At 35.6% G+C, this 72,089-nt stretch overlaps 2 protein-coding genes across 4 annotated transcripts; both read left to right on the top strand.

The window, feature by feature from the left end:
* Positions 1 to 36,183: 36,183 nt before the first annotated feature.
* On the top strand, positions 36,184 to 43,425 carry LOC116258106 (NEDD8-specific protease 1). 3 transcript variants are annotated; one of them, XM_031635230.2, is made up of 4 exons: positions 36,186 to 36,548; positions 36,740 to 36,864; positions 36,953 to 36,994; positions 42,548 to 43,425. In XM_031635230.2, the coding sequence occupies exon 4, from the start codon at positions 42,584 to 42,586 to the stop codon at positions 43,262 to 43,264; it is 681 nt and encodes a 226-aa protein (XP_031491090.1). In that variant the 5' UTR covers positions 36,186 to 36,548; positions 36,740 to 36,864; positions 36,953 to 36,994; positions 42,548 to 42,583; the 3' UTR covers positions 43,265 to 43,425. The 3 variants fall into 3 exon arrangements, with proteins under 3 accessions (XP_031491089.1, XP_031491090.1, XP_031491088.1); XM_031635229.2 differs by having other exon boundaries at positions 36,184 to 36,864; positions 36,953 to 36,998; XM_031635228.2 differs by having other exon boundaries at positions 36,186 to 36,864.
* A 4,773-nt stretch (positions 43,426 to 48,198) lies between these two features.
* Positions 48,199 to 54,289, top strand: LOC116258107 (universal stress protein A-like protein). Its single transcript, XM_031635231.2, has 4 exons — positions 48,199 to 48,440; positions 49,617 to 49,708; positions 50,772 to 50,890; positions 53,972 to 54,289. Exons 1-4 carry the CDS (start codon positions 48,269 to 48,271, stop codon positions 54,048 to 54,050), a joined length of 462 nt encoding a protein of 153 aa, XP_031491091.1. The 5' UTR covers positions 48,199 to 48,268; the 3' UTR covers positions 54,051 to 54,289.
* The last annotated feature ends 17,800 nt before the right edge of the window (positions 54,290 to 72,089 follow it).

Below are 72,089 nucleotides of genomic sequence, written 5' to 3'. Positions count from 1 at the left end.
TTGAAAGGGAAAAACGACAACATGCATAATAGCAGCAGTATACAAGATTCATTTGGAGACTAATACCCAAATGATAATTGTCCCGTTCACAAGGAGGTAGCAAACTAGAGAAACAGTAACAATGTTGGTGACTGGAGATGATGTATGAGAAGAAAGATTGAAAGCAATCCAAGCATGCAACAGTATTGGTGCAACAGTGGATAAAGTGAAGATCTTGGGAATTCCTATATTGGACTCAATAATTGATAACAACGACTGTAGTGGGAGATCAATTTGCAAGTTTGTGCTTGTTGCATCATGGCAAAGTAACATCTTCAGAAAGGGAGGAAGAAGCAGAAAATCAAGAGCAAATAAGATGAAGCCTGACAGAGAAGAGAAGCTTTATTGAGAAAGTGAAGATCAAATACAACTAAATTTTTTTCAACGATGAACCTGTGAACCCAATTTATAGGGTGGTAATGTCGGTAGAAGAAGCTTCTACAATGACATTAATAAAGATTCAATGATGCTTCTACATGACAATGGAGATGTCCTATAATGTTGCTGCATGAAGATTCTTTGGAAAGACAGTTTATCTGGACACTTCTGCAAATCTCCACATTGACCAGCTAAACTACTTCTTTATTATGCTTCCATGGGCATTTCTATTTGGAGGAAAGTTCAATTAAGCTAACATAATAGTACTCTAACTTGTTCCGAGATAGAATCTTTGTAAACATGTTGGAATAAATTTTCTCTTGTTCCAATCTTGTGGATTTGAAACTCACCTTGGATGACAATCTCTCATAGTGGTATCTTACATTCATGTACTTCATTCTTTCATAAAACATCTTGTCATTGAAGAGCTATATAACACTCTAGTTGTCACAAAAAATTGAAATATGTTTTTGCTCCATGCTTAATCCTACACAAAGTCCTTTCAACCAAATGGCTTTTTTTTAGTTCTTCAATTATTGCCATATACTTTGTTTCCATAGTCAACAACACTATTGTGAGTTGCAAAGAAGCTTTCCTAGTGGTTGTGTTACCCTCGAAGTTGAACAAATAGTCTGGAGACCTCCTTTTATCTTGGTCACTTGTAAAATGTCAGTTGTAGTAACTAGCTAATATGTCATTCTTTCCTTCAAATTCCAAGCAACAATTTGAGGCTCCTCTTGGGTACCATAAAATCCATTTTCCTTCTCTTCAATATTCTACTCCTAAATTATGCATATACTTGCTCACAACATTAAGACCATGTGAAATATCTTGTCAAATGCATACAGTAGCATACATGATACTTCCAATAGGACTAACATATGAAACATGTGACATGTATTTCTCTTGATGGTTTGTGGAGAGGCTTCAGTAGACAACTTTCTAAACTATGCATCTAAAGGCAAAGAGACTGGAGAAGTTTTCAACATTCTAAAGCGATGCAGGACCTAGTTCTATATGGATTTTTCATTTCTAGTATATTCTATGCTACTCCTAAGTTTTTCACTTTGAATTATTTGCTAAGTAGCTTCTTTAGTTTGTCAATGTTAGACTTTTCCTTGGTAGTTATGAGCGTGTAATCTACATACATTAACAAATAGATTAACGAGTTAGTATGTAATATCTTAAAGTCAACATAAGAATCATATTTCCTTCTCACAAGATCATGGCTAAGCATGAAAGAGTTAAGTCTCCAACACCACTGTCTTGGAGACTACTTCAAACCATATAAAGATTCCTTCAGTAAGCAAACATGATTTTCTTTTTCATTAACAATAAAACCTTCAAGCTGTGGCATGTATATCTGCTCATCTAAGTATCTATAAACAAAAGTTGTCTTAACACCTAATTGCTCTAATTCTAAATCATGGTTACCTACTACAACCAAAAGTAAATGAATGGAGATATGCTTAACAGCAGAAGAGATAACATCATTGTAGTTAATACTTTCTATTTGTTATAGCCTTTAGCAACTAGACGTGATTTATATTTAAATTGTTTTGTCAGTCTCTTTACGGCAGGAGAAAAAATGTCATTGTAGTCAATACTTTCTGTTGGTTATAGACTTTAGCAACTAGATGTGATTTATATTTAACGTGCTTTGTTAGTCTCTTTCTTCTTGAAAATCCATTTGCAGCTGATTGTTCTATTTTCTTTGGGTTGAGGTTCTGAGAGCCATGTTTTGTTATCATAAAGTGACCTAACTCTTCATGCATAGCCTGCACCCATTTGTCTCACATTGCCATACTTTATAGGTTTATTCCCCTCACTTATCTCCTCCATAGCCAATAGGGTATTAGTAAGACCACACTAAGAATACCTTAATGGTGGTTGAATTGTTCTTCTTTGTCCATCTTGGTGTTTATGTGCAAAATTTCCCGAAATGAAACCATGTGTGCAACCTAGATGGAAAACATGTACTTGTCTCCATTCTAATTGAAATGAAACGGGACCCACCTTATCTTTACGAGGATTGACTATTCCTAGTGCTTTTACTAGGAGTAATCCATCCAAGGTTCAAAATAACTATGCCTAATGTTTAATATTTTAAATGTTATACCTCAATCATAATGAACTACGTATAACTTCACAGGGTGTCGTTCATAACATCTTTCAAATGCCCATATCATCATGGTGTCATGACATGCAATCTATATCTGCATGATGCATACAATTTAGGAAACTAATTTGAAACATGGAATTAGATTTGGAAATCGATTTGAAAACATGTGCCCAAAATGATCTGTAATATAGTGGAAAAATAGAGTTTAAAAATGATCTTAGCCAATAAGTTGGAAGATAGCATTTAAAATCAAGTTAGAAGCTTGCATTTTGACAAGCAGAGTTCAAAAGCTTGCTTAAAATAAGTTAGAAAACATGATGCTGGTTTGTAATTATTCCCTAGAAGATGCCAGACATTCGACCTTTTCTGAATATGAAGATTCATCTAACCCAGATAATGTCGAAGTCATATTGGTTTCTAAGATGGATGCGCACACGTGTGATGGAATTCTTGTTGACCAACAAGCGAAGATGAAAAATCAAGAGTATTCATGCATGACAAACCATTCCGCACAATTAGCACATGGAGATAACTATATGTAACCCAAAACTAAACTAGAACATCACATAACTAAAAAATCAAAGAATACTGACAAAGGGACAATGTATGCACTTTGGGATTGCTTAGCGACATGGTAATGTCGCCAAGGGTCATCCTACTGTTCACAATTTATTTCCTTCAATGGACCCTAGACTCTATATGAATGTATAATCCTAAGCGAACTATTATGACGAAATGTAAAGTCATGCAAAAGAATGTAACATAGCATGCTAACGTCATAATTCGCAGGCAAGATGATTTAAAGAGCCTTATGACTCATGGGTAGAACTTGGACGGGTTCTATGGAAACTTAAAATATGCATAAATATACTACCTACCATGAACAAGACTCAATTTCCTTCACTTGTTATGGATTCTATTCAAACTGAAACATAATATTATATGTAAAGGGATGACACAATATGGACTACAAAACAACATGGAGCATTATGAATCCTATTTACCTACCTTGAAAATGCTGACTCTAGTGCTACTGTACAAAGAATTATCCTAAAGCACGAACGAGAAAGAAAAACATGCATTAACTTACCTACTTATTATGAAAACATAACTTAGTATGCATCGCTCAAGAAACACAACCAGTGATTGAGGTAAAATGGACCTAACAAACCATTAAACTTAATGGTAGCAATATAGATACCTAAACAAAGGTGGACTACATGTATTAGGAACTATATCGGACAGAAAACAAGAATTGTGTGTTGAATCAAGAAGAACAAACTTGAAGTACTGCAAAAGCGTACTAAAACAGAAAACATGGCTTGGCAATCAACTACGGAAGAATGAAAGACATCAAATGACATGGGTTTTCGCTGAAATTTGGTATGGTGGCTCCCTACATAAGGTAAAAACTAGTTTGGGTCTTGGTTTTACAAAATTAGCTTTGATTTAAGTTAATCATGGCCCGAAAGCCATATCAAAACTTCTTGTTTTCACTTGAATTTGGAAGATAGACTCTCTAAATAACATAGGATCAGGCGCACTTGCAAGATTCTAAAAATATGGTTGAGGTGAAAAGTTATGACATGTTGAATATAGAGCAGAAATATGATTACTCCAAAAATTGCAGAAAAACTGTGTTCAATTGCCCTAATTCAAGATGCAATGTCATTATGCATATGGACATATTTTGGCTTGAAATATTGGGTATAGAATCTCAACATAACAAATGACAAGTTTCACTTTAAAACATGAGAAAGCTATGTTTACACTAAAAGTTAACGCATGAGAAACTTGACAAGAAATATGTTTTGATAGAAAATTATTGAAATTTATGATAGAAACCTGTTCCAACTTTTTTTATTCAACGACCCATCAAATCAACTTGGATTGTTTCTGAACATTAGTGTGGACAAACTAGACACACAGAGAAAGCCTACGGCTACTACAGAACAAGAATTGAAATCACAGAACTTGACTTATTTAGTTTTAAAGTTAGTGGATTTTCAAATCTGATTTTCTGCAATCTGAAAATTAAAGAAAATAGACTCTAGAAAATGGCATAACGATAGACCACAACAACTTAGATTCTGATAAAATTTGGTGGGAAGTTAGTGGACACATGGGATAAAATAGTGGCTTTTTTGGTTCATCAATACAACTTATGGACTAAGAAATATGTATCCAAAGTTCAACGAAAATTTGGATTCTTCTTCAAAAAAAAAAAGGCTTTGCTTGAACTAAAGAAATCATGTCTCCAAAACGTGGATCATATTGAGAATTAACAAACATCGACAAATACTTGCAAATAATGATTTTTAATGAAAATAGTAGAAATAACTCATGGATGCATGCTAAGGAATCAAAAAATAAAACAATTATATTGTCACTAATTACAAACATGATGCACGAAGATGTTTGGCATGAATCAAGCTAATAATCCATTGTCATAAATTATAGATTCATGAAAATCAATGCAAATATATTGTTTATAAAGGAAACAAAGTAACAAAGTATGTCCATAAAGAAGGATTCTTCTCTTGATGGCCGAATAAAAAATATGCATTACATAAAAAGAGATTCTAACCTGTGGGGTTGTGAATCGAGTACTTCAAGAGGAAGCATACATCCATATCAGTGGTCTCAACTTCTCAATTCAATTATAACCCATGACTAATCATAAAAGTCTTATAGGGTTTTTGGAGAATACTTCATCTATAAAGATGAGTTATTCATCCTTAGTCAATAAAATATTATAACAAGAATACCATAATAAACAAAGCAAATACTATTGAGGACTTTTCATATGCAAAAGCTAAAACGTAAAGAGAGGGACAGCTGGAGAGAGAGAGAGAGAGAGAGAAGGGTGGATGCCTACCTCATTTTCTTTCTTCCTCTTCTGCATCTTCTTTTCCTTGGTTGGATGTCCAAGAAGACTCTTCTAGAGAGGGCTTTCCTCCTTGGTGAGATGAAGACAAAAAACCAAGTTTAAGAAAATTTTTAATTTTTACTTTTTAGAAAAAGACAAAAACTAATCCAATGGTTTGACATTAACCTAGGCCATGTGGCATGATCTGATGATTTTGGATCTTGATACGTTGATCCAAACATAGATTTGGTATGAGATCTACATCATGATCTGAAATGAAATTTTGGATCTAGAATGGATTATGGGTTGGGATTTTGATATTGAATAGCGGATTTAGATTGTGAAACTAGATTTGAGATTTGATTTGACATAGGAGGGGCAGCTCCTCTTGGGCTCAATTGACTAGGGGGTTTAGCCTGGTCTAGTTGATTGAGCCATGGTGTGCTGGGTCAAGTTAGATGATTGGGTTTAGCTTGACCGAGACTGGTTAAACTGAAATTGGTTTCAGTAGAATTAAGTCCAGTTCACTGAGCTCAGTCAAACTGCGGCTGGTTTTAATGGAAATGGAATCAGTTGACTGAGCCTCGTAAAACTAAGATTGGTTTCAGATATTGGCCTCAGTAGGATCTAGCTTAATGAGTTGGAAATTGGACTAGTTTCAAGTTAGGGTGAGACTTGGGCTTGTTTTGCGTTGACTTCTTTTACGCAAGTTAAAATGACTTTGGTTTGAATTTGACTGGATCAAGTTGCAAACTAAATTCAACAAGCTAAGCCAAGCTTGACTTCGATTGAAATGGGTTCACCTCAGTGCAACACTCTACATTAGGAAGCATTGAAAATTTGAGCTGGGTGGTCCCTATAGGTCTAAGCTTGGCTTGTTTCAAAAGAGTTGACATCTATGTTTATTATAGAGTCAGTTTGGGCAGCTTTTAAGAATATAGGGATTTAAAGTTCAATGAGGCTAACTTGGGCAGGTTTCTAAGAATTGGAGTTCGTGGTCCCCTTTGAAACTATATTTGGAAAGTTTCACACATTCAAAATTTTCAAAGCCTATTGAAACTATTTTAGGCAGGTTCTTGGAAACTGAGTTTGATGGGTCCTACCAAATTTAAATTAGGCATGTCTTAGCAGATAGGACCTGGTGGATTCATTGGAGTAATATTTGGCAATTTTAGTGAAGTTAGGATCTACATGCCTTGTCGAACCTGTTTTTGGTAATTTTAAGAATCTAGGGTTTGAGTGTCCTACCTAAGTTATTGAGACACGATTTTGAAAGTCGGGGTTTTTGGATTTCCTATGAGCTATGCTTGGCAGGTCTCATTGCACTGGATCCAGGGGTCATATTGTGTTGTTTTAGGCTGTTTTTGCACTCTATTGTGTCCAGTGAGCCATATTAGATAAGACCTGCCTAAAGTAGCACCTAGAGGAATTTGACGTTCAAATTGATAGCAATGATCACCATATCATAAATCATATTTCAGTTTAAATTAGACAAAAACAAACTTCTGAATTGCTTAAAAAGTCAGTTTTCCTAAAGGTTTGCCATTTTTAGGTGAAGTGGGGCCCACCAAGCTCAAAATGAGCCAAACAAAGTTTCAGTAAGCTAGAAAGGAGGATCCTGAGATCTATTATAAAGTCAGAAAATGGTTTATTACGTTAAATCTTGCTTGGTAGCCTCATTCCTATGGTTTTTGAAGGTTTAGAGGCAAACTGATAAAAGTGACCTAGGGATAGCTTAGTGTTAGGGTTTTCCTATGTCATGGTAGAGGTTAACTTATTTAGAAAACCTAAGGTATCCGACTCTATCCTGGGGCTACGAGCCAAACCCATTGAAACACAATTGAAAATAGTAATAAATTTAGAGGACAAGGTAAAATGGTCATTTTATAGTCTTGACATTTTTGGGTGTTTACACTTACGCAATGGAATATGGTTCTTCTTTTGGAATAGTTTCCCCTTGCTAATATCCCTAGATTGATTTTCAATAGACAAACTTCACTCACCATCTAGTTGAGAAGAATGACTTAGCATGTGGCTTATAAGTGTGATCAATCTGCCACTCTACCTGCTCATTGATATCCTTCATTTTTCTATTCGAGATGCAACTATTTTTCTTGGATAGTACATATTCCATGATAATTCTGGGACTTTTAGAATCAAGGTACCAGAAGTTGTATCCTTTTGGTCCTGAAGCATATATGATAAATATGCATTTTTTGGTCAGAGGCCCAAGTTTTCTTTCATTGGAATATACATATATTGAACATCAAAAAACTCTTAAGTGATAATAGTTAACAGGATTAACAGACCATAATTCTTGTAGAGTTATACAATTTAAGGGTGTAGAAGTAGACTGATATACTAAATATGTTGTTGTAGATATAGCTTCTGCCCAAAACTCTCTACCAAGATTAGCATTCAAAAACATACATCAAGCTCTCTTTAAAAGAGTTTGATTCTTATGCATTGCTACTACATTTGTTGTAGATTTTCCTTCACAATTCAATATTGATTAGCTTTTGCTTCCTTACATAAGGCTCTAAATTTGGTTGAGCTACACTGAAGACCATTGTCGGTTCTCAGTGCACCCTTTTGCTTGTCTGATTTTGAATAAGTGTTATCCACTACTTAAAATGAATAAAGCTTTTGACTTCGACTTTAGAAAGTAGATACAGACTTTCTTTGAGAATTCTACAAAGGTTGTGCATACCATGCACCACCTTTAAATGGTAATTAGAGGGACCCCATAAGCTAGAGAGAATATAATCCAACATACCTTTCATGCAGTGGATGACAATGTCAGCTCTTTTTTTTTTTGCTTATTGATAATGCAGGACCATAGAACTCTAGCTTCACGGTACTTCCATCATCAAGTAGTCATTGTTTGGAGAGTATGGTTGGCTCCCTTTCACTCAGGTGCCCTAGCCTCGTATGCCACAACTTGGTATTATTTTGAGTTGTAAATGTCATGGCTGCTCCAACGACTATAGGTTAAAGTAGCACATATAGATTTCCATATCAGGCCACTTTCATAAGGACAAAGACACCTTTGCTACCTTTCAGAACAACACCTTGACTTGTGCACCTACACCCTTTTAAACCTAGAGCACCAAGAGAAATGAGATCTTTAGCAAGTTCTATACATGTCAAATATCTATGAGCATTCTAATTATACCATCATGCATTCTAATTTTGACAGGTCATTTCCCCAATATTTTGCATCATGAATCATTTTCCATGAGAATAACTCCACCTTCAATAGATTTGTATGTAAAGAACTATTCTCTTTGAGGCATCATGTGGTAGGAACTACCTAAATCAAGTATCCAATCATCGATCGTTTGCTTGGACATGGTAGCTAGTAGGACAAATGTATCTTCCATGCAATGCTAGTTTTTGTATGTTCCTCTTGTAATACCCCAAAAGTTTAGTCATGTATTGAAAATGTAAGGGGTCTTCAAGGGCTTATAAAAGGGGTTGTTAAAGTTGTTGGTTGTCCTAGTTATTGGCCTTTTTGGGCTAAAACCGAAACTACTAGGGGTTGGGTTGGGATCTGCAAGACCAAGAGCCCGAACCCGAGAGTGAGTTGAGTCATTACAGTGGTATCAAAGCACTGTTCAATACTGAGACCTATGGTCCCACACACATAGAAGTGTGTGTTTTAAGGGAATAGATTGTAATACCCCAAAAGTTTAGTCCTATATTGAAGATTATAAAGGATCTTCAATGGCTTATAAAGGGGGTTGTTAAAGTAGTTGGATGTCCTGGTTCCTAGCCTTTTTCAGGCTAGAACCAAAATTGTTAGTAGCCGGGTTGGGATTTATCAGATCAATGGCCTGAGCTTGGGAGTGGGTTGGGTTGTTACACCTTTTCATTTTGGTGCTTCTTTTTGCTTGTTAGTGTGTAGCACTCCTCTATTGTATGACCTTTCTTCTTGTAATACTTGCATTATTTGAACGTCCTTCCCAATTCAGATATTGATTTAGATTTGATATTTTTTGTTCCTTAGGCCTTATCCTTACAATCAGAGCTTCAAGCAGTTCTAAGATGAAATTTAATAAGTTCTTTATCCACAAGCTCTTTAGAGACAAGGTTGCTTTCACATCTTTCTTGGAGATTGTGTCTCTTCCAATAGACATCACAGTAAGCAGAACAAATTCATGCCTGATCTTCTTCAAACTTAATGTCATAATTTTCTAAGTTCAAGATGATGGAATTGACTCACCTAAATTAGCCTTTAGAGACACACGTTCATTCATTTGTAGGGAATAAGTGATTATTGTAGGGAAAGGCAAAACATCAAAACAAAAAAGGGGACTCCTTTCTATGTCAACATATTTTTGTGATATACCTACAATCAAAGAAAAAAATAGATGAGCACAAAAGAAAGGAATGAATTTACCTGCTAGGATGTCAATGGTGAAACAAAAGAATAGAGTTGTAAGGAATTTCAAGAATCAACTGCTTGCAATGATTTATATTCTTTACAAATCGTGACAAATTACAAGCATATGCTCTCAATAATGACAACCTAATGAGACAATAGTAGGTTGTCTCAATCAAGAAAATCAAATTAAGAGATCAACTAGTGACAACATCTTTGCTACTAATCTGTTGTGCCATGAAAAAAGATCAATAATGTTATGCCAATGGAGGATTGTCTTACATGACTTGCAAGATTATATAGGGAGACAATTGCACATAAGACATGATCTTTGCCATTAAAATGAGTCTCCAATTTTGCAAAACAACAAAAGCTGCACCTATATCCCCATAGTCAACAACATATTTACTTGAGATCCATCTTCTTATGTCTTTCAATTTGTTCAAAAGTGGTTGTTATTTGCAAGCGTTCATTTAAGAGTAGACATCGGATGGGGTACCAGTTGGGCTTTGGGTACCTGGCCCGACTTGGGCTGGGCTTGTGTAGCACAGCAAGCCCGTTTGACCCATTTGACCCAAGACCAGTAGGGCAAAGTCTGGCCCAGCAAAACAACAGGCCAGGCCTGGGCAAGTCAACAGGCCTGACTAGTCCCAACTAGGGTACACACCATAGATGTGGGGCTAAGGGCTTTACTATTTTAGTTTTTACTTTGTGTCCATTCAGTTGTGCCACTGTGTCACTTGTGGCTCTGAGTCTATGCTCTCTAGTGACTATGTCTCCTTCAACGATGATAGTGCTTCCCTCCCGAGCAATGGTGCTCCTTTCATTGAACTTCTAAGGAGTCTCTATCTCTCTTCTCTCTGTCCCTCTCTCTCTGTCTGGAAAGTAATGGTAAAACGTAAAGAGTAAAGGCCCCTCCATTTGATAGTCCAGCAAGCAGTGGCTGCTAGACTGTTATGTGAGGCAGTTCGCCAATGACCCACCTGCTCATTGTTGTTCCCCTTCCCTCTTCTTATTACATTTTTTTTTGCCCTGCACCACTCACTAGGTTGCATTGTTGTCTACCTACCCTTCAACAATGGACTGCATCTCTCAAGATGCCTTACTATTGGCACTCCTTCCATTGAATTGGTGTGGACCTCTCTCTCTCCCTCTCTCCCCTTCTCTCTCTCTCTCTCTCTCCCTCCCTCCCTCTCTCTCTCTCTCTCTCTCTCTCCCTCTCCCTCCCTCCCTCCCTCTCTCTCTCTCTCTCTCTCTCTCTCTCAATCCTGGTTTGGGAGCTAATGGTAGAGACCTGCCTATTCTTTGTTGCTCCCTCTTTCTCGACTTGACCCATTCTATGTTTGATTCTCTCTCACATTGTCACAAAATAGAAAAGACGTTAAGATTCTAGAATGGAGCCTATGTTTATCTAACTGCACCTATAAAAAATCTTTGATTGACTACTTTCTGATTCATCCAACTTTATGGAAAAAATTGTGGAGGAAAGGATGGGTATTAAGACCACATACAAATTTATTTCCACCTTCAAATCATTTATGTAACTAGCCAAATGATAGCACACCATTAAACAAATAAGAAGTGGTGATTCTACATGCAAATATTGTAATAAAGTGCTTTATACATGAGAATGAGTCAATTTATAAGCAAACTCTATGTAAGTTCAGGATGAAATACTGAATCATGAATTAAATAGGATCTCCCAGTATACTAGATTATAAACAAGAAACTGCATAACTTAATTCAATATTCTATCACAGAGAAACAAGCACTTGTCCTCGTATGGTCACAAAGAATCAAGTAAGTCACATAGGTTGCTCGCTAAACACTTAAAAAGGGGAAATGGTCTTCTTATGATCAAGATAACATAAGCATCACCAGTTAAAAATTGAACACCTCTGGGATACCACTATCTAGAATAGTTACACTTTAACCCGATTAAACTATTTGAAAGTCCACCAGTCAAGTTATCAAAGTTAACATCTCTATAAAGAACGACAAACTACCAAGCAATTGCGTCATGAATATGGCTATGGTTTCTATGTACTATCCAGAAAGTGTTTTGAGTTCGATATACTTTCTTTATAGATCAAACTTATATTAACTTGTAGCATTTCCAAGTTCGTCAAATTGCCAATACAATGAGGAATTGTTCCATATGGCACACAATTCCTCAAAATCTTAATGAACATAAGCTATATCATGTTCTACACTACAGATGAACATAACATCATAAAAAAAGTGGACATTCAACTTGCAATGGTCTCAAAATCTTCATTCTTTTAACATTAGGGAATGTTGAATTTCCTTTGGTTATGTCAGTAATTGTCTTGTAATTCACATATCATAAAACTCATAGGTTTAGATTTTGTAATAGAATTAGATTGTAGAGAAAATAATAGATTAATATTGTGAAACATTTTGTGCTAGATTCTCCAAATTGCCTATGCCAAATGGAATAGGTCCCACAAGATCGGTGCCTTGATTGGTTTCAAACAATAAAAAACCAATACAACATGTAGAAGAATTTTATTCCAATTATTCACATGAAATTGATAGAACTTACAATTTTTCTAGCTGCGCTTGTCGATGAAATTAGGTTGTTTTCCAAAAAAAATGCACTGCACTAGTCTTGCTGCTACACAAGCAAACTTTTGGTCATTATTTTTTATTTGTTGTGTCTCTTATGGTGATTGAGGTTTTCGAAATTAGGGTATGATATTATATAGTTTCAATAAATAAAGATACCACTAGTGTCAAGGGCCTAGATTTGTAGCTATGTTTTGCTCCATGTTAAGCTGAAGGCTGCTTTAAGCCCTAAGCCACATTATCTTTCCTCAGGGTAGGAGAAGCTTTTATTTATTTATTATGAACAATGAACTAGATTATGAGTGCTTGGCACTAGCAAATCATCATTCAATTGATGGGCATATGGCCGTGAAGCCCTATTGGAGTATGTGATTAAGAAACCACTTTCCTTCCATATGAACCATAGGTGGTGGAAAACTTCATTAGGAAGAAATCTCAAACCAAAGCCACACTACAACAATAACTTGATTTAGTAACCGGTTCCCAGCACCAAGTTAGGGAATCGTTCCTACATTTCCAGTTTTCTTATATGATTCGCTCCCCTTAGAACTTATAAAAGCAAACCAAATCGAATTTCTTCATCCAAACAACAACCATCAAACCCTCTATCTAATTCTCTCCCTTCTTTCTTTCTGCATAGATACGAGGCCACGACGACCATCGTTGACCGACATCTCTGGCTCCGACAACCATCAAGTGTCCCTCATCATTGGCTCTATGACCTCCACCTCTGGTTCCCTCTCTACACTTCCCTCTTGTTCTCCTGCTGTCTCTCCCTTTCTCAATTTCACTTTCTTTCCCTTTAACCCTTTCTGTTGATTTCTATCAATCTCTCTATGGATCTCTTGCTAACCACTAATTGATTGGTGAAGTCATTGCCTGTGCCTTGTCTGCATGAATCATCATATTGCCTGCCCTAAGTAGAGTATGTTCTCCATATGGCCACCTGCAGAAGGTGTAGGTTAAGGAATTTCAGTCTCTCTTGACACTGCTCAAGCAAAATGTCAACTAAATTAGATAAATATCTTCTCTCTCAACTCAGTTTACACTATTCAACCACATGACAGATAGTGCTCTTTTTGCTTGCTTAGTAATGTTTAAACTGATTATTTTTTATGTTGAGTTCCTTTCTACTTGGCTGGTCACAAGATTTATTTATGGTATTAGAATAAATTTGCAGCATTCATGATCTACAGGGAAACTTTTTCTTTTGAAGGAGGACAGGAGAGGCCTCTATGATGAAAATCTGATTCTATGGGCAAACAAAAAAGGGAAACACTTTTCTTTTGAATCTTAGTTTCTATGAATGGGAACTAGAGGTTATGCACCTGAGAGTCATTGCCAGACCTTATCCTTTTGTACTTTTTGTGATTTTCCAGATTTTGGTAAAGTAATCTTTTTGTTTCCTAAACCTCAATTTCTTTCTCATTTGACTCCTACAATGTGGAAATATTGTTTGTTTATGTTTTAAAATTTCTGTTTGTGTTTTTCTTAAAAAGAAATATAAGTTGAATATATATGCATATATGTGTGTGTGTGTGTGTGTGTGTGTGTGTCAAATACTATGTTCTAAGATTTCAACGAAAGGAATATCCTATGTGTCAGGTCAGTTTGCCTTTGGTGAGAAATTGTTCTTAAAAATATATGCACATTCAGGAACATATGCAAACATAGGGCATTAGTATGTTACTATGCTTCTTTACCAAGGGTCTGAAAGAAGGTGACTTATTTTACATCCAATCAGCCTTTTTGGTCCGTAGGGATCTTGTTCTACTGGCAGATCCATGCGTCATTTAGGAGAAGCAAAGAAGAGCATCATTTTTTTGTTGGATTCTCTTTTCTTCTCTCTTTCCTAAATTCCTTTGGAAGAAAATAGAGATACTGTAAGAAAAAGTAAAAGTTCTATTCATACATCTTTTCAGAGTTTTAGAGAGTGGAGGGATATGCTTTGGTATGTCTAATTTGATGTTTAGCCTTGTTCTTTAACTAAGAGAATTTAAAAAGTAGTTAATGAGAAAGCTGAAGAATAGTTATTGGCTTCTGATCTGCGCGGAACATAAATTGAGCAACTAGTTGTCTACGTAATTTGTTCCTTCCACTCTTAGGTTCTTTGTACTTCATCTTTTCCTTGTTCCTTTTCTTAGTGCAAGGAATTTTCCCATTTTAATAAAGCAATGGTAGCTCTACCAAATATGACCAAATTATGTGGTGGCATAGGCTTCTCTTTCTTTCTTTTCCATGTACGTTCAACATTCATGTGTGTGACAGGATTTTGCTCCCAAGGACCTTACAACAGATGTTGTTATTGAATGGTGGTCCAATGTGTATGCTTTGTGATTAAATTCGTGATAACGTGCATAAAAGAACTTCATTAAGTGAAAATAGGATCCCATGATCTTCATTTATGTAATTTAGTTCTCTTTTTAGCATGACATTTTGAATACTGATGCAACAGGAACTTGATTGTGTTCTACTCCTATTTGCCATAGGCTTTGTTCATAATTATCTGTTTATGATCAACACACAAGGTTGATTAGGTGAGAGCAACCTGATTTAGCTGAGAACCTAAAGAATATGAATAGAGAATGTGATTCTTCGTACATTCTAAACTGATCAGTATGAGGTCTCTTGTGATCATACAGGGCTAATGTTGCTGGTGCATTGCCTAAGGGTTTTGTGTATTCATTAGTGCATCAAGCATCTTGTAGATTTCCCCACCTCCTTGCAGTTGGTTTTCATCCTTAAACTTGCAAATGGAAAATCAAGCAAAATTAAGTGCAAGGTCAAGTGATAGTTAACATAGGCCAGAATAACATGTGTGTGTGTGTGTATGTATATAACTTATTAACTAAATATACTGCATGCTTTTGGAAGGTATTCTTAAAGTTAGATTGATTTGAATAGTCTACTGTATTTTGTAGTCAAGGTGCAAATATAGTTTGTAAAAAGTGCTAACTGCAGTCTAGACTGTGAGTAGGCATTTCAAATGATGATTTGATCTTGGAGAGGGCAAAGTATGAGCAGCTTGTCTCATTTTTCACTTTGCATATCCTTGAATGTGCTAGCATTTTAAAAGCTGCCACTTCTTTCTCTCTTAATGATGCACTTTCATTGTGGAGTAGGCATATCAAATGATGAATTGACTCATTCTCTTAAATAATTCCTATTTTCATTGTTGTTAGATATGGTACATGAAGCAGTTGAAGTTAATGCACTCTAGATATTGTTAGGGGTATGCTAATATTTATTACTTGTTGTCTCCAATGTCTTGTTTTGCACACTGCTTTTGTTGTTTGGTGATTTTGAATCTTACTTTGGTTCCTTTTTTGGACTTTATGTGCACAATCAAAATATTAAATACCTTTTCTATGCTATATTTTAGTACTCATAACATCTTGGTTTCAATAGTCTTGTTTTACGGTCTCAATTGACAAGTCACCTTAGGTGTATCTGAATGAGATCCAGCCATGCCCTTGATTTTAGCTGCAATAGGTAACATATTTGACCAGTATTCTCCAATTGCTTACTTCATTCACAAGTACTATTTATGTAAAATTGTTACTAGAATGTCAAATTATCTACAATTTGTGGTATTTGTAGAACTACAATAAAAAATTGAAATGACCACTATTTTTCTATGTTTGTGTATGCAAAAGAGAGAGAGAGAGAGAGAGAGAGAGAGAGAGAGAGCAAATTATATACTATCAATGGTTCTTTAACTGCCATTCATTTGATGGACGGTGAAGAATTGCTACGATTAGAACTTTGTTTCTAGAACCATCCATTAATAGAAGCAGCCTGATGGTTTCATTAGGTATATGATTGAGGTGCTTCAATTTGAGATTCAGTAAGATTCAGTAATGGATAAAAATTCAACTTGATTGTCTGTATTTCCATGATTGTCAACCCAATTATTATGGGGATACCATGGAGATAAGTAGAAAGATTGATTGTGTAGTAGAGAAAGTATGTTATCAAACTTTCATGGGGATTGAGAATTTCAAAACAGACAGCTAATTACACAAGGTTAGCAATCTTTAACCCCTAGCTGGACCTTTACACATTTGTATATTCCTCTACAATTTCAGTAAGATATCCGACCTCTGTTTTTCACAAGGGTGTCGATGGTACAGTTGTTTCTCCTCTTTCTAAACATTGCAAGAATCATGTGCAATGCCTTGTTTCTATGAAGCCTAAAGGAAGTCATGACTAATGTTTGCATCCCCAAAAATCTATTTTGAATTTTGGAATGCATCAGAAAAATGAGGTTTTATTTTGAAATGTGAAAGAAATGGACTCGCCCATCGGTACAAGGATTGACGGTTCCCGGTACCTTTACCGGGGTAACCAATCCAAAAGCTATGTTTATTTTTTATGTATTTCATTTTAGCTTAAACATCTTTTCGTTCTAAATGTTGTATGGTGTTTGAGAAGTAAATGTGAATGTATGAATGCATTGACCCTACATGATAGAAATAAATCATTCATTCATACCATAACATTCTTCTAAGTTTCTCATTTTATAATTATCATAAATATTTCTGGCGAAGAGAGAAAAAAATTTAAAATTGGAATGGGTTTGTAGACCATCAAGAATAATTCTAATATTGGGTCATTACTTGAGTTTTATTCTTGGTGAAGTCAGTAAATGAAAAGATCTTAGAAGAAAAATATTCAAAAGAATGGAAAAAAGAGAATACTTTAATCCAAGAGGAATAGGGAGAAAAAGAGAGAGAAGGAGATTTTGAAAATCACAAACCAAAGGATTTGAAAGAGAGAGAGTCATGTATACATATACATACTTACATACACACACACACATATATATATATACATATATCCATATGTACACGTTTAAGAAAGCTTGTAAAAAGGAAGTATTAAATCGAATGAAGAGGGAGAAGAAGATTTTAGAAAAGAGAGAGTGAGAGAGTGAGAGAGAGAGAGAGAGTGGAATACATGTATATATATTCATATGTACATATATGAGAATTTGTAAAAGAATATATTATACTATAAAGAAAGAAGGAGAAAGAGTGATCGACATGTACACATATGCGTATTAACATGCATATACGCATATATCTTCATGAGAGCTGAAATTACAAAATAACTTGAAAATATCCGACTTTAATTTTTTTACATAGACCAAAAATAAACTTGGGCTCATGCAAGACCCTAGGCTAAGTCTCCAATGCCTCATTAGGGAGGATTTTGCTTTCAAAAATTTTTGGAAAACATAGTTTCAAATATTTTTATACATGAGCATAAAACCGTGTTTATTTCATTTATTACGAGAGAATATACTTTTCCCACCATTGGGTATAGAAGAAAATCAAGTAATATAATAAAGCACTCATTGGGGTTTCTAATTGGGTGATTAAGAGACTAAATGTGAGAATGATATGTACATGTATTTTAACATGTACATATTCTGTGAAGGGCTTTCCCGGGTGAGACAAATTCCAGCCTCAAAAATCAATATAAGAATGAAGAAATCACAACCCAAACACTTATTCTTGTCGTGCATTTGCTTATTAATTAAGGTAAATTGATCTATCACGCATGAACATCATCTCAAATATGAATGATGAATAAGTAATATAACAAGTATATTTTTTAAAATAAATCAGGAAATGAAATTTATTTCACCTTGCTCATACTACCGGTGCACTCAAGAGTCTTCTCGACTCCGTATTAGGGCTTTCCTGCATGGCCATGTGGAGGTGGCAAGAGGAAATGAAAATAAGTGAAAACAAGAAGAGGAATACATACCTCGAATATAGATGATATTGGAAATGAGCTTCCTCCTTTGAATGATCTTAGGGGCATCTCGGACGAAGCTCTAAAATGATGAAGATATCCCCCCAAAAGATCTCCTTGTGCTCCCTTGAAGAATTTGAATTTGGAAAAGTTTGCTCCCAAGGTTGGAGAAGAAGAAGAAGAAGAAGAAGAAGAAGAGAGAAATGGAAAGAGAGAGCTAAGAAAAAATCTAGATTTTCAAGTGAGAAGCACTAGAGGTTCTCCAAGGATTAACTCATGCCCAAAAGAGAAGATTGTAGGACCATTTACAGAGAGTTTTGGAGCCAAAAATCAAAATTTAAATTTTTTTTAATTTAGTAACATTTTCATGCAAATTCCAAGTACTTTTCAATGATTTTCAATTTTTTTTATAGGCTTTGACCAAGCGGAATTGACCCTTAGCCCAGCAAATACCCCTTTGGATTGTGAGTAGGGCTAATGCCCACCCAACAAGACCAAATCGCCCCCCAAGTGCCTCCGCTTGTTGCACATGCAGTTGTGCTAGGCGCATGTCTACTGCACGCGGCAAAGAGTTTTGAGTGTTGTGTGATGCATGATGCCGCATGAGCACGCCACGCGATAACGTACGATGGTGCGCCAGTGCATCGTGTGATAACATGTGACACTGAGCCAAAATAAAAACAAAATATAAAATATAAATAAATAAAAAGGGGGTGAAATACCCCTCTTATTGTCATGTTTGGACCAATAAGGGGTGGATTTCACCTCACTGGCCTCCAAAGGGTCCGATTATTTTTAAAATCATGTATTTAGAAGAGATTAAATTATTTTTTGTTAGAAATGGGACGAACTCTGTTTTGAGTGATTCTAGGCTCATTTTAGATCTGGATTGGGTTAGATTAGTCACCTACACGTTTTAATGAATGGTTTAAGCTCAAAAACACATCTTGGCCCGCGAAGGAACCTAAAGTAAAGGGAAGGTCTGTACATGCACTCGTGGTGCTCATAGCATCAAATTTTGTAGTTTTGATTTCAGCTTTAGATTTTGAGTTTGAAATGCTTGAGTTGGTTCTAGATTTGGGTTTTGCACCTAATTTGGATACAAGAGATGGATTTTGAATTTGAATCTCACGTCTAAAGTTGGGTTTTGAATTTGAATTTTGTGTTTGGGTTCGAACACAGATTTAGAGATTCATTTTGGATCAAATAGTCACGATTATATTTTGGGTCTAGGATTGGGCTGAGGGTCTAAAAAATTAAATTTAAATAACTGAAAATTTTGTTTGTGTGAAAATAAAATATAGTCCTTTTGAAAAAATTTAGGGTTATAACAAATGTCCCTCTTCGTTACTAAACTGCCACTAGCCATGCTTTAAGCACCCCGGACTTTTCAAACAAAACATATTTGAAATGATGTTTCAGGATTAACCCCCTATCTGAATAGCTTATTTGAGCTTATGTTGCATGTTTAACCCCTTACCTGTGTGGGTTTGCTGAAATTGAATTCAAGTCTAACTCTCCTGAAGGGGTTGCCTTCGCTTGTATTGCAGGTTTAACCCTTTACCTGCGTGGGTTGCTCTTGGCTTGCATTGCAAGTTTAACCCTTAACTGTGGGGGTTGTTCTTTTGTCTATAATTTCAGGTTTTACCTTTTGCCTGAGTGGGCTGCTCGATAACAAATAGCAATGCCAGGAAAGAACCCTCGCCACCTCAAATACCTTTGTTGAAGCTGAGAATCAGTCCTATTGCTTTTACATTGGTTGTGACAAGAAGACTTCCTATCACCTCGAGTGCCTTATGGTAAATTTTGTTTTCACCGAAGGCTGGATTTTGAATTTGCTTAGTAAACTTCCCCAAACTAGCGCTTGGGTTGAGCTTGCTTTGAAAAGCTCTTGGCCAAATGACCAAGTTGTGCTTGCTCCATAAGATTCTCTTGTCTAGTGACATGGTTGAGCTACTTTAGAATGCCCCAAACCTAGCGGCTGAGCTGTGCTTGATCAAATCTTTAGCTTACCAGCTGAGCTGAGTTGATTTGATTAAGATATGATCCTTTTCTTGATGGACAAGAATGATTTTGTGAAAGAAAAATATATATATTTCGCAAAAGCAATTTAGAAAATGCCTCAAAATATTCATAGTTAAAAAAAAACGTCCCAATGTTAGCAATTGCCATGACTATTAAAAGATAGGAACTGAGTCAAAACAGAATGTGTCATGTACTGGGTGAAAGATAGAAGGTTAATGTCTTGGGTTGGGACTAAGGCAAAGAAAATAATGGAAAATGCCCTAATAAAAAGAAGATGCAGACAAAATTATATAAAGAAAATTGATATATTTTTCGTTAACAAAAAAATGAGGTGGAAATGTAATATCATGTGTATGAACTTAGGTATAAAAGAGTTCTCGATTTGTCTTTAATGACAAGCCATTGGGCCAAAGCTTGTAGGAAAGAAATTTTTTATAAGAATATGATCAGTAGATAGTATTTCTCATAGCAAGATATCAAGTTGATAGTACTTTAAATGTAATATAGAAAAACAAAGAAAATTATGAGCAATCTGTTACTTGCGAAGAATCTTAATTTTGAATTGATTAAATCTCAAGCAGAGTAGAATAAATACATGATGTTTGATTCATATAGACTTAATATGGGTGAATGAATAAGTTAAAATCACATGTTTGGAGATTGAAAATCGAATATATTGAAGCAAAGGTTGGCAATCAGCTTGGAATAATTAATGACCCAATAAAATCATGGAAGCAATAAAATAGGAGGAAAGGGGCACCATGGGTATTGAAACTAAAAGATTATTTGGTTAAATATGAAGGAGGATAAAAAGAATGCATGACCTGAGTTAAGCAAATTCGGTAATTGAACCAATAAATGGGTATCATGTTCAAGAATATGAGGTTGGACGAAAAAAATGAGAGATTGACATTGTATGATAAAATATAGATATTGAAGCAATTCTAAAAACCTGGACTTGCCAAATGATAGAACTTGAGGAATCAATGTCACTTAGGTAATAGGGTTAAAGCAAGGGTTTATGACGTGGTCATGTTGAAAATACATAGAGATGATCAAAGAAGTCACTGATTTAAATGAGGAAGATGGAATGTAAAATTATTAAATTGATCAAAGAGTGTACACATGCGTTCATCATACAATGATAAGCATTCAACACTTTCTAAAGGCTCGTACATTTATCATGCATATATTTGGAAAAAGAGCATAGAACCCTAACTGAGTTTAGTTTGATCAATTATTCCATATAAAGTATGCCAATATACCTTAGACAAGAGGCTTAGTTCGAGCATAGACTCCTCCACTAGGCAACTAAAAGCCAAGTTTCTCATTTCTCCTTGGTCACCCATCAATGTACCATAAATTACTACTCATAATACTAACAAATGAGCTTTTATGTCCAAGGTGTGGTTCATGTGCTAGTGCCTAAGACCAAGCTCAACAACATGATGACCGAGATAGGTAAGTATAGGAAATTTTTTGAAATATGAAAAGAATGCGAAATCAGTTGTCTCTAATGTAATGTTTCCTAGCGTGATGATCATAATAAGTAGAAGAGCAAGCATTGTTTTCAACCAAGTCTTAAATTGAGGAGGGTTGTATTGATCATAGATCTAGATGAATATGATTGATCATCCTCAATTAGTCTTATATGCAAGAAAGCAAACATAATCGCCAAGCAATGTAATGAAATGCTGATGGGGTCAAGGCCAAAGAAGGGAACATATTTTATCATTGGCAATATGAGAAATGTTCAAGTTTGTGAAAATGCATCAATGATACTAATAGCCAAATGATGACGGGTCCCATCATGGTCGTCATCTATTGACATTCCCAAAAATCTATTTTGGCTTTTGGTGTGCTTTAAAAAAAATTGAGGTTTTATTTTGAAATGAGAGAGAAAAGGATTCACCCATCGATACGAGAATTGACTGTTCTCGCTTCTCGGTGCCTTTAATGGTGGTAGCCAATCGAAGAGTTATGTTTATTTTTTATGCATTTCATTTTTTGTTAAATATCTTTTCATTCTAAATGTGGTGTGGTGTTTGAAAAAATATTGAAGATTTAATGTTTCAAATTTTTGAAAAAGTTTTAAGAATCATTTGAAAGTATAGAACACTTTGATTTGAGAAATCATTACAAATATCATTTGAAAACCGTTGATGATCGTTTTTGAAGACGATTTAGTGTTCTCTTAAGAAATTAAGTGGGTTTGAGACTTTGCTCTAATTTAGTTGCTACCTAGCTAGAGCTTCATCTCATCTTGATTAAGCTCTTTTAGAGAGGTGCATGTCATCATTCGTGATATCACAAGTGAATGTGAATGTATGAATGCATTGACTCTATATGATTAGAAATAAATCATTCATTCATACCATAACATTCATATAAATTTCTCATTGTATAATTGTCATAATATTTTTAGTGAAAAAAGAAAAAATTTTGAAATTGAAATGGGGTTGTTGACCATCAAGCATGATTCTAATATTAGGTCAATACTTGAGTTTTGGTCTTGGCTAAGTCGGCAAATAAAAAGATTTTAGGAGAAAAATATTCAAAAGAATGAAAAAGAAAAAATACTTTAATATAAGAGGAATGGGGAGAAAGAGAGAGAGAATGAGATTTTGAAAATCAGTAAACAAAGGATTGAAAAGAGAGAGAGATACGCATAGATATGCATACTTATATACACATATATAGGTATATATATATCCAAGCTTGTAAAAAGAAAGTATTAAATCGAATGGAGTGGGAGAAAAGGATTTTAGAAAGAGAGAGAGAGAGAGTGTGTGTGTGTGTGTGGAATACACGTATATATATTCAAATGTACTTATATAAGAATTTGTAAAAGAACATATTCAATCATAAAAAGAGAATGATAAAGAGAGATAGTCATGTACATGTATATGTTTATAACATGTATATACACATATGTCTTCATGAAAGTTGAAATCAATAAATAACTTGAAAACATTTGACTACGGTTTTTCTATCTAGATTGGAGAGAAACTTGGGCTCATGCAAGAGCCTAGGCTAAGTCTCCAAGGCCTCATTAGGGAGTGTCGCTTTCGAAAATTTTTGAAAAAAATAGTTTCAAATATTTTTATACATGAACATAAAACCATGTTTATTTTCTTTTTTACAAGAGAATATACTTCTTCCACAATTGGGTATGGGAGAAAATCAGCAACGTTATAAAACACTCATTAGGGTTCCTAATCGGATGATTAAGATAGAGACCAAACGTGAGAATGACATGAAGATGCATTTTAACATGTACATATTTGTAAAAGACTTTCTTTGGTTGGACAAATCCCAACCTCAAAAATCAACATAAAAATGAAGAAATCCCAACCCAAACACTTATTCTCACCGTGCATTTGCTCATCAATTAAGAAAAATTAATCTATCGTGCATGAACATCATCTCAAATATGAATGATAAATAAAGCAATATAACAAGTACATTTTTGAAAATAAATAAATAAATGAAATTTATTTCACCTTGCTCATACTCCCAGTGCACTCAAGAGTAGATCTTGACTTTGGAGAGGAAATCTTTAGGCTTTCTTGCACGGCTATGGGGAGGTGGCAAGAGAAAATGAAAATTAAATGAAAACATGAGGAGAACTATACACCTCGAATATAGGTTATATTAGAAATGAGGCTCCTCCTTTGAATGATCCTAGGGTCATCCCGAATGAAGCCCCAAAATGATAAAGATATTGCTCCAAGAGGTCTCCTCATGCTCTCTTGAAGAGGTTGAACTTAGAAAAGCTTGCTCCCAAGGTTGGAGAAGAAGAAGAAGAGAAAAAGAGAAATGAAAAGAGAGGGCTAAGGAAAAATCTAGATTTTCAAGTAGGAAAACACTAGAGGTTCCCAAAGGGTTAGCTCATGCCAAAAAGAGAAGATTGTGAGGGTATTTGTAGAGAGTTTTAAAGCCAAAACTCAAAATATGATTTTTTTTTTTAATTTAACAACACTTTCGTGTGAATTCCAAGTATTTTTCATGATTTTCAATTTTTTTTTAAAATGTGGGATTGGCCCTTAGCCCTGTAAATATCCCTTTGGGGTACGGGCATGGTTAATGACCACCCAACAAGAAGAAAACCACACCCCAAGGGGTGGTTTTTAGCAAGAAAGAGGGGCAGCACAATAAGCAGGCCCCACCTATGTCGTGTGCAACGTATGGTAGAGAGTGTTGAGCATCGTGCGATGCACAATGCCACATGTGTGCCCTGACACCCGATGCCATGCCAGTGCGCGGCGCTGAGCCAAAATAAAAATAAATAAATAAAAGGGGGGCGAAATGCCCCTCTTATTGTCAAGTTTGGACCAATAAGGGGTGGATTTCACCTCCTTGGCCTCCAAAGGGTCCGATTGTTTTAAAAATCATGTATTTAAAAGGAATTAAACTGTTTTTTGTTAGAAATGGGGTCGACTCTGTTTTGATTTATTCTGGGCTCATTTTAAATCTGATTGGGTTTGATTGGTCGCCAACACGTTTTAGTAAGTGGTTTAAGCACAAAAACACGTCTTTGTCCGAGAATGAAACCTAAAACAAAGGGAAGGTCTGTGCATGCGCGTATGGCATTCATAGCATCAAATTTTGTTGTTTTGATCTCAGCTTTGGATTTTGAGTTTGAAATGCTCGATTTGGATCTAGACTTGGGTTTTGGATATCATTTTGTCCTAAGAGATAGATTTTGGATTTGAGTCTCACGTCTAAAGTTGGGTTTTAAATTTGACGTTTGTGTTTGTGTTTGGGTTCGGACATGGGTTTAGAGATTCATTTTCGATCAAATAGTCACAAATTTTTTTTGGATCTAGGGTTGAGCTTAGGGTCTAGAGATTTAAATCCAAATAACTGAGAATTTCGTTTGGGTGAAAATAAAATACAGTTTTCTTGGAAACTTTTGGGGTGATAACAAATGATTGGTAGTTATATTAAACATGATTGATAGTTGTATTCAATTGCTACCAACTTGCCACTTGAATCTATAAGTGCAATTCCAGCTTGACCTGGCATTGATGCACAACCTTATCTTGCTTTATACATGTATCCCTTTCTGTGCATTGATTATGGTTTTGATCTATTGTGCAGTAAGAGAAGAATATTCTAGGTTTGGAATATGCCAGATCAAAAGCATGAGCCTCATTACAGGTGGGTTGTTTTGAATTAGAAAGCCTTTTACAAATGCATAAGTTCAGTTTTTCTTTAACAATAAAAATACAAGATGCAAGAATGAAAGCTTTCATAAAGAGCAACAACTTGAGGGTTTCAAGTTGCAAGAATTTGTATTTGATGTTCACATTTTACATGCAAATATCATTACTTAGTGGGAAGTTTATGATCTCTAGATATAGAAGAGGAAGGAATGCAAGTCATCCATTTTGAAGCGTAGTATGATTAAAATTCATGTTATAAAAATAAAATCCATTTAGTTGTTTCTCTTCTGATTTTCTCCATCCTTATTAAGGAATCATTTGGTGATTCATGGAGTCTAAACTTTTAGAGAACTGAGTGCAAACTATAGACTGATTTTGTTGTTCTGTTTCATATATAGATATATGCTCTTCAAACCGATAGTAGACATGTATGATATCTAACTGTAGGAGTGGAACCTACACACCTATCTAGGTGGAACACTACATATTTTAGAGTCTAGACTCTCATTGATCTACGCAGCTACATTGGAAACCCACATGATAAGTGGAATATTATTTGGGTATGAAATTAATGTTGACAATACTAGTGTAGGATAATACTAGTTTTCATGACAAAACCAGCCTAAGTATGATAGGACCACTACTACACCAATCTGCTTGCCTTCAACTTTAATGTGCAGTACGTTTTCAATATATTTATATTCAGTAGGCTCTCAAGACACTTTTTTTCCCATTTCTCACTGTCATGTTTAATTTGCTTACTAGATTCTTCCTATTTGGTTTTGTACATTCAATTTCAGTTAGGTGCTTATAGTACACAGACATGATGAACTTTGATTTGCCCCCATGATGCATTCTCACATTTTCTTTCGGCGCTGTTTTCTACAATCTCTTTTAGACCATGCTCTCTATATCCTTGTGCATTAGTTGTTTCCTACGGCTATCATATGGAGAGGTGAGATGGAACTTGATGAGCCTTGGTGCATTGACTATACACTCAAAGACAAGATTTTCCTAAAATTTAACCCAACACAATGCTCAATGGGTAAGAATCCACATCCCACGACGTCCAAATGTATGTTTTTGTTACTGCAGATTGCTGGGATCTACTTGTTGGGAAGAAGGAGAACCAAAGAAAAGTTTAGCTTTTGAAAGCTTTTTTGTTTTTTGCAAAAAAAAGAACACATGGTCACTTTCATAAATATCACGATTTCCCATTAGGTGCCGAGGCTTGTCTATGACTGGTCACATTAAGGCTGTCCTATTTGACATTTATGGAACCTTGTGTGACTTGAATCTTCACTACACGAAATATTGGTTTTAGGAACAAGTGGCTAGGACTGCTTTGTGGCCCTGTTCCTAAGTCACAAGTTAAGAGTGTAAAATTACAGTCTCTGACTAGAAATGAATTGATAATATTGTAACATATCTTCCTTTTTTTGGATGTTTTTCTTTTTTTTTGCAAGTTTTCTCATTCTCAATTTGCTCTAATTTAGCATTAATGTTTGATCATTTTATTCTTTGTGTTGAGCAAGCCTTGAGGTGACAATTTCTTTTTCATGGTTTTATTTGTAAATGGGCATGTTTTATGTGCATATGCACATCCCAGTTAGCATATTTATTCATTCACATTTGCTTGCACATCTACGATGTCCTCATTGGCCTTTGAAGTAGTAAGTTTATGCATGTACTTTACAATGGGAAAGAAACTTTTGTATTACTGCCCATGCTATAACAATTGGAAGACAAAGGAAGGTGGCCCCAAGTGCCCCTAAATGCATCTTCCTACTTATATATATATATATATATATATATATATATATATATATATATATATATATATATATATATATATATATATATATATATATAAGTTAAAGTTGAAGGCAAAACTATGTAGGAAATCTTTAGTCCATAGAGGGCCATAGTGTTAGCAGCTTTGAGAATAGAATTTAGCTATCAAGATGAATTTGGAAGGCTTCTTTGCAATCCAATCATGTTCAAACTCATAGTATACCATTTGTACTTGGCATGCAAAAAGTCATAAAATTTTGTTTTTCTCTAATGAAATTATTTTGCATATAAGGTGGACTATGAATCATGTTTGTATAAGATAATCAAGAAGAAATATGGGGGAATTTTACCCAAGAAACCTCTATTGATACCTAAGGTACTTTACGATCAATTTAGTTTGTAGATACTATTTTCTTCTGAATTTTTCTGTCCTTGTTCTCTCTATTTGTTTTCTATAGGTTAGTTTCATACTACTGCAACGAGTTTGATTGACTCATTCTTTGTAAACCAAGACCACAAATGCAATTTTTGATTCTGCTGATTGGGCATTCGGAAAGGTAGCATCTCTGTTGGTATTATATGTCATAAACATCTTAATGATAATTATTTTCATATAATGTTCTCAAATGACAGCAACAAGCACAAGGAGATGATAAAATGGGACCACTCAGAGCTCATTGGCCAAAATTGACTGCTTTAGGAATGCCTCTTTTAGAGATGCTTTAGGAACGGTCTCTTGACCGTTGCTAATTACTTTAACAGCCACCTGCACTTTTAGGAATCATTTTCGGTCATTCCTAAAAGTGTTATTTGTTATTGTGCCAGTTGCTGACTAAGTGCCTTAAGTAACATGGCCGGCCATCATCCTACTCAACACCAAGCATTCATTTGGTTGACCTTAAGTCACTATGTGTGATTGTGGATGTAGCCTATGCATCCAATTAGGGGGGGGGGGGGGGGGTTCCTAACTCACATGTACCTTGTTAATGATGACCTGCCATGGGGCTACATGCAGAATCCAAGAAAGTTGCCTAGTGCACAAAGTCATGGTTTAATCTATATCAAGAATCAGTGTATTTGTGGTGAGAAAATGGCATTTGTGGCAGAAGCATTGCGACTCAAATAATTGGGTACAAAAGTTTGTCATCATGAAAAGAGGCTTTGATAATGCTTGCAGGAGAGCTTGCATAACATAAGATCACCATTAAAATTCCACAAAATACCACCATTACTTTGGAGGAGAGCTCTGATGTTTGTCACATTGCCCTGAGGCAATCAAAAGTTTAGGGCTGGACTGGCTAATGGTGGTCTATGAGAATTTTGATAGAATTAAATGAGTAGAACTCAATGTGGAAGAAGACTTAAATCCATTTCATTCACTTACCAAAAGCTCTCATACAATGACAAGGGAATTGCCTTAAATAGAGTACTCCTAGCTAAAGTGGGAAATTAACCAAATAGGAAGCAAGTGAAAAGTTCAGTTTCTCTAAGTTAATCACCGAATTAGCAAGTATATCTAAAAAAATAAAATATTTCAAATTTGAAAAGGAGAAATCCGTGGTAAAAAATGTGGTTTGACCATCCATTTCTTTACCTTATGGGCATTATGATGGTATTTTGTCTTTATCCATTTTTGCCTTGGTTTTTATTTCCTTACCCATTTCACACTTCCTTTTGAGAAAGTTGCGAAGTACGACTAGCATAGGCAGGAGCAACACATGCTTAAGCATGATGAGGCATGGCTTTGTAAGCACCTTCCTTTTGGAATAGTCAAATATAATGGCTTGGTATAGGCCCTCATATTACCAAGTTCATCCTATGGTGAATTGGATTCGATTTAAACTATGTTGGCATATTCATAAATCCCATTTATAGGTTCTTCTTGTAACGAATTTGATGAATCAATTTCCTGTAATTTTGTCAAATTTGGATTCCTCCAAATTGATATGGGTCATGGATCCAAGTTTCTTTATAGGAGGTGCAAGTTTCTACTTAGTTCTGCATCAACTCCACCACTCTTAAAAAGGTATTATCCTCATTATGCATGAAGCTGACTGACCATCCTGTTGGGTCCCAAACCCATCATTCCTCAGACCAGCGATGGCAACGATGAGAGCAAGTTGTGATCCAGTTATGGCCATTAATTCTCAATAGATGCAAACATTTCAGCAATGGTGGCATCAGTGATGAAAATGTCAAGAAGCATAATGCTTTGTTAGGTTTACAATGAGAGTGACAATTATTTCCCTTCCATAATCTACCCTTTTCCACCTGAAGATACAATGTAGGCATCAAGGAGGTGGGCAATGTAATACAAGCGTGTAACTCAACTTTCGTGCAGGTTTGTTCATTGCCTTTACTTTTCAGTTGAGCAATAAGGTATTGGGTTGGGAGGGATGGTTCCATAAGCATACCTTGATTTGCATCATTAATGCTGATTATAAAGATAATATTGTTGGTGTCAGTTTCAAAGAAATGTTGGTGACCTGGCCCTAGGCCATTACATTTCCTTCGGTTGGTGGTTGGGCTGACATTACTTTGCTTGCAAGGGGAAGTGGTGAGGGGTCATTCAACTTGGGAAAACATGGTATTTTTGGGATCCGTGCATGAAGATTGTTGTTGCTATGTCAAAGACTACATCCCAACTTGCTCCCAATGCTAAGAAATGTTGGGTGTGGGTATGTGGTCTAATGATCTTGATTTCATTGTCCATGGCTCCTCAACCTTGCCATCAGTTTGTGAAGGCTCCTTTAGCTCTGATATCAATTGATGCAGAGTCATGAGGAACTTAGGATGCAGCCTACAGGATCTAAGGGAGCTGCCCAATGCACATGAGGAATGAGCATCTTTGTGGCACGTAGATGATATTGTGGCAGACCCATGGTGACTCAAAAGTATTGGAGATGAAAACTTGCAGTCACAAAAAAAGTTCTTGGTCATGCTTGTAGGATTGCCTACATGGCATCATAATTATTGTCAATATGTCATATGATACCATCACTTCTCTTAGCTTAGAGGAGAGTGTTGATGCATGTCAGATTGCTCGAGGAGACCAGAAGGTCAGGGCTGGATAGGCTACCGATGGACTATCAGAATTTTGACAGAGTTAAAGGAATAGAAATCAATGAGGAAGAAGACTCAAATCAATCTCATTGTCGTTCCAGAAGCTCTTGGACAATGACAATGGAATCAACTTAAATAGAATGTTCATAAGCTAGAGTGGAAAGTTAACCAAATGGAAAGCAAACAAAAAATTTGGTTTCTATAGAACAATCATTGAATTAGTAAGTCTATCATATGTATAAAAAATAAAATATTTCAAATTTGAAATGAAGAAGAAAATGGCTAATTTGAAAAGATGGTTTTTTTCTTCATCCACTTTAGCTTGGTTGAATACTCCTTCTTGCCCTACACTTTTCACATCTCCTTCTAGCTGTCTCTATTGAATAACTACTCCTCTACTCACTAGGTAGTCTTGCTCCAAGCACCTAAATACCGTCTCTAGAGTATGTGGTCTCCATCTGTCAACATTACCACACTCGCTTGAACTAATTCCCACATAATACACCTCAAGTTTTGGGGTAATATCAAAATAAGCCAATGTATTTGAACAAATTGCATGATACTTAAGTATTTGAATCTTGTGTTCTGTTTCTACGCAACTTATTTTCAAATAATTTATCCTTTCTAGATTCCAATAAGAAATTATTCTGATCTGATACCATTTGTCATGGCCTAGATCTTTAGCCAATTTTTGAAATATGCAATGCTGAAGGTTGCCTCAAGCCTTAAGTCATCCATTCTTTTCTTTAATGTAGCATAAGTTTACCTTCTTTTTGATTGACAAAATCCACTAGAGGAAGAGTGCTAGACACATAACAAACCATTATTCAAGATTTTGTCAACATTAATCATCGACAAACAACCTCCTTCAGGCTTTGTTAGATTACACCATTCTTCTAAGTGTCTCTATCTCATTTCATATGAAATTTAGGTTTTGGAACCTTCTTAGGAGGAAGTCATCGAAGCCAATTGTGGACGAAATAACTTAAGTAAGAAGGCCGACCATTACCTTTCTCAACACTAAGCATTTACTTGCTCAACCCCTTGCCAACAAGCATTGTTATGTTCATAGCCTATGGATGCACTTGAGAATTTGTCCTAACCCACACAAACACTCGAGCATAGTCTAGCACTCTATTGACTTCATCAATGAGGCACTTAAAACTAAAAGGACGTGAACTTATTAATTTGCACTTTATTGCAAATATATAACTTGGTATTGTCTACGTAAATGTTATGTTGATGTTATTTATCATTGATCATTTGAAACGCATTCATTAATAATGATTGATTCGATTAATTTAATTAAGAGTGTGTAACTTGGTATTATATACATATATTATTATGTTGAAGTTATTTAATTTTTATCATCTTAAACATATTCGTTAATGAATATTAATTCAATTGATTTGATTACAAAGATATAACTTGGTATTTCATCTATGTGTCACTGCACTGTGAATCCCAAGTGCAATATTTTCTACATGACTCAACATCCAATTGTGGTGCCACTTACTTCCAAGCAATGGATAGGCTGGCTGCCTTATTGTTCCATGGGTCTCGTTTTGGCTAGGCTAGGCACTGTTGGTTTGCAACAACTATAATTTATATTCTAATTAGAAGTACCATCAAAAATTTTTAAAAATAAAGAAAGAAGTCCTAGACCAATTGAAAGTGTTTGCTTTATATAATTGCAGCACATAGTTGTTATGACTAAAGTAATAGGTAGTCACAATGTAGACTAATTCATTACTCCTTTCTAATGTTTTGCATGCTTGAGATATGGTCAAAGTGGACATTTTTAAGAGTTCAAATTAATCTTTATTGACAAATGTGTTTAAGATGATCAATATTAAATAATATCAACATAACATTTACGTAGACAATATAAAGTTATATGTTTGATGATCCTTTATGGTCATAATCAAATCGATCAAACCAATCTTCATTAACAAACGTATTTAAAACGAGCAATGATAAATGACATCAACATAATATTTACATAGACAATTCCAGTTTATATACTCGTAATAAAATCAATATTTATTAACAAATGTCTTAAGACTATCAATGATAAATAACATCAACATAATACTTACATAAACAATAACAAATTATATGTTTGTAGTCAAATCAATCAATCTAATTTTCATTAACAAATATGCTTATTATGATTAGATTTTATTTATTACTTCTTTATTTTGCTAGACTAGTTAGTTTTAGAATGAAGTTATTTTCATACAAATTATGCAAACAAATTGTTGGTTTTTATATTTTGCTTAGTCCAGCATAGAGTTAGAATCTCACTCGTGTTCTACATCCTAGGACCAAAAAAATAAAGTGTTTGAACTAAGAGAATTTTAACATTCTTGAACCAAAACCAAAACATAAAAATTGGTATGCTTGCATTTGATAATTTTTTGAGAAATTTTTTGAGCTTTCAGCTGGAATTTTTGTCTACTCTCTTCTTCCATAAATTATGTGCAGACCAAACTTTACTCTACTTGGAGTCAATTTCATTGAGGAATTAAGCATTTTATGGAAACAAGTTTTTCAAGATATCAAACTTCAAAAATATCTAGAGACAAAAATTTATTGAACTTAAAATGTCTATATCTTATGATTTGACATGAATATTTTACACTAATCCTTAAATAGCCTTGGATATTTAGCTTACAAACCAAAATTTTTTCCAAAAACTTTTATCGTATTTAGTTAGATGTATGTGTGGCAAGAATGTCTTGTAGATGTACATTGGTTGTATGAATGGTTTATTTACTTTAAACATGTGGTGCCATAAAACATACACATAAAAACAATCAAATCTTACTGTGAGCGGAAGTGCACATACATTGGTGATAGCTTAGCCTACATAGTTGACACATGGCTTGACCTGTCTTAAGTAAGCAATATATAGTTTTCTTGCATAATTAATGCATAGCATGACCTGTGCTAGGCAAATATGGTGCTCTACTCTAAAATATGGAGGTAATGTAGGATTGTCTACTGAGAGACAATGCAACATATAAAAACTTGGTTAGAAAATATTGTCATTTACATTAGGATGTATACAAAATCACACCACAAACCACAAATAATGGGCATATGCATAGCAAATGGTTCCCCTAAAACAAAAATGTAGGGGCCAAATAGAATGACATCACAAATCTCAAACTCACCCCTACTCCTAAATGCTTCCATGATAAGTGAGAATGGTCATCCACTTGGTGGGAGCCTTAAATGAATGTAAATCAATGGTATCATTAATTTGAGTATGGACAAATCTCTATGGTTTCTACAACATGGTGAGAAAAAGAGGTAACCTCTATGTCACTTGGGTAAAAGGTACACAGTAGCATACATTTAAGGAATGTAAGTACAAAATAACAATAGAAAATGCAATACACAAGAGCAGTCATCATAAATATAAATGCATGAGTACATTCACATAGCTAAAAGCACATGGCACACACACATTTCCTCAGCACTATCAGGGCATATCAAAGTGGGGTGCATAGAACTAGAGGCCTGCCATACAGCTTGCCATTGTTGCCATTGAGTCACTAGGATGTGAGAGGTATAGGATAATACAACATTTTATAAGTCAATTCAAACCTTAAGAAACTTTCTCTAAGCACACTTAAAAGCATATTAACCTATTTAAAATTTAAGTAAGTCAAGCACCCAGACATCTAGATCTTAGGACAGCACTTAAGATATTTAAATGTGCATAGCAAAGAGGCCTAGTCCTTTGCAAGTTTACCAATAAAGGCATTGGGAATTGCTGATCTCATATTGATAAGTGACTCCATTTCTCCTACTTTTAAGTCAAATCCCCTTTTCCAAAAAAATTAACCCATTTTAGATGCAAACATGAAGTCAATTATCTACTGACAATTTGGTCTCTTTATGAGCATGTTGGTATCCAAGCAAATTATTTTTTTTATAAAATAGCTTGCAAATGAACCTAAATGCAAATTCAATTTGTTAATTGTCAATGTGTTGGCAATTAGTAGAATATCCATTTTACTTTTGTAGAACTAATGCAGACATTGGGTACTAAATGTGACTGAAATATAGAGGCAAATCCACTACACATGGAAGGAGTTTCATTTGTTTGTGACAAAGCACATTGATGGGCTGTTTCATCACAGCTTTTGTTTCCAAAGACTTTGTATCTATACAGTTCTTTGTTATGATGTTATATTTTAACCTAAAGAAGGCATTCTTCGTATGTTATTGAGATTTTAACATTGGCATAAGCCCTTCGTGTTGGAAGATAGATGGCAAAAGGGTGGGTTCTCTAATGAGCTTTAAATTTAGCTCAATGACTTGGATATAAACCCTAGATTGAAAAGGTAGGAATTTAGCAAAAGATATAAGATATCCCTACTAGTAGAATGATGGATGGTCGGAACCTAGAGGCACTCTAAATCTCAAAAATTCTTGAGTTCTGTAAACATGAGTTGACTGGGAAGAAATAATTGGAAATATGCCACTTAAAAATATGACTTTCACCAAACAAGACATAGTTCGAAATACAAAAGCATGGTTATGATCAAATACAAAGGTATACACATCATATTTATCATTTGGAAGCCTTCTTGTCACCATTCTCACTTGACAATCACATATTTTGTCAAGCATACACATTGTATAATTTATATATACTCAACATCATGTTGAATTGCATATTTCTAACTTAATGCAAAGTTCAACAACATTTCTAATCCATTTGTATAGTTCTCATGATGAAAAGTCCTTTCACTTTTTTTATTACTGTAAACCACACTACTTTTAGGTGTGTCATTCATATCATTCTCAAAACATTTTCATATGCAGATCTACTTTCAGTGTGGATGTTCTATTCATTATTGGAAGCTTCAACTAATAATGATTTAGCTTTCTTCTTGTTGCTAGATTCTTTATTACTTGCAAATGATATAGTTACCACAATAATAAGTAGCTATGATATGAAGAGATGTAAATATGTGCGTATAAAATGGAGCGATTTGAACTTGCCTAATAACATTTACAACAATTTATGAGACATATATATCAACTGGATAATAACAAATTAACACTGCAAAACCAAACAAAGGGCTCATACAATAAATTAAACAATAAGATAAAGCAAGGAAGTTAATAAATGGTGATTTCTCACAGCAATAAAACCTGATGCAACAATTAATTTATGCAGAGACTACAATTTATTAATGGTAATGTAAGGAAAGAAAAGCAACATATTCTCACATGATGCAATTAAAGTTTGATAACTACAATGCAGCAAAAAGAGCATACATTATACTTGCCAGCTGCGAACGCTCCATTTGTTGATGCCTTCTTTTATTTTGTCTATAACCAATTAGTAGAATTGGCAGGTGTGGCATCTTCTATTACATCTTTAATTGCAAACCATTTGAATCTGCAATAACAATATAGCATTAATTTTGCATGTTTCATGGCCTCTTATCCTACTGGCTAACAATTTGATGAACCAAACTATCTTTTTCAAACTGTTTTGTACTTGACCAAAGAATGTAGGCTCAAATAGAATCAATTTACGCATCAAAGTGGGAGACAGGTTGATCGTTCACTCCAGGTGACAAGAATATGTTTTTCTTCAAACTATATCATGGTAGACTTTTTAATATAGTCAATCGATTTCTTATACCAATATAAGATGGGTCTACTTTTGTTGAGAGAGAAAATATTCTGGTGAGTAGTATCTTATAGTAGGTGTCAAAGGTAAAAACACGATAAAATGTATTGATGATTATTCAGGTAAAAACAAAAAAAAAATTATGGAATGTATTAGGAGTGTTTGTAAATTTACAAGAACATCGTCCTGATTACGTAGGTCCGACCCACCTTTTTTTTATCCAGGGGCAAATGGCTTGGATGTCGCTCGAGAACATCCAGGGGTTGTGAAGTCAAACAACCCGACGGTTTGGGACATGTGTGCACCGGCGGATGATTTATGTCGCGCAATCTTTGGGTTTGTTTTGCAACAACACGGGTAGATCATGGTGAATTCTCCTCAACCATGGAGCCCCTTGCTTTCTTTCTTCCTTGCATTGTGACAGCATCATGTTTAAACAGCGAACAAGTTACTGAAGCAGTGCGGCGATAACGTGCAGGCGTTTGATATAGAGTTGCATGAATGTGTCAAGCCCTTTTTTATCGCATACAAGGGATATTGCAGCGACACATTTGTGGCCTGTGTGAGTGGCCACGAAGAGAAAATGCCCAATTTAGGAGGAGAATGGGGGAGCAACGTCTTTAACTTCATCGGATATTCTAAGCATGTGCAAAAGCGTGCGTCTGAGGAGCGTTTTCTTCATCCCTTTTCAGGTTGGCCGCAGTCACAAAGTAGCCAACCGGCGTGGGACTTAGACGGCGTCGTTGTCTGCTTGGTTTCCTGTCAGACAACGGAAGCTTGCCCCTAGAATCCATGTCGTAGTGGGCCAGCAGATTTTTCTTTGCTATTTCTCTTTTTCTACTGACTCATGACTTGGGGTTTTGTGGTCGATCCCACTGGACAGAATCGTTTCAAAAGCGAAAAATTGGAAAAGGGGGAGTTGGTGTCCTGAAAAAGCACATCTTGAGCAGCGTATTGTTTCCTGACCCATCTGTTCTGATCGTTTCTATCTCTGTGTACAGCAGACAGGTGGGTGAATCTGAATGAATCGATCTGAAACCCTCCCACTGACCAGAAAGCTGAGCTTCAGATTTTCATTGTTTGTTGTGTGGTCCAGGTCTGATTCATTGAAGCTGTGGTTGTTCTCCAGGTCAAAAGTGTAGGTATTTTGCGGCAGGCTCCCTGCGTGGCCTTCGTTTACTCTTGCTGCTGATATCTGTCGTTAGTCTTATCTTTAGTTTTTCCTCGTCTTTAGTTTTCTTTCTTCTTACTCTCATCTTGGTTTGCATGAATGTATCACCGGCCTAGGACAAATATTGCCGGAAAGTCGTGCATTATGCATCCTTCATCTGCAGTTTTTTGTTTAACTCAGTATTGTTGTCGAGTTATTTGCTTAAGTCAATACTAACATGTTTTATGCTCTTGATTAGGGTACTTACAATTAGTTTTGGACTTGGGAGACTTAGTGTGCTAGGTTAGGAGAGGTCGCTGATCTTAGTACCCAGCTCACTGGAAACTACCATTGATTCCAGTGAGCTCAAGCTTCCCCCACATTGCGTGGTTAAGGAAATTTCCTTTTTGTGTAGCTTAGTTTAGGTGGCTTTCACTTAATGTTTAGGCGAGACCTTGGTAGTACCTTGCTGGTACTTCTAGCTAGGGAACTAGAGATCCTTTTTCCCCATTCTATTCTACTTTGTCTCTTTCCAATCTTCCTAATCTTGTTTTAATTGAAGTAAGCTAGATTATGCATTCATTTTGAAAATCATAGCTCCAACCCAGCCACCTTCGTAATGGTGAGAGAGAATCAAACCTCTTAGTAAGGGCCATATAAGGTCAACGTATAGTATTTTCTTTTCCTAGTCACAAAAAAGAAATGTCTCTTTTATCTCCTAGGTTTCTTCCTTTATATCCAAATCCATAGATGTGCGTGCGATTGAGAGATTATTAAATAGTTATATTTTTTCCTTTTTGTTTTGTTATCTTTTAAATATGCTAGAAGAAAGCGTTGTATATCAGTTTGCTGTCTCATGCCAATCCTATGAAAAATACATATTAGACTTTTCAAGAAAGCACATAAACTTAGCATGAGTTTTATTGACAATATGAGCAGTAGGAGGCTCCTAACAGCAATTGCATGTTCAAGTCGTGTGGGAAGTCTTGCATTTGATGAGTGCATGACAGTGGTGTGTCGACATAACTTATATCAGTGATAGTAGGAGTCTAGCAATTTATCAGGTCATATTTGTTCACTTCCCTTATATTCATGTGTGTCTATCGTACATGGTCATGCCTCATTTGCACGTAAATTCTCATTTTGCATAATATTTGTGCTACTAAGGACAATGTCCTTCAACTTCAAGTATGGAGAACGGTGTGATTACATGTACAAACCTTGTTTTCAAATGCATTTGCATGCTAAATTCAGAGTTTAGACCTTAAGAAAGTATGTTTTGTCAAATTTTAATGAATCTTGGTGAACAATTATGATATAATGGAGTAGATTAACAATTGTGTTTATTTTGATGAAAATGCATGCATTAGAATGTAAGGATATCATTACATCCAGAAATTTATACATCTACATTAGGATATTTTAAATTTTGACAAAAAAAAAAGAAATGAATGAATAAAAAGAAATAAAGAATATGATAAGAAAAAATAAAGTGCACATCTGTGGCTCCTTCTAATGTAGTAGCTGAACTCAGACTCCATCAGCATGGAAACTGTAAAGTGTTTAGGGTCATGTGAATGAAACTATTAGGATGCAGTAGACTTGTAGGGCTATTGAACACTTGCAACCTATTTGGATCAAATAAGTGTGCCTTGGAATGGTTTACACCTAGTACCCTAAAAGAAACTGACATGGTCACAACCCCTCACTCATTACATGGACACAAACCGCTTGGTTGATGATGGATAGTTACAACTCTTCATGCTACATTCTTGCTATCATATCAAATCTTTTGTGCATAAGCACAAGGTTTCATTAAAAGGTCTCTTCCAAAACCCTAAAATTTAGTTATTTGCATTTCTCAAATATCTCTGAAGTTCAATATTTTACAAAATCTAACCTCAAAATGATCATAGTTTTCTTACTTCTCTCACCTACTTTTTTTTTGGTTTCCTTTGCAAAACCATTCTCTCCATATTAAGATTAGTGGATCTTAGGGAGGGATAGGGACTTGAAAACCCAGTCCTGTTAAGGGATTAGTTTCTTAATCTCTTAGTGGATCTTAGGGAGCGATAGAGACTTGAAAGTCCAGTCTTGTTTTTTTAATCTCACTTAATTTTTCTCTCTTTCCCTCCTCCCCCACCCAACCTCCCCCCACCCTCCTTCTCCCTCCCCCTTTTGCGCAAACATCCTTGCACCCTAGGACCCATAGTCCTACTAGGGAGGGGTGGGACTAGTAAAGTCAGTCCCAGTGAGACTGGTTTTACCATACACACATGCACACAGATATATACTGCACATGTATAAAATTGCACACATCTATTCTTGCATAATGCATATATAAAAGTTTAAAACAGTTTGACATATAGTGACAACAAATATAAACTAAGAAAAGTGGTAGAGAGACAAGAAGGAAACACAAAAATGATGATATAGCAACAAATTTGGTGGAAAAACAAGAGGAGAGGAAGATAGAAGTGTGAAGGAGAAAGTGAAGAAGAAGAAAGTAAATATAAAATTTGAAAAGGGAAAAAATGGGAGGTGAAAGGGATAAGAAGAAGAGGGTAGAAAAGGGAAACAGAGAAAGGGGAAGAGAGAAAAAGAAAACGAAAGGAGGAGAAGAAAAATGAAGACAATAAGAGCTTGGCAATCAAGTCTTGCACCTTGGAAATTATTGGAATTCGGCTGCGGATGTCTGAAGTTGCTGGATGATGCTGGCACTTGCTGGAAGTAATCTTGAAACATTACATGCCCCAAAATGATTGGGGGCTAGTTTAGGCACTGTCACAAAAAATGCATCCTATTGGAAAAAAATGCGTATAATTCGCCAAAACAGAGTCAGCCATATAAAACGTGAAAAAACACATTTTTAAAAAAAAAACGCCAGAAAATAAAAAACGTGAAAAAACGCGTATTATATGCCGTTTTTTCATATTTTTTATGATTTTTTATTTTTTATAATTTTTAGGATTTATTAAATGTTTTAAATTTTTTAAAAATTTGTCGAGATTTTCCTGTTTTATCCTCGAGATATACAACTTTGCCATATAATACCTGTACAAGTTCGGTCAAGTTAACTGAGTTGACTAACTTGAGTAACAACCTCGTCAAAAAAAGTTAGTAATTCATGTACACAATGTAATTTTGCACAAACAAACTATACAAATGATATAAAATATGAATATGTGTGAGTTTGTGTATGTATTTTGTATGTGTGTGTGTATACACACATGCGTGCACGCACACACACACCCACACACACACACATAAATATATATATATATATATATATATATATAGTGAGAGAGAGAGAGAGAGAGAAATATATACATATAAATATCAACAATGATTGACTATTGTACGGAACTATATATTGGCATATAGTAGGATTTAAATATGCTAGATGAGAAGTGTTGCTGGATAACTAAAAATTAAAAATTGGATGCTAAGGAACCGGCTCTATAGGGGCATTAGCAATCGTTTATGGTGCAGAGATGGATTATGGTGCTTTTAGCAACAGCCTATAGTGTTTTCGATAACATATTTTAAATCTTTTAGCCATCCAGAACATTAGAATTTTCCTCTCTCCCTCTACCTCACTCTCTCCCTCTCTCTCTACACACACACACACACACACACACACAGAGAGAGGAGGAATATCTTCAATTAGTCCAATTTTGGGACTGAATTTTCCATGCCCTTTTTATCTCTCATTCTCCACCTACTTTTTCTCTCTTCCCCTCATTTTTCTCTTCTCATTTCCTCTCCATAAGCATTGTCTCCATCTTTGGACTGGTGGATCTTAAGAAAGGGGAAGTGACTTAGAAACCAATTTTTTCTGTATGTTTAATATTTATATACAAATGACTTTTCTATTTCCTTCATTTCCAGAACCAATTATTTTGAATCATATATATAGATTTACATATTTCACATGTGGGGCTTGTAGGTCCAACATTGCTCCCTGGTCTAAATGCAGCTTATTCATTTTCATTTGTATTTTTTAATTAATTTTCACTTTTAGATACAATAAGAACATTTTCACTCTCCTTTTCATCATGTGCCTACTCACCTCGCGACGAACTACTGTGTGAATTTCATGTAGAGCAGGTCTACTAGACTATGCAAGTTGGGATGCTCCAGATTTTCAGATTATGGGAAAAAGGCTATGAAGAAATTCAAAAAGATGTTCTCCCTCTTCTTGTTGTTGTCACATTTGAATAGTTTTTCCTCCCACTTATATGTTGATACAATCTAACTCATTCCATAAAGGAGTGATTATCCTTTGTTCTTTTACTGTTTTATCCTCTTGCTTTAAATTTCTGCCCTTTTCATGAATGTAGTATTTAGGGGCATAGTCTTTTGAGCGTACATGCCATTTAAATGCTCTCAAACGTCACTTTCCTAAATTGAACATCAGCACAAATATCTGCTTCAGTACTTCTAAAAATCTAAGATTTTACCTTGGCATTCCTAATTTTCCATTCTTCTAGATTATTGGAATATCCTTTGCATATTCCACACACATTTCTATATAAATTAAGATGGCTTTAGGTTGCAGCTTTTACATTTCCATAATGACCTTTGGCTTTAATATGAGTCTCGAGAATGCCAGCCCAAACTCTGTAATTTGTTCCATACCAGGAATGGCATGAAATGCACTTCAGCTCTTCAAACTTGAGGAGTTCAACATCCACCCAGCTCAGAGGAATCTTTAAAGGAGATATCTCTGAGGAAAAGAGCCCTGACCTGATGCAGTGAAATGCAGTCAGATCACTTGTTCAAAAACAGCTCCTCAAAAACACGCTCATGAAGGACTCAAAGATACACCATCATGCACAACAGCATGCAGGCTAACCACAAAAAGGCTGAGTAAAAGGCTTCAATAACATGTGAAATACACTAAAAACTAAAAAGGTGCTTGAAAGATAGAAGGGAGTGGCCCCTCGCTATATATTGCAGCTGACCCACCAACTAACTGTTAGACTGGCTAGCGGCTAGAAAACTAGCCATTAGTCAGCACAAAGGCTAGCTTCTTTGATTAAATCAAATAAATAAAATGGAGAATGCATGAAAGAACAAACAGAAATGAAAAAAAAAAAAAACATGTGAGACACCAAGGGTGTCTTTGTGTCTGTGTGTATGTTCTTTGCATGCAAAACACTCAATACTCTCTAGCAGATTTTTTCCAAAATAATTTTGATCATATCCAATGAATACCATTGTTCCTCTAATGTAGTGTTTTTCACTTTTCATGGCCATAAGAAACATGTTAGCGGAAGATTCCATATAGTGCTCAGATTACCTTGTTCTTATAAAAGAAACCATTTATGTATAAGTAGTATAATGGGCATCATTATCAATTTTATGACCCAGACATATGGCAGTGTTATGAGAAATAGTATATTAGTCAAAACTATCAAACATATGACTGTTGGTTCCCCATGCTATTGTTCTCAATCTGCTTCTGTGTGCTGGTATTTGGATTTTGTTAGAAGTACACAATTGTGCATATAATGTATTATTTTTCTTGGTAAACAGATTGATATCCTCTAGACCAGCTTCACTGTTTAGGAGATGGCTCGAACTCACCCAGATGAAAAGATTTTAAGCTACAATGATGTTGTTTTGAGAAGATCTGACTTGGATATCCTCAATGGCCCATACTTTCTCAATGATCGTATTGTTGAGTTCTATTTTAGCTATCTGTCTTCCACCTGTTGCTCTTCCGAAGAAGTACTTCTGGTCTCCCCATCCATATCTTTTTGGATTTCAAACTGCCCTATGCTGGAAGATGTCAAAGATGTTGTTGCTCCTCTGAGATTACAAGATCGTAAGCTGATAATATTTCCTGTTAACAATAACGAGGATGTGACTGTTGCAGAAGGTGGGTCTCATTGGAGCTTGCTTTCATACTACAAGACATGCAACTTGTTTGAACACTATGACAGTTTCGGATCCTTGAACAAGAGGCATGCAATGAAGCTATGTAAAGGAATTAAGGGTCTTGTTGGGGCACCTGAAACAATGAGTAATTGCCGTGAATGCAATACACCTCAGCAGATGAATGGCTATGACTGTGGTTTATATATGCTGGCTATTGCAGAACTTCTATGCAGTTGCCATCTACAGGAGCCTAATGACAGTGGACAGTGTCGATTTGAAGCATTGGAATTGTTGGAAGTTGGTCAAATGAGAAGACGTATTCTGAAAATCATTGAGGATTTGATGGACCAAGTTGAGAAGGAATCTGCATAGAGGTTGATATTGGCTCAATTGTAGTTTGTTTTATGATCTTTCAAAAGGCATGTCATTGTTTTTCTTGAAAGGGATCAGTCAAACTTTTCCTTTCTTGGTTTATCTCTATTGGCTGTTCACGGATGAGGACTGAATCATGGTGTGCAATTGGTTGAATGTCAGTTGTTGATCGGGTTACATAACATGGCATTATTGCGTGAGCGTAAGTATCCTTTGCACATTTCGTGAAATCAATGGCAAGAAAAGAAACTTGAGAGTGCACCACGAAAAAAGGTCACCTGATTGTATGGTGGTTTCCTCATCGCTGATCAGTTTGGTCGCGGCTGGTTCCTGATTGCCTAGGTATAAGACCTGTTCGTATGGTCATGTTGTTTCATCTTTGGCATTTGCTGGGCTACCTGAAAAACTGTGGATACTCTTCAAAAAGATTTTAAATGCACTTTGTGTCAAAATCAGTCCAGGAAAAGGAATATCTTCGAAAGGTATTTCTGAACTGATGGCTAAAAATAAGGGATAGCTAAGAGAAATCGAGTGTATAAAGCATTCCCTGCCTAAATGTGCAGCACGAAAGAGGCATTAGGGGGCTTGGAAGCAGTTCGGATGCTTTTTGCTTCCATAAAATTGTCTTGATATTTTTTACTGAAATAAAGGATTCTCAATGAAAACAGTGTTCGGAGGCATCCGACGAATACAATGTTTAGAAGAGTGCGCTTTTCATGGACTTGCTACTGAATGTTGTTTTCCATATGAAGTTTGCATGTTACAGTGCTTAGGTTCGCTTCACTTCAAATGCTTAGGTAAATTGGCCGAAGAGCTCAAAAATGGACAACGTCGTTTTGATCTCAAGGGTGTTTATCGTTTTGCTATAACACGAAACAAAGAAACTGTTCTGGTAGTCAGGTGATTGATACTTCGGCTTTGTCATGTCACGGTAAACATGATGCTTCTATGGTTGTGTCCATGTGTGAAAAGCTCCGCACTTTTCCTCGTCACTGCATTTATATAGGGTCACAAATGTAAGCATTCAAATTTTGCGTAAGCTTGTTGGAAATGTTCAAGGGGTTTGTTGTATTTTTTGTTGTTCCCATTTGTGCTGTACTTCTATGAAATTTGCTATGGTTGCTATATTATTCTACATTTGTTTTGCTTCTTCGTCTTTTTTTTTTTCTTTTCTTTTAGAAGGTCGAAGCCCCTTCCTTCACATACACATACCCCCATCTTTCCCCTTCTTAAAAAAAAAGGCACATCCCATTCCCCATGCCTCTTGGGTGTTGGGCTGCATCGGTGCCTAATAGAGTCAGTGTATCTTCAACGCCTTCGAATAGGTCAGTGTATCTTCAATGCCTTCGAATAAGGCATATGAGAATAGTGCTCTTGAGAATGCAACAAGGTTACAATTTGACTATGAAACATTCTTGCTTCTTTGTCATCTCACTAATCCTGGGCTGCTAAATGATCATAGGCGGCATGGCATTTGTAATGTGAGGGGTTTGTTTTTGCAGCTGATAGGTTACTGGACAATGACCATCAGATATGTAAACTCAAGGGCTATCCCATGACATAGACCATATGACATGTACTGCAACTGCAAAAAGATTGTTGCAAGGTCAAATTCTAGCCAACACACTTTTTGAAAAGATGCTTCTAGTGTCATAACATGCCAAGTCATCTGATCAATAATTGGACAGCTCACTATCACTCGTAGGTTTCTAGAAAGACACCGGTGACACTTTCCCGATGTGTGTTGCACTCCATACCAGCATTTAGCGTGTAAATCTGTGCAAGAATTGCAATGGAATTCAAAATCGATCAAGATTTTGGCCGGAACTCTCAAATATGGCTCGAAACTGGAAACGTTTTCTGGTTTATAGAGAGAAACCGGTAAAGGTGTACTAGCTTTCAACAAGAAAACAAGATACGAACTAGACATAAAACGTGATTTCCCACCCAAAATGAAGACTCAAACACGAGGACAAACTCCTAACTATTGGAAACAAGGTACGAACTAAACATAAAATGCAATTCTACGCACAAAATAAAGACTCAAACAAGGGGACAACATTTCAAACTATTAGAAAATGAAGAAAACAACAGAACACACAAAAGTAAACCCCGTCAACTTCTAAATGAAAATTGGCAAAACAAGGAACAATTAAAGCAAAAAAGGAACATTTAAAACACTTCTTGTCAAGACCCAGCCACTCTGACACTGGTTCAAGTTCAGATCCCAACCTACATGAGCTCGACAAGGATTTGATCAGCTATTGGATTTAATCATTAAGATAAAAAAATGTCCTAATGACTGCCAGATTGTTCTCTCAACCTGGAACCAACTGACCTACATCTGACGGCTCTCCCATCTTGACATGCATTATTCTTTGCATGGAGAAAGCCTTAGCTGTGACCGGTGCAAAGAAGGAACATACTGAACTATATAAATGCACATGGCACTTCAACAGAAGCTGGGGAGTTGAGAGAGTTCAGAGCTATGATAAGATGCTTCGGTTAGAATTCTAAGGTAATGTGATGTGTATTGCTCTCCTCACTTTAGATGTAATAGTTTTACTTTATCATGTGGACAACTAGCATGTGTTTCTCGTGTTGGCATGACATAAACTATCATATTTGCAGTTTCATTATTTTTAGCTTTTTTGTAATACTGACAACAAAGTCTAGACATTAGGGATACACTGATTTTGAGTCACATAAAGTAACCCAGGGTTCTAGACCTGCATCTAGAGTGGTGAACAAAGATACCCATCTAGAGTGGTGAAGCTGATGCTCCTTCTACTGCAGCAAATAGTTTAGTTTTTGACGCAAATTTTGATCATTGGATTTGTTGTGATACATGTCAAAAATGGCACCCACATCCAGAGGATGCATCTTTGCTGTAGACGTGGATATGCAGTGTGCAAGGTTGTTTGTAAGTTTATTCTATTATTCTAACATGTAAAATAACAAATTCAATTGTGTTGTGTGCTTAAGTGCCCCGATCAAATAAAATTGTTTTCTCATTTCCTTTAAGATTATTTATTGATGATTTTAGCTTTTTGCTATCCGGGCTTGGATTGAACAAGTGTAGTGTCGATGAATATTGGAACTTGGACTAAGATGCTTTTTTATTTTCTTTTCAATTAAATCTATGTTGTACTTGATATTATTTTTTGGAAAATTTAATGTTCTAGGTACTAGGTTTGCTTTTGTAGATTTACTTAGCATAAATTAACAAATGCATTCTATGTTTGTGCAAAAGCAAGTTACCATTTTGGGCGCTAAAATGAAGTGTTTGTTACAAGTGAATAAATTGGTTTTAATTTTGCTTAAGAGCCTATACCAATAGTGAGTTCCACAGAACTTTGTTTACAAAGAGTCTATGCTCAATAATGAGTTCCACAGCAATTTGTTTATTCAGAACAATATTGAAGAGTACTTGACAATTGACACTAAACAGACATATATAACCTTCAATCATAAAATATAAATTTGTGGTTAATTCTAGTATTGATTCTACTTATAAGGAGCATTTGCATCCAAAAAATGCACATGTGAATTTTATTGTAATAATAGAGAACTATGAAAAGATGTCAATTTTCTAGTCCATTAAAATATGTTTAACATATTTAATTGGTAACTTAAAATTACTTTTCCAAACCTTAGTGTATAATCTTTTGAACTCTCAACAAATCCCTCCCAATAGTTGCTTTTGTTTTTGTTAATTATTTTGAGCAGATAGAAGAACATTGCAGTTCTAATCCCTAATTGTCAACATACATGCAATGGTTACGAAATATGTTGTTATGTCTTCGCTGTCATTGACAAATGCTTCAAATTTTTACAATATTCCTCCAAGGGTATGTTTGTTTCACTGCAGATCTGAGATGATGGTGATCTAAGATATCAAATCCACGGATTTAAGGTCAAAAACACCCCCCACCCCCCGGCCCAAAAAAAAATCAGATCTTAAATCCTTGGTTTTCACATGTAATGTAAATTTAAGGTCCACTTTATTGAGATCCTCCATTCATTTAAACTGAGAATCTTCAAAAGTACACCTTCTAATGCAGCATTAGATTTAAGATATGAGGATATGAAGTGCAACCTCGTCAAGTTTTCCCAAGTGGTGAGAAAGTGCTTTAACATTGACAAATGCACATAAAAGCTTTCAAAATTTTTTGTTGTGTGATAAAATCGTCATTACGCAAGAGGCCTAAGTAAACATTCCTATTGAGGAAGGTTACAGCCGTGTGAAACTCCATGCTTTGAGAAACAAGCACAACCGGGCCTACTTGTCAAAAGCACATGCTTGGGAAGAGAAAAAAAACACAGATCTAACAGTTTGGTGAAACTACAAAGAGCTGGAAGCACCGATAACTTTCTCAACGACATGTACCCAAATCGGATCTATTAGTCAACCACTCCCACTGTTAAGAGTCTCCCTCTAATGAGTTTCTCTGCATCTCATTCAGAATCCCGTTTTCATGCTAATTGCATGGAGAACCTTCACTAGCTCACGTGAAGACAACTTTTAAGTTGGATTTCGGAAGTATGTGAGCACTTTGTCCATTCCAAATAAAAGGTAGCTAAGAATAAACTTGTAAAGTAAAAAAAATGAGATGTTGATTTCCTCTTTTCCTTTTATGATCAACTGCGGCTCGGGAACAAGGAACCTGCCAAAGCAAATGATAATTAATGGGTTATATTTGATGGTCCTAAAGAGGTTTGTCCTTCCAAACTCTACCCGTTCGAAAGGCTTGGGTGTAAAGCCAGGCGTTGAAGCGTGCTTCAAGTCTTTGACCAACAGATGCCAGCGGCCGTTCAAACGAACCAAGTGGCACGCTCTCCCACGCAATGAGATGGTGGAATGAAGACGCAAAGTTAGAGCAGTCAGGCCCAAGGATCCTGACCTGCCCTGTCAATGTCTTTAAATATTTTACGCAAGCGTCAGGGCTCAATGATCCTCTCTCCCTCTCTGTTTCTCGCGAAGAAGAAGCAAAGTAAGGAGAAATGGGTGAAAAGAAGAAGATCATGCTGGCAATCGACGAGAGCGATGTCAGCCACTACGCTCTTGAATGGGCTCTCAGCTTTCTAAAGCCTACCATCTCCTCTCCTCTCCTCCTTTTCCACGCTCAGCCTCTCCCCAGTTTCAGCTACGTTTATGCTGGTTATGGAGCGGCACGTACGTCACCTGATTCCACTTTTCCCATGCTTTTGCTTTCACTTTCCTTTTCACAGCTACCCACCTTCTCATTTGTATTTGGTTCAGAAGAGGAACTGGTATGTTGTGTCCGTCTGGTTTTTGACGGTTGGCTTGATTTTTGGATGCGAAATGTTTGATCATGTTCGACCAAAATCTTCGTTGTTTTCTAGCATGTTAGGTTGAGGGATCTGGAAATCCTTGTCTTCTTGACAGGTGTTTGTTTCACTGGTCATTTTCAATTCTTATGTGATTTAAGTTAACTAAGTTAATTATTTCCTGAAGTTGAACAATGAATTATCAATCGTTTAGAAGTCACTTATGTTGTTCACTAGTTACGATATGAATATTTTAATTCTTAGCACATGCGTATCAACCGCACAAATACATATACATACCTACTACACACATGCGGCACACACAGAGGCACCCTCGCGCACACGCACCAAATCTCATCAAAACTCATTTATAAACACAATATTCATAAATTCAGCAAACGAGTTAGTTTAATTAACCTGTGGCTGTAAAATATAATGTTCTGGGTGCCAATATGATCTTCTATGGCGTCCAAGTTAGTCTATCTTGGCATTGTAATATCTTGTGCCATTTATCATATTCCTAAAGTATATTACAGTTTTAAGGATCTTTTGATTTCAGGAAAAGAATTTTAGAAGCTGTAAAGCTTTTACTCTGATCATGGGCACCAAATTTTTCCTGCATTCTGTAGACAAGGGAATTTTTTTGAACGGGAAAGCCTTTAACAGTAAAGGCTTGATGTTGTGGAATGCTAAATGGTGGCATTCCCTTGATTTCAGTAATCTAACTATCAAAAAGAAAGATTTTGGCGTGCTTAATATGATTTATTTACTAGTTAAATTTTAAACCGTGTTAGGTTTATCACCATTTTGTGGTCACTTTGGACTCTTATATTCTTGGATTTGAGCAGCCCATTTTTCATGAAACACGACATCAAGCTTGAATTTTTTGATTGCGTTGAAGGATGAAACTGTTAACATGTTAAAGGAAGCATATTATAGGCATCCATACATGTTGAACAAAACTTTTCAGTGAGATGTGCACCAATGAATGACTGCTGACATATGAATTTTGGTCTTTGTGGTCTTTTGATGTTTCTAACCAATACTTGCATATATGCAGCAACTGAATTGATTCAATCCGTCCAAGAACATCAAACGAAGATTACAGAAGCCCTCCTGGAACGAGCAAAAGAGATATGTGCAAGGGAGGGGGTATATTTACTCTGTCCTCTTTCTTCGCTTAGTATAAATGGATGTAGTTTATTTGTTTGCATGTAAAGATACACTATTGCTTGTGGTCCGACCAGATTTTCTCTTCCTGTCTGACTACACTTTACCTGAAAGAAAAGCAGCAGATTTAAGGATTATGTAGGAATCTCTAATTGATGCTTGTATTAATGGCTGATTTTGCATATATGTTGGGCATGGTGAGCTTGTTTTTAAATAATCGTCCTGTTTCTACATTTTATGTATAGCCTTTTGTTGGAAATCTTAAAGAGGGCAATTTTGCTTTATATATAAAATGGCAAGGGTGCTTTTGTTAGACGGGCACATTCTAATGTGTACCTCTCAATAGGCATTAGCATCAGCTGGCAGTGTTGGTCTTTTAAGTCTTCATGTATGACTTTTCTATCAATTGAAGGTACCAACCAATGTTAATGGAGAGAATTATCTTGTGTAAATCCTAATCTCTTTTGTACATCTGCCTACTTCCATTAACAGCAATGCCAAAAAGAACACCGTAGTTACTGTTATTGGGAAAGAGCCATGTCAGCAATGTACACGTCCATTGGTTGTGAAATAGAAGGGTGGTTCATTCTACTCAACTAGCTCAATAGGATGTTTGAGATTAGCAAAGTGCCTGGAAGTAATGCACAATTCAGTAGACAAATATATCATGCACACACACATGCCTGTTAGCAGTTTGCATATTCTTTATTGTTCTTTTGAGATCCATCTCAGCAAAGCATATCTATGTTCTTTATAGTTCTGACATGTATAAATTCATCTCATGAGGTTTCGAGTGGAAGATCGCATATCTTCAACAGTTATGGCACTTATTGTACGCTCATCTTATTACTAATAAAATTATCTCTTCTTCTCTGTTAATAACATAGTATCTCACTTGGTTTTACATGTAAAAATGAGGCTATTCCTGTAAAATTCTTGACATTCAATCTAGTCTCCTGCAGAAGCATATACAATACATGCCTTAATTTTTTACTGAAAGCTTGATGTGCAATATTTATATTAAATCATTTAACTACATTTGCAGGTTGTTGCTGAGACATTGACAGAATTAGGAGATCCTAAGGATGTCATATGTGCAGCTGCTGAGAAATTCGGTGTTGACCTTCTTGTTTTGGGTAGTCGTGGCCTTAGCACTTTACAAAGGTTAGCTGCTCATTCCTTTGCATACTTTGAAATTCACCAGATGTTCTTAGGCAGCTCCAGACAATGTTCTGACTTTATTTTGTTTCTCCTGGATTTATGTTTCTTCAATGGCTGATTTATGGTGCTATTGCTCTAGTGTGTAATCATCTAATGAATTTGTTTTTTTAAGATGATAGTTGGCCACTTGTCCTTCACAACAAAGAAAATAAACTAAGATCTGTTTCCTATTTGCTTACATATAAATGATGTCGTTGTAGCCAATTGAAGGCAAAATATGTAATTGTGGTATTTGGTTAAGCCATGTATACTAAAGTCAGTAACCATGCTCATGTCAAATTGGGAAGGCAGGACAAGAAACTAACTCTATAATACCACTTTTTACATCCTTAGATTTTTATCTATATATGTGGGTTATTTGAGCATATGTGATATATTCTTCCCTTTGATCTGATAGCCACATGGTCCCATCTCTATTTTTCCGTGCTTACTGGAACCAAGATTACGTTGTCAAGCAGCTAAATTCAGACAATCTGATTGAGCATACATGATATGGTCCATATCCTGGATGTGGTACTTGTGCCTGCACTTGGTTGATTGCCCTTTGGCAATCTTTTGACAATTTGAGTTCACAGTGTTTTATCTTTTTAGGTGTTGGGTATGCCTGAAATATATTTCAAAGTCTACTGAATGAAAAAAGGTTCACCAGCCATCCACCCTTAGAGCAAATGCGATAAAATATTTTGTGGAATATCTCCCCATTCAGGCTTATAATAATCAGTTTTTCAGGAAGAACTAGTCGGAGCTGGAAGCTCAGACTTTTTCTCCTGGAATTTTTCACCTGCCATGCATGGTAAAATGTTATTCCTAATTTCTTTCCAACCTATTAAATGTCCCCTGGATCTGTGTTTTGTTTAACGTGTAAGAATATTTCCCTCATGGAAGTACTAGGAACTCATAGAAGGAAAAGGAAATCTGTTCTATAATGGTTGACTTTCTTGGACTGCTGCAAAGTTATTTTTCCAAGAACAGGAACCTATATAACTTACATGTTACATAAATGTAGCTGAAACCTTGTGGCTTTAGCATATTGGAAACATAGCTTTGATGCGAGATTCAGACCAAACCAGATTACTAACTTTTTTGCCTGGCCAAGTATGATCCAGAAACTCAATTAACAATCAGAAATTCTTGCTTCAATTTGTTGTAATAAGTTAGGCATCTAAATGCCACCTGACTAAAGCTGGTCCTCCTTCTGTCTTTTGTTGTGGCTTACATATGTTGCTGATATTTGCATAGTAAAATAAATACTTAGAAATCGTGCAACTGACATCCAAGTAAAAGTTTGTGATCATCATGTGTCAGACAACTTAAAATATTTCCCTTTTAGTACTGCTTTTCAAGATTTCTTGTGCTTTTCCTTAAAACGATATGGTAGCATAATATTTCTTCCTTCTGTATTGTGTTATTTTCCTCAAAATCCTTGATATGTTTCCCTATATTTTCTGGAAAATGTTTCAGTAACTAAGGAACTACCTCACGGAGGTATTGAACCAGTAGCAGTGACTATGACACATACATGTGTGAACAATGGAATATAGATGAAATACAGTTAACAATTCAAAAAATAAAAATATATGAAATAAAAGCAAAGGTAAGAAATTATGATATTTATTATTTTATGATTTTTTTTTTACAAATATTCATATATAAATATTAAAGACAACAAAAAATGGAATCATGCACTTAAGTGTACATAACATTGGTTTGGTTTTAAAGAAAAAATAACTTGCAACATGATCATGTTTTCTAGCAGTGTTTGTAACTTTGTATCTCATCATTACTGTTTAGAGCTATCTTTTGTGATAAAATTACACCATGCACGCAGGCAGATTACTGTGTTGGTATGTTGTCATATTTCTATGCTTAATTCATACTATTCAAATAACTTCAGAGAGTCTAAAAGTTGCAATGTGTGTGTATGAGTATGTATGTTTGTCTATATGCTCTTTATTTGATTCTTCTTGTGAAAACATGAAGATATATGTTCATATTGAACTATCAAACTGTAGGAGAGGCTAACATTCATTAAAGTGATAGTATAACTATAGGGAAATTTCATTTTGGAGTTGATGTAGAATAATTGAAGGTATGAGTTGCATACTTGATCACTGAAGTGCTGTAGATCTAAACGAGCTTAACAATATTTAAGTATAAATCAAATGATTTTGTGAAGAAAAAGGAAAATAAATGTGCAAATATGCATGATAATATTAGAGCCCTTGGGTAGTCTTGAGCTATGGATACTTCTAAACTGAAAATTGGAATATAGAAATGTTGATGAGCATTCAAGTTCATATTATCGGAGTTTTAAACAGACTAAATGCTAGTAGACAGAATTCATACTCTTATTTTACGTTATACCCGAAGTTCAAACTGTAAATGTATAAAATGCATAATATTCTTTAACTAAAAAATTTTTGATGGCTGATAATAAGTTGCCTTGTCCTAATATTATTTAGCCGAGCACATGATATAGGAATGAGGAAAATTATGTCTAAGTTCCACCATATCCTGTTACTTGTCCAGTTCGCAGGTATGAAGTATTCATAAATTTTGGTGCCGACTTCTGTATATTTTGTTGACAATCAACTAGCTAGCCTTGTTTCCAGATCTATGGTCCATAACCAAACTATACGGGTTGAAATTTGTTCTGAGATGGTGACAAACTACATTCAATTAAGATGCACAAAAATGTTGAAACTTGACAGTAACCAACTTTATTTTTCACAGTGGTCTTTTAATTAGACAATAATGATCATGCATTATATGTTTGGAAGCTGTTCACTGTTGTGAACTTTAAGTTGGAGTCTTGGATGATGAAAATGATGCATTTTTATGTTGGAATGTCATTATTCCCAGTTATCAAAGTTCATTCACTGAGCTAAATTAGAAACCTAGTGATCCATAACTTGGTTTGCTCCCCATGAAACTAGATTGCCTACATCTTTGTCTTGCAAATTTTGCATGATCCTTCTTTCATATTTCCGTTTTACACGAGTATGATATTTCTCATTGGAACAGGACTTTCCTGGGAAGTGTCAGCAATTACTGTGTGCATCATGCAAACTGCCCTGTCCTTGTTGTGAAGAAACCAGCATAAATCAATTGAACTCACCTGTCATGGTTGTTTCGCAGTATGGTTTGTGTTTTTCATGGTATGCTGTCATCATGTGCTGAACCTTGAAACTGCCAGAACAGCAGCTCCTTTACAATAGATGGAATTGTTCATTTCATCCTTTCATCTTGTTATCTGAGTCTATTGTAGTGATTTACCTTGATCAGACCTTCAAACGATATCTGTAGTTTTTAATGCCAGAAGTTGAGGGCAGTTGGTCAGCATTGGTTGTTTCTTGTTACGTTGTTTGGGTTTTGTTTGTGGTCTCAGGTATATTTCCTGATAGGACTATCTAGGTTGAAACCATGTTAGGATTAGCTATGTCATATGTTTGATGATTAATGTGCTACACTTTGTTCTTTTAAGGGTCCTTTGGCAGCAAAGAGACTTCTAATGTCCCATAAATCTGCTCCAAAAATTAGAGCAGATTCATGGTACACTAGAACAAGTGTTTGATGAACTTGCCTCAATCTTTGAGGTATACTCATTAGACAATTACAGAGTATCCCTGCTGCCAAACACCCCCTAATGTTGGGTTCTAATTCGTGCCACACTTCATGTCCGCTTGAATTCAAGTGAGAATCACTCTTGAATTTGTAGGGGCGTTTGTTTACCTTGGATCTGAGATCCAAGGTAATTTGTATCACTGGGGATCTCAGCTTTGAAGATTGGAGGTCAGACCCCCCTTCTGCTTAATCTCAAGTCTGAGGTTTTGGCGATATATTGAGGATCCCAAATCTTTTTTTTTTTTTTTTTTTTCACATGGTGGTGAAGTCTGGTGTTTGTTTATTCCATGGGTTCCACATAAAAGGAATTTCATACCAGCTTCATCTCAAATCTAAGGTTATCAAATACACCTTAAACGTTAGCCAAATTGATGCCCTCAGCTTGAGGTTTCCTTGTGTATCGAACTAAATTGATGCCCTCAAACTCGAGGTTTTCTTGTGTATGGATCGTTTCCATGCTCATCAACCAACCTACGGCTTTGTTTTTTGAGGGGGATACTCTGTAGCAACGTGGTGAGAGTACGAATGAGCGTCCCAACTGAGAAAATGCCATCTACTTTCTTTCATCTACTATTGTGCTACTAATTCTTCCGTAAATTCCTAGTTTTTTAAACTAAGAGCAAGGAGTAAAAGGAAATATTTTGTGAGATATAAAAGTAAAATGTTAATTGGAACTGAGAAACTAACAATTGCTTCGAGAATACGCCAGTGGCTCAGAGAACCTCTATGGTGTGCCCAAAGTGATGCAGTTCATGTCCCCCATGTTCTCTAAGGATAAAAACAGCACTCTGACGATACACGTGAAACTTGACACCTTTTTTTGCTGGTTATTTCTTGAAACATGTGCTTTTTGGAAATAAATCTATGGTTTTCGAAATTATCATGTTTGTTGTAATGGGAGTTTTTCTTTACAATGCACTTGGTTTCCTTTCAGGACATTGATCTACAATTCGTTCTCCTCCATTTGTTCTTAATAAAAAGGCTACATATGTCACATCCATAAAGTTCTTTTCGACTATCTGACAGGCTGTTCTTATGGTCTTGGAATGGGCCTTATCATGGATAAGAACCACTTTCTTATTAATAGTTTTATAATTTAAACAAGTTGGTTGCGTCGATAAGAGGAGTTAGGAGGTTGTGAAAGTGTGACATGAAAATAAGACTGAGCAAATGTTGTAGCTTGGGTTGGGCATGCTCGCAGAAGAATGCTTATATGCCTAATTAACAATTGTTGACATATAAACGATCATCTCTTTGGTCTTAGTGTAGAATTCAGATTGGACCTGACAGTGGCATATGAGACCTGTCCTAACACACTAAATGACGAAGCATATTAGTAATGACGAAGCATATTAGTAAAGCATCCTCTTCTTCACAACCTTTCATGACAGAGAGAGAGAAAGACTGAGAGAAACTATGATGCAACATTACTGTAAATAAGACTCCAATGGGGTGTTCGGAGGCTACAGTGTCACAGGGGCACAAAATTATCTGGAAGTGAAAAAACATGAAATTGAAATTATGTAGAAACACCATTCTAGTGAGTCAAAGTGGCTTCCCACGAAACCACATTTTCTTTCGATGAAAGCCCGCGAAACAACACTTGAACAAGACGTCAAGCTCTAGTTTTCGTGTCTAGTAGGCACACCTCTTGAAAGGCAATATCATTAGAGACAAGCCAAACGATTCAGTAGGTTTTAAATTGCCAGCAAAACCAGAGTTGTCGACATAACATAACCATGCATTTCCATAAAAGATGTACCACATCTTCCTCTCCATGACAGCAAAGAGGGCATGTACTAGCTAAACCCTGTGCCCTTCAAATTAGAGTCATTCTAAAGAGTAATGGGAACATAAACTGCAAAAGGGTGCATGACAAGTACTATCTGTAATTCAACTAAGACCCGGCCTTGGTTAATCTATCCATGACTCCAAACTGCAATTCTAGCAGAAATTGGATGACTTCTTTAACACATCAAGGGTTGCCACGTTCTCTTTGTTGCCTTTGCAATTTGGTTGTCCAGTGGAGACTATGACTAGCTTCCATATTTTCTTATTCAATTACCACTGAAGAAGGGTTTGAGTTTGAGATTCTAGGGTAAAGTACTTATGTCCCATTTGCATCATGAGGGTTAGCTTTCGCCCCACTTGAATAGATTAGACCGACTTTCTTGCAATCTGAATAAGTTGGGTTGAGCTAATATTCTATAGAATAAAATGATATTGCCACAAAGGATTTCATTAATTACAATGCTTTAATTGGTTAAGATTTTGAGCTCAATTATTTGGTTGGGTTTGCACTGCCTAAGTTAGCTTCGACATGCAAAGCATGCTAGATTCTAGCATGCTTTGGTCTGTGGGGTTATCATATGCCAATTGTCACCTCATTAATGGAGGCAGACACCAAAAGGTCCCTATGGTTTGCAATAGGGTGAGGTTGCATTGTGCGACACCCCACTCAACTAGGAGCCATGCCATGCCCATGGTTTAAATGAGTGCCTAGAAGTGCCTACTATATGCCATTGTATCATCAAAGGGTATGGTGCGTGTACGCGTGTACCTAGTTGAGATGATATGATGTAGGGTGCACTGGTGAGAGCTAACAGCCAGAACTCTTTGCACTATAGTTATGCTCAAGGAACTTATCGATGGACTTAGTTATTCGGGGTTGCTATGGGGTAGGACTGCCAGGTGAAAAATCACAAGCCATCATTAATTGACATGATCGTGGCCTAGAAGGGTTGTCTTGGATAGCAAATCTGCTAAAAAACTCATTATGAATTGTTGACTTTGCTCAGTAAGTATTAATTGACTGCCAAAAAATGCAAGTGCCTTCTCAACCAAGAACATTAATATTGCACGTGTCGAGGGATGTGGCCATTGGATTAGCCTGGTATCAGACCTAACCGGAGCAAGTTAGCCTTAGGCAAACCTTTGGGGTGCATTTGACAATAGTAGCACACCATTATTGCTCTATGAAATATCTACCTCAAAAAATGGAGCAGATTCATGGAACACTGCATGTTTGGAGCATATTTATGAAACGGTAACAGTGTGTGGCTGTTGCCAAACAACTCCTTAGAGTTTGATAAATTTAGTTTGCCATCAGGTAGGGATAATGAATATCCATTAGTTACGTGATGTCCATGAAATTTTTACATCATTTTGAGGGAGTGGATTGAGAAATTTGACCCTAAAAGCGGGCTATACTACTTTTGCAAACCATCACAAACAATTCTGGGACACTCTCAAGGAAGAGTCTCTATAGGGGGTGAGATAGAAGTTGTATACAAAGGATGGGCAAAATGATCATCTGTGAAAGAAAAAATGGTAGTAACAAAATGGGGCCAATGTACATGGAGAGTAGAAAGCTTGTCAAACTCTCACAAAGATGGAGACAAAGGATGGGCAAAATATCGTTCACCCTTAACTAGGAATCGTGACCAGAAGTTGATATTAGAAGAGAATGATAGCCCTTTTAGCTTACGCTTTTAGAGTTGAAGTTATTAAGAACATGGGTCTCTTACATTCTCTTTTAACACAGCAAGAGAAGGGAAATCCAATGAAGAGAAGAAGAAGACACAAAAAATTTACGTGGTTTGGAGATAGAGTTCTCCTATGTCCATGGCCACCGCACAAAAGTTTCTTCACTACCATAGAAGAATCAAAGAGTACAGAAGAAAACCACCCCCTTCATGAACATGGGCATTAGGGCAGACCCACAATACACAAAATTACATAAATGCTTTTACAAAAGCAAAATAATATAACTATCAATTTTTTAAAGTAACAAAAGGGATTCATATCACATCTCTTAAGTTCATTTCTTTTCATGAAGCTATCACTATAAAACTTCTTATACCACTGCCACAACAAGAAAATTTGTGTTTACTGATGCCAAAAACTGTTGCTAAAAGTTATAAAAACCATGCCTGCAACTGTTTAGGCACAGTTCCATACCTTACCTAAAAATGTTATAGACCGTGCCTATTAGCACTCTGAAAAACAAGGAGGCATGGTTTTCTTATAATTATATAATTATAGAGCTTTGACTATAAATTCTTTATATACAAATATAGCTATATATATGTGTGTGTGTGTGTGTGTATATATATATATATATACAGGGAGCGAGAGAGAAAGACCACGGATTCACACAAAATTTCATTTTTCATTATTATCAAATTAAATTATACAAATTATTCACATTCACATTGAAATAAATGCAATCAACCCAGGCACCTTTGCCAGCTTTGGCACTTCTGGCACACCCTTCATTATCTCTTCCATGCTTTGAGGATCATCTAGGTCACTGATCAACAATCCTACGGTTGCTTCGGTTTCCATCAGCTCCAAGTACAATCAAGCATAGTTCTTTTAAAACTAATGGAAAAATTTCTGCTGGAACAGAACAGACCACCACTACAACAGAAACAGAGCCATTCATATTAAGACCATATTGAAACACTCAAACTCTGTAGAGAACTCTAGGTACGTACGTCACAATTCTCAAAATAAGGGTAAGTGCTCAAACCTCTTCCACCTTCTTGAATGGATTTACCTGAAGCAACGTCTTGAACAATGTGGGGACAAGGAGAAAGGTAGAAGCATGGAGAGTCACTGACCATCTTCCATAAAAAAAAAGGTTACTTTGCTTGAAGAATTGAATCTACAAAGAGAGAGAAAAAAGTGACAGAAGCCAAGAGGCATGTCTCCAAAGCCTGTAAAATATTAATATAGTAACTAACCAATTCCACTTTGCTCATAGTCAATTTCAAAAAGTAATAAAAAATGCAAAGAATTACCAGCTTAAAACAATATATAACTGATGTTCTTTGTCACAATGTTAATATGAAGAACCAAGTCAGCAATATAAATGCATTGAACTAAGTCGCATGTATGCTTTCTATTCATCATATGCCTTAATATTACAACAAGATAATGCACTTTGGGCAAAAACTCCACTAGTGAACCTACAAATAGAGCATAGCAATGTTAATTCAATCCTATGTCACATGGATGCAGGTACGGTATGGGTACAACGATACGGGTTTAGACACGACAATTTTGAAAATTGTGGGTACGTAGGTACAACAAATTTTATATTATCAAAAATCATAAAACAAAAATAAAACATTAGTAGTTTACTCTTATAATCTCATAAGAAAGTCTCAAACAAAACATTGATTATCACAAGAGCACTATTATTATCGTAATTCTAGTCAATGTCCAACTCATTCTCCTCTTCTTCCACATTAGAAGATGTTGATGGAATAGAAGGTTCTTCGAATCTTGAATTAACAACTTCAAGTTCATTGTCTTCTTTAAGTTAAAGTCCTCAACATTCACGTCCCAATTTAGTTTCTCTTTCCTACAAGACAAAATAAATTGTAATTATTATGATATTATCGAATAAGAAGAGAAACATCTAAATCAATAAATCATATAGTTATTTACCTATATTCATTTTTTGTTTCGTGATAGAAGCTGAATGTTAGAATGCACATAAACCAGATCTTCTACAGGTTTGCTTGTGAGATTATTTCGTTTTATATCGTAGATTTGTGAATATGTACTCCAATTTCTCTCACAACATGAAGATGTAGTAGATTGAACTAGCAATCTGAAAGCAAGGTATTGAAGAGTATGATAAGCATGTCCATGTTTAATCCACCAATATATAGGTGGATAATAATCTTTATCAATAGTTGCACATAGATCTTCTCCAATTCTTGTAAAAAACCTTGCAAACTTATCATGAGCTTGGCAATTTCGATGTAGATCAATAAAAATCCTATTATGACATGCCAATCTTTTTTTTGATAATTCTGGATCCTTATGTGATGGGATTCATCCAATACCTTGTGCAAGCCATGCATTGAAGAGGAGTGCTACTTTTATCCCATCTTGCAATCAATATTTTATGCACATGACAAAAAAATGTTGAATCTTCTTCAAGTGCAATATTGTTTTTCTCATGCGTAAAAATGGCCTCTTGGATTTTTTCAATCATAGTGTCCCACATCACATAAACACAATACACGCTGAAATATCAAAATCAAGAACTCTCAACATCTCCCAATAGGCTCTATGAATGCTAGAGAATAAAAGATTCTATCCCAGCACTTGTCATCAATAATCAGTTTTTTTATTGCTTGAGCTTTGTCATCATCATCAGCATGATAGAAATTCCAATCATTATCAGTCACCATACTGAACAATGCACTTTTAAAATATGCAAAATGTATCTCTACAACTGTTAACAATTTTATATTAGAATGCTTGTTATAAATGGAAAGTGCATGTTGATGATTTACTGTGAAATTTCTGATGTTTCTCACATCCTTTTCCAAGTCTTCAATCCATGAACATAATTCATAAGCATGAGGATTTTTCTCTTTACTTGGTGGATTGCATATAGTCTTTAGAGCCAAATTTAAACTATGAACTGCACAAGGAGTCCAAAAGATATGAGGGCAATCATGTTCTATGGCAATACCAGCTACTCTGCATATAAGTGCATTGTCTGTAATTATTTGAACAACCTTATCTTTTCCCACTTCTTCAATTATTTCCATGAACAATCCTTTCAAATACTTAGCACTTTTGTATTCGCAGATGCATCTATTGCTTTCAAGAAAATTAGTCCATTTGCTAAAGTTACAATAAAATTAATAAGAGGGCACCTTTGCAAATCTGTCCAGCCATAAAAAACAATAGAAACTCCATGTTGCTCCAAAGTTAACTTTTGATACTATAACAATTTGTTCACTCGAGTCTTTTGTTGTTCTAGTAGTGCAGTGTGAAGTCTTTCAGAACTAGGGAAAACATACCCAAGCAAGTTAAAATTTGCAATATATGTAATAAATCTCTTCAATATGGACTTCTAGCTACATTAAATGATATGCAGTTAGAATAGAAAAATGTCACCACTTTTAGATCTAATTCTCGCTGTCCTTGTAAACTAAAGGACTCCTTAATTGATTTCTGAGTAGCATCAACAACTTTTTTTTTTGGATCATCTTTGACATCATCATGTAAAATTGAAGCCATGTCAATAAAACCAGATGATGCCATGCTTTTATTTTTCTCAAAGAACTCTTGTTCTTTCTTCAACTGATCCAAACTCTCATTTGTGATTTCTTTACATACTTAAATTCATTGTGCTTTGATTTTTGACAGATGCACTTTCACTCTTGTATATGATCTGTTGAACTCTTTCCCACAAAAAAAACAAATAAAAACAACATTTCCACCACCTCGAGGACCTTTCCCCGTTTTTTTACGTATGACCATAGTGGTTGGCCTTCATGTGTGATAGATGTAGCTAATCCAGATCCACAACTTGAACTTGTAGTACGTTGAGAGACTCCTTTTCCATTGTTTGTCATACTATATTAAAATTAATAAAAAAGATGAAAAAACATATATTGAACAGAAAATTGAAGGAATAAAACAATACACAATAGTTCAATACTAAGAATATGTCAATAAATTACCAAACATGCACAAAAATGGAATTGGAACTCCAAATATCACTTGCATTTTTAAATTAAAAAATTTTGCTGCACTAGTAGTTCATAATTGATATGCTTTTAGAATCATAAATTACAATGATAATGCCCTATCACTGTCCTAGTTCGCTTTCAATTGTGTGTTTCAAGTATCAAGGAAATCTTGCTAAGAGATGATGCATGATGCATCACTATGAATCTTGCTAATATGTTAACAAAAAACTAATACACTCAGCAGCATTGGTTAAGAATGTGAAATCAGCCAATGGATGACAACTGGAGAGAGCAAAATGCCCAAAACTTTAATCAACAGATAATAGATGTATGATTAGCAGTTCTACTTCAACATACACAAAAACTGTGAAGCATTTAACTTCAATATATGGGCAATCTCCAGTGAAGCCCTCTCTCATTCAAGCTTCTTCATGTGAAATATGCCTTAAACCAGATAGAAGTTGTTAACTATGGAGGTCTTAAACAAGTCTTTCTCATTTCTTTTGTCGTTGCATACCCATGATCTTGAAAGAGTAAAGTCAGAGATACATTTCCCTAATAGAGGATGAATTTCATTTACAAAATCTAGATTCTTGGGATTAATTTTTCCAATGGAAACCACTCGTTCCCTGCAATTCCCATAACTGTTCACCGCACGGAAAGCTTGTGGTGCATTTTGTGCACACCAAACAGAAGCAGCAGAATATCTGACTTCAGATATTAGGATACTTTAAGGTTTTTTTCACACACAAATTCTGGAAGACAATACTAGTACTACGACAGTTGCTTCTGTAAACACATATCAAACTTCACTATAAAATCCTTTCAGGTATTGAACAAAATATGAAACAAAAACATCCCCAAATAAAAAAAAACACCAAATCAAGAAAATGAAACCCTAAGTTGTAATGTCAAAAAGAAAAAAAAAAGAACTTACTTGGCTGCCACTGGACATTGCCGTGGGTCGTCGAATGTAGTTGTCGTCGCCAGTCATCGTTGCGGTAAAGCTCTACTGCAGAGATCGACTTCAGTTTGTGTATAAAATCAAAAAATTTTTTTGGTTTGGATTGGGTCTGACCTAGATCCCATCCAACCCATACCCGGTGCTTCTGTTGTACCTGCTTCCACATACCCGTGTACTGGAGTGGGTGCGTGGGGCAAATGGACGTACCCGTGCCACGTAGCTTCAATCCTATTGGTGAAGGCACTCATAACATCATGAAATGTGGACATACCAGAAAACTCGAGAAGACTCCATCGAGAAGAATGTCTCTTGCCCTTTCTTCCTACAAATGTAAAGACATGAAACTAATTAAGTTTATTTAATATCTGTAAACATAACTCGAAGTGATGAGCCATATTTCATAGCTTTTTCCATTGAACATTTCCAATTGTGAACCATTTCACCTATTAAAAATTAATATAAATTAGACATAGAAAATGAAAAAACCTCAGAAAAATAAACTACCACCAAGATAAAACATCTTTAGACAAATGAATTAAGAGAACCTAAAATTGCAAAAGAAGGCAGATAAAAAACTTAAATAAATACATTTGCTTCTCTTGCAGCAGCTTACCCATGTAATATATAGATTACAAGCCCATTTAGTATTTAAAAAAAAAATTAAAACTAGTGTTTGAGAGGCAAACATAAAGACTGCGTAAAGACTGGTACAAACATAAAAACTATATATTATTAAAAACGATGGCATCTAGAAGAGCCATCTTTTCACCAATGCAAACCCATTGAAAATTAGGAATACAGACATCTACAATCTCCTTAAGCATAGAAGGCAAAAAATCTGTGTATCCATGTTTCTTCCCATTCATGCACATAAGTATTAAATGCAAATATACATGTATTCTTCGTATAAATCAAAATAGACCTGTACAAACATGTTTCTCTCCATCTACTTCCAGGACCTCACCTTACTTAATTGTACTGTCTCCAAGTCCTATATAAACAATCTCTTAGTACTCTAGAGTTTGGACCCTAATGAATAAAAAAAAAATTATAGAATGATCCAGATAATGCCATTTAATAGAGAAAATGTAGGTGGGTAACAATATCATCCATGAAGTCCATTGAAAATATTGACAATATATATTTTATCTGGCCTTTTTCTAGGATAATAAGAAGACTTACAACTCCAAAACAGTCTTTCATTCTGCAACGAGCATAAAAGCATCAATCAGTATAATAAAGTTGACCAACAACAATGGCATACAAATGTATAGGTGTGCATGTGCATGTGTGCTTCCTTCATCTTCCAATCGCATGAAGTTTTAAACTTTAAACTTTGTTTTAGTTTTCTCCTCCAAATCTATGGCTTGTTAAGGAGTTAATGCAGAAATAATACAGTAAATTAAGTTTATAATAGATTTCATTTACTGTTATGACTTATGACAAATTAACTTCTCTAGTTGTTGTATATGTTCTTTCATACTTGTAATGCAACTGATCGCAGTGCCCCTGTATATCAGTTAACTCATGTAATTGTAATGAGCATAATATACAATACAACTCACCTTATTGTTCTCTGCTCCATTCCACTATTCTGTCCTGTGCCACCTTCTTTCTCATTGTGATCCACACTCACATTTCCAGATTGCTGAGCTTGAACATGGCTAACTTTGAAGAGACCACAAAAATATCTGGCTGTGGTGGCTTTGCCTTGATTAGCTGGCAACAAAGCATAACTTCTACTTCAGCTAGTGCAATCTCCTCAAGCTCCGTTTGTCTACAGGAAAACAAGTCACCATCAGGTTGTTTGTGCTTTAATGACAAAACCCAAAAATAAAAGTATAATTGATATATGGACCAACCATTGAACCCATACTTCATAAACTAAATTGTCGACAAGACATACTCAATCGAGCCTCCCGTTGCTGCCCAAAGTGATCGTTTTGCTTTCAGATGCTCTTGCAATCATGAACCTACCAAAATAAGCATACAATATCAAACAAAAAGTTACAAAAGTATAACAAGAATGTTTGGAAGTAAATTAGTAGGTAGAAACAAATTGTCAGAACTACAATATTTAATTGAGCAAATTATAACACCTTTACGTTTAGATCTTCTCATAGATCTTCTAACACCATTAATATCTAGCCCACTAACAGCCTTTTAGAACAGCAACAAGGTTGAACATTAGGAGCTCAAGATGCAAGAGGCTTCAAACCCTTGAAATTAGAACTTCATCCAACAACCGATCTCGAGAATAAAAATCTAGGGGTAACTAGATGCTGCCCACACATCTAAGGAAAATACCTCAAGAAGATCATAGTAACCAATTCCTTTTCACACACGTTAGATGGATCCTACACTACCAAAACTCTTGCAAAATCAAAATTTACTAGCACCACATGTTTATTCTTTTGTCTCTTCCACAATTTTACTCTTGAATTCAACATAGAGTTAGAAAAAAAAAAAACAACCTGGATTCTACTCTCTCAGAAGCAATTGCAACTCCATTTTGGCAGACCTCCTCAACAGCTATCCCCTTGACATTCCATGCTATCACCTTCATCAACACGTGGGAATATGCTAATAAAATGATTCTTAAAAACCAAACAGAAGTTAATAAAATTAATCCAAAATTTAAATCCTTGAGTTTGACATTTGTCAAAGTTGGACTTCAAAGTAACATGTAACATGAAAGGATAAAAAAAATGTCTGATTTCTTACTACACTAAAGCCCCAGAAGTATGACCATTTAGTGTTGGTTACAATTCCATTTCTCTTGTTAATCAACTTCCCCATGCAAGACTCATAACTAAGGCATACACAGTCCGTCAAATTAGAAGAAACATCCCCATTGATGACTAGAAAGTAAGAATAAAATTCAATTGCTAAAACAGGAAAAATTACTTTAAAAAAGAAGAAAGTGACAAGGAATAAATTATGAAATTCAATAAACCATTTCAAATAGACACATCAACTCCAGAATTTTTTTTTTTGTTCATTTTTCATCGTTGCAATTGACTATCTGTGTTGAGTTCTATGTTGGTGTAGTAACTTTAACAGTCCAATCTACCAAAGGCTTCCAAAAGTGAAACCAACAAGTATCAAGAAGTGCCCTGTTAGATCTAGACCAGAACTGAGTCATGTTTTCTTAAATTCCCCTGTTTTAAGTCTGGGTCTATTTGCGTTATTTGAGCATTGCCCAAATATCAGTTGTGTTGATGGATCGGGTGGGGATTATTTAGTTGATAACAAACTTGACCATCTGGTATAGATGATATATACTTACTCAAATAGGGGATCAAAAGCCAAATGATGATGAACTTGCTCTTTTAGAAGCTGGGCTTCAAGTGAGAGTGTGTGATCCGTGTTAGCCAACACTAACATACCTAACTGAAGAAATTAATAGAAAAATTAAAGATGAATACTGAGATAGCAAGCACCGTCTGACTCTCTCTTTCATCAAAGGAAATTGCTCAGCCTAGCTACCTGCATATGTTACTTTCAATTAGGAACTTCGAGTCCTCTAGCCCCTCTTAGGAGAATGTATCAGACAAGTGCTTCACCTGTACTATTGATGTGACAAATGTAAGACATATAATGGTAATAAAGACAATGTTCACTAAAGCTAGATTATTTACAAGATGAAAGAGTTAACTAATGAATCATCCTAAATGAAGTATACTTTGATACTTTTGGACTTAGGTTTGCAGCAAAGAAAACAAGCAGACCATTACATTTGCTGAAAAGGATAAAAACAGGCCCGACATGCAAAAATAAAAGAAGAAATGAAAATTAAAAAACTGCCTCATAATAGTAAATTATTTCATGTTCTATCAGTGATTGTAGTAAATAACTACAAGAGGAGATGAAACATCATATAACTAGTTTACTGTCATGACAAGAGGCAGAGCTGATTATTCCTTGAAGGTTTTCTAGAATCTGAACCTTGATATATGAATAAATATTCTCTTTTCGCTCTCTATTTAGGCTGGTCTGTTAGAGAATGGGATTATTCAAATTAAAAAGCAAAATATAGATATTTGTGATTATTCAAATAAAAATAAGGAGCGTACTTATTGACATCCTAGTGAACTGAAAATAGAAAACTCCAAAGGAAAAAAGAACTCGCCCACCATGGGTTGGATGAACCTAAATCATCTACCTTGTTAACCACTTTGAACATATATCTGATTTTTTACTTAATTAATAACAGAATGGTAGAATTAGGTAAAAGAAAATTCCAAAATAGTGGAGTTATGTAAAACAAAACTTCACTCTACTTTGTTGACCATTTTCAGCATATAGATATCAAATTTTTTATTTAATTAATAACATAATAGTGGAATTAGGTAAAAGAAAATTGCAGTGAGATCAGCATGGGAGGCTGTTACATCACTTAGATACCCGACTCTAGTAAATCTTGTTCAGCCCCTCTCCACTGCAATGATAACCATCTCATATAAATGAATGTTGCAAATAATAAATATCTTTCAAAAGCAGATTTGCCTGATCATATAATCAACTCAAACAGTTGATATATCTTGGTTTTTGTCATCAACTTGAATGCAAGAAAAATATACAAGACATCATGTCATAAAATTGCAGAAATGGATGCACTTGGTCCCCTATCATTATAATCTAACTATCTAAACAATCATATGATCTGCTCAAACAGCTCATATATCTTGGTTTTTGTCATTGACTTAACCCAAGGGATATATACAAGGCATCATGGCATAAAAATTGCAGAAATGGATGCACTTGGTTCCCTATCAATATAATCTAACTATCTGAAGTGAAAATCTACGAATATAATCATTGACAAAAAAAGGCACACTGAGAACATGAAGAAAACCATGTGGATCGTCCAAACTATAACAGAAGTTGAAATTGAACCTAACTAGAGAAAAAAACCAAAATGCAGCAGCAGTTCATTTTTAGAGTCTTTTACTCAACCAAGAGGCCAGATGTCAAGCCAAATGCAGTTGATAAGTGGATCAGCAGTTAGCCTTCCCTCCAAATCAGCTAAAATTTGTCATTTTTTGCATATAAACCAGAATTTCAAACTCTTCTTTGTTCAACAACAAGCAAAATTTTGAGAGACTGGGCTAATTTGAATTTGGAAGAACAATAGCATCAAACCCACCCCTTACAGTGCCTTGAATCAGACCCTCTACATTCCACAATCCCTAGAATAAGACTCAAGGAAAAAAAAAAGGAATGGAAAGAAATTGAAAGGTTAATTGCAAAACGTGTTCCACATGTTTCCATACTTCAATTATGCTAAAAACAGGTTTGCCTAAAGCCATGATGGGAGCTATACCTTTTTGAATGTACAGTTTTGTTGGTTTTTGCACATGGAGATGATGATTTGAATCAATTTATGATCCACTTCTCTTGGTTTTTTCTAAGAACAGTTTGTCAACACATAAAAACAAACTATTCTAAAAAAATTGCATCCAAAACTAGATATGCACAAACATCAAGGTAACAAAGGCCAATGTCTTCGCTATAAATCCTAAAACCACAAAAGCAGGAACCAAAACTCAGCGACTGCAAAGGAAAACAAAATATGGAAAGAATCTAATCAAAATGCCTCAGTTCATATATATGATTTTTGCTATCATAAGAAACTCAGCCAAATTCAGACGAATCTAACATAATCTCCATGAAGTCTTAAGAAGAAAAAGCAAAACTCCAGACTATTCACCCAAAGATCAAAACAACATGATATCAGAGAGAGCGAGCGAGAGAGAGAGAGAGAGGGACTTACATATGGAAAGAGGCTGGAGATTCACATGAGAAGAAGGGCAACATGAATCAAAACCCTAACTTTTACTCCACACGCACACACTCTCTCTCTCACCAAATCTTCTGTTCATCATGCTGGTTCAGTTTCTTCTTTATTATTACATGGGGAATGGGTCCAACAGATGCAAACCCGATTTCATTGAGCTCTAGGTGCAATTCCCATAACGTAGCTAGAGTTCAACTTTCTGACAGTGTGCTTTGATGCTTGCTTCAAACCATATAGACTCTTTTCCAATTTTCATACAAGAATTTCTTGTCCAGGTACCTGAAAGCCTTTTGATTGTACTATATAGATGTCTTCTTCCAAATCCCCATGGAAGAAAGTTTTTTTACATTTAATTATTCTAGATATAGATTTTGAACTGCAACTAGACTCAACACCAATCTAATCAAAGTCAATTTAACAACTAGAGTGAAGATTCTAGTGTAATCAATACATTCTTTCTATTGAAAACTCTCCACCACTAACCTTGCCTTGTACCTCTTGCTACCACTAGATTCCTCCTTTATTGGATAGACCCATTTATTATGCAGAGCCATTTTGCTAATTTGTAGCTCAGTCAAAGCCCTTGGTTCATATGCAAGGAGTCAATTTCTTCCTTCATTGCTGACTCCCACTTGACATAATCTTTCACCTACATTGTTTCCCCAAAGCACTCTAGTTCACCTGCATCAGTCAACAATAAATAATCCAAGGAACGGAAATACATATGAGTAGGCTTTGTGTCCTACTCGATTTCCTCAAGTGCACTTGAGGCATGCTAGAATCTTGTTTCAATTGATTGTTCTCTACATTTTTGAAATCGTCTAGGACTGCATCTTCTGTAGAAACTTCTTCCAATTCAACATGTTCATTTTTTGCCTTTTGTTTTTTCACCCTTTCCAAAGCAGTGTTATCTCTGTCTTTACAAAGTGTTTTTTCATTGAAAATTACATCATTTTGTCATATGATTTTCTGTTTTCATCATCCCAAAAGTGATAGTCAAATTTATCATTACCATATCCAAGAAATAGCATTTCTTCGACTTTGGATCCAACTTATATCTATCGTCAGAGTCAACATGCACATAAGAAACACAACAAAAAATTCTAAGTGTGAAACATTTACCTCCTATTCTGTTTAATCCTCTTTAAGTATTATGTAGCCCAAGTAAATGGATGGACCATGATTAACCAGATAGGCAGCAGTGCTAATGGTGCCAGTCCAGAGGCACTTGGCAGACCAGAATGCAGTCTATATTCCTAGCTCTCTTAGTTAGGGTTCTATTCATATGTTTAGTAGCCCGATTTTGTTTGTAATTTTTTCAGAATAGTTTTCTCCATTCGAATCCCAATGTTTGCATAGAAGTCCTTGAATTCCTTGTTGTCATATTCACCTTATTGTCTGATCACAAACATTTCAGTTTCTTGCCAGTTTGATTTTCAACTTCAACTTTTCACCTTTTAAAAGTATAAAAAACATCAGACTTATTTTCAAAAAATAAACCCATACCATCTGAGTGCAGTCAATAAATAAATGTGACATAATAGAGTGATTCTCCAAAAGAACAAATGGGGTTGCCCCCCAAACATCTTTATGTACTGACTCCAACTTCTCTTTGTAATGCCATGGCAATGAGTGGTCATCACATTTTGTTGCAGCCACAATGTCTTTAATGTCTGCAGTCATATACAAAGTACCCAGTTTGTTACATAGTGCTATAATGACTATACCTTTGGTAATCTTCCAACATCATCCAACAAACGTAGTGACATGCCCTTTATCATCAAATTGGCACATAGAAATCAGATTTCTCCTCAAACTAGAAGCACATCTAACATCCTTCATATTATGCACATGCTTGTTCTGCACTTGTATATGGACATTTCCCTTCTCCAAAATGTCTAGTGGTTTATCATCTACAAGATAGACCTTTCCAAGTTGCCTATAGTATAATTTTGCATATAGTCTTTACATGAAGCAAAGTGAAAGGATGCACTAGAATCTAAAATCCAATATTCAATGGAGTTGTGCAGACTCAATGCTAGGCCATCATGTATGTCCTCTATGGCAACATTTGAAGACTCTTCTTCATGTTATTGATTTTTTTTTCAATAATCTGCAATCCCTTTTCTAGTGGCCTGGCCTTTCACAGTTTCATCATTCATCTTCTCGAGGTTTGGACCAACTTCTTCATTTCCATTTGGACCTGCCTCTCTCTTGACTATGTTGGTTCATTCTTTCCCTGCTTTGAATGTTCAAGGCAAAAGTGTGTGTTTCACTTGCTTCCCTTCTGTGAATATCCTCGCTTAAGTTCAGTCTCAACATCGCTAAACTTCAACTTGTTAAACCCATAAGAACTATTCGTTGTAGTCATAGTTGCACTCCAACTTTTCGGTAATGATGACAAAAGAATCAAGACTTTAACCTCATATCAAATTTCATGTTCACAGAAATCAATCGAGACGTAATCACATTAAACTCATTTATATGTTCAGTAACAACTATCTTCAAGTTAAATAAACAATGCATCAGATAAAACTTTTTTGAGGTGAATGATTTCTCATACATATCTGTTCGAACATTCATTAACCCATGGTGGTTTTTTCATTGATGATGTTAAAATGGATGTTCTTGGCTAGTGTCAAATGAATGACTTTGAGCGCTCACAACTTGCAATTGTCAATCTTCCTACAACATCATTGTTGACTTCACTCCAGTTAGGGGTTCATATAGTTTCTTTTATTACAGGTAGTCTTCAATCCGCATCCTCTAGAACCCAACATCTTTGCCATCAAACTTCTCAAATTCACCTTTTTTTCTTCCAATGCCATTGCTCCCACTGTTCCTCTTGAGTACAAACCAGGATCTGGTACAAATTTTTAAGAACGTGGCTCTTTCACACTCTATCTTAACACACTAAAAGAAGAGAAATTCAAAGAAGAAAAGAAAAAAAAGACACAAAGATTTACATGGCTTGGAGATAGAGTTCTCCAATGTCCATGGGCACTGCACACAGAAGTTTCTTCACTACCATGAAGAATCAAAGAATACAAAAGAAAACTGCCCCCTTCATAAACATGGGAATTAGGGCAAACCCCCAATACACAAGTATGGATCGGGCTCTACACAATTGTCCAATGTCCACATAATGGTAGGATGGCAAGTTTGAGGAAAACCTAAAGAGAAAATCATCGACTTCCTCTGCTTTAGGCAAAGAGGAAAGTGGTATAAGTTGAGGAGGACATGTAG

This window comes from Nymphaea colorata, chromosome 7 (genome assembly GCF_008831285.2).
Source record: "Nymphaea colorata isolate Beijing-Zhang1983 chromosome 7, ASM883128v2, whole genome shotgun sequence".
Taxonomy (NCBI): domain Eukaryota; kingdom Viridiplantae; phylum Streptophyta; class Magnoliopsida; order Nymphaeales; family Nymphaeaceae; genus Nymphaea; species Nymphaea colorata.
Note: the sequence above shows the minus strand (reverse complement) of the source record. Positions and strands in the feature narration are given on the sequence as shown.

Excerpts from the sequence above, each read along its gene's own strand:
- LOC116258106 (XM_031635229.2), top strand. The coding sequence starts at position 42,584 with ATGGCTCGAACTCACCCAGATGAAAAGATTTTAAGCTACAATGATGTT.
- LOC116258107 (XM_031635231.2), top strand. The coding sequence starts at position 48,269 with ATGGGTGAAAAGAAGAAGATCATGCTGGCAATCGACGAGAGCGATGTC. Across the intron at positions 48,441-49,616 it reads TGCTGGTTATGGAGCGGCAC|CAACTGAATTGATTCAATCC; the intron begins GTACGTCACCTG and ends GCATATATGCAG. Across the intron at positions 50,891-53,971 it reads GGCCTTAGCACTTTACAAAG|GACTTTCCTGGGAAGTGTCA; the intron begins GTTAGCTGCTCA and ends TCATTGGAACAG.